Raw genomic sequence first — 72,089 nt, 5'->3', positions numbered from 1 at the left:
AAAATTAATAGATGAATAAATAAATAGTTGATTATATTAAGAATTTTCTCTCTGTTGTGTACATTTTTGTGTACATTTAGAATATTTCTGTGATGGGTGCAAGAGATTATTTGCAAGATTAAGAGATATTAATAGGCACAGGTGTGATAGTGTGAGATCAGAGAAAATAAAGGCAGGAATAAGTATGTGCTTACATTATGTGCAAACTGTGTACATTTCAATTGTTTTATTCCGTCAAGGCCATCATCAATGCACCAAGTGTAAAAGAATATTTAGTAGAAGAAGTGATGAAAGTAGACACAAGTGCAATAGTGTTAGATCACTAATAAGTTTACAGAGGAATGGTAATAATTTATAGTAACATTACTGTAGGCCTGAGCCTATTGTGCTTTTGAGCAATGCTCAAAAATTTCCCTTATTATGCTCCAATTATGCTCAGTTGTGCTCCAAATAGTTATACTACTAGAAAATATTTTAACTATTATATTAGGACATCTGTGAATATTCAACATGCAGTGACTGTTCTATAAGAGTATATCAATCTTTAGCCACTCTATTTTTTACCGTTTTATTATATTACTATACTTATTCAAATTACACACCATGCAAAATATGTGGAGTTATACCTGCTATGGCAATGCACAAAAATTGTGCTTGGAACTATGCTCAGTGGTTTTATGCTTTTAGCTAACTGTTATGCCAATGCTGGCCTAAACATTAATATAAATTATTCTGACAATTCCTACACACATTCATAACAATCATGATTAATACTATAACGTAGCTACCAAGGCAATAGTTAGACAGGGCTAATGCTTCAGAAATTGAATAAGGGTTTGAGTAAAGCCTCGTTTTGCTCAGGTGTGTTTTATTGACATACTCAACTGTGTTTTTGTAAAATGTTCTAACGGAGTGATTGTTCTTTAAATCATTTCAAAATGTACAACTATAATCACACAGTACAATATAACTGTATAGTAGGGACCACAGAGGTGTAGCATGTCCCATTAAAATACATCACCTAAAATCCAGCCTAACTTTTCTGTGATGACGATGAAACAGTATTGGTTACATAGGTAAATCTAAGCACAAATAAGAATACCCAAATGCTTTCAACGAATTTTTGTGAAAAGAATATTAAATGGAATTTTATGCTGAATGACTGAGTAACTGACTGATGCCTTCAGACAAGCATAACTCAATAACAGCTAAGGCTACGGGCTTGATTTTATCGCTGTTCAACATCAATTCAGCAGGACATGTGCCTTTTGGCATACTGCAGTATGTACAATGCATTCTTCATGGATGTCCTCCTTTATGTCCCATTCATCTTCACTGACAGCGGAATGTGTCAATTTGGTGGAAGTGACTGATGGCTTCCCTTTGTAATGGAAACCGTTCGTATTATTCATAGTGGCTAATTTGATTGTAGAGGTGCTTTTCAAACAATTCTTGATTTGTAATGCTGTGTAACGGGTTGAACATAGCTGACAATGAAGCGCAATGGGTACTTCACTTTTCAGATGATAATTGGTAGCTTGACTAAATGGCACCATTTTAAAATTTTTTTGATGTGATATGTGTGGGTTCATTAATCATAATAATTAAGTTTATTTTGCAAAATGTTAACAACAAGTATGCAAAAAGTTTGGAATTTCAATGGGACTATGGCATATCAATAAAAGGTATTGAAGCAAGCTGGAATAGTGCACAATATTACATCATTGTAAAACAATAAGAAGTGTTATATCCCTACTGTGCCCTTCCTTATGGTATCTTCAGCACAGTAGGGATATATAACACTTCTTATTGTTTTACTGTGATTTAATATTGTGCAATACTGCAGCTTGTTTCAGTACTTTTTTTCAGTGTGCTATGGTCCCTACTGTAGTTGAAAATTCCAAATCTTTTTGTATGAATACACTAGACATTGTTAGTGTATTTCTTATCAGGAAAATGTGTAATGTTGGTATTTTTATTGTTTCTTGGCTAATTATTCATACTTTGTGGCTATAAGATCAAATAAAGCAGTTACTAACTGCAGTTACTAACTCTAATACAGCAGTTACTAACTCTAATATAGCAGTTACTAACTCTAATATAGCAGTTACTAACTCTAATACAGCAGTTACTAACTCTAATACAGCAGTTACTAACTCTAATATAGCAGTTACTAACTCTAATATAGCAGTTACTAACTCTAATACAGCAGTTACTAACTCTAATACAACAGTTACTAACTCTAATACAACAGTTACTAACTCTAATATAGCAGTTACTAACTCTAATACATCAGTCACTAACTCTAATACAACAGTTACTAACTCTAATACAACAGTTACTAACTCTAATACATCAGTTACTAACTCTAATACATCAGTTACTAACTCTAATACATCAGTTACTAACTCTAATACAACAGTTACTAACTCTAATACAGCAGTTACTAACTCTAATACATCAGTTACTAACTCTAATACAGCAGTTACTAACTCTAATACAGCAGTTACTAACTCTAATATAGCAGTTACTAACTCTAATATAGCAGTTACTAACTCTAATACATCAGTTACTAACTCTAATACATCAGTTACTAACTCTAATACATCAGTTACTAACTCTAATACAACAGTTACTAACTCTAATACAGCAGTTACTAACTCTAATACATCAGTTACTAACTCTAATACAGCAGTTACTAACTCTAATACAGCAGTTACTAACTCTAATACAACAGTTACTAACTCTAATACATCAGTTACTAACTCTAATACAACAGTTACTAACTCTAATACAGCAGTTACTAACTCTAATACATCAGTTACTAACTCTAATACAGCAGTTACTAACTCTAATACAGCAGTTACTAACTCTAATATAGCAGTTACTAACTCTAATATAGCAGTTACTAACTCTAATACAGCAGTTACTAACTCTAATACAACAGTTACTAACTCTAATACAACAGTTACTAACTCTAATATAGCAGTTACTAACTCTAATACATCAGTCACTAACTCTAATACAACAGTTACTAACTCTAATACATCAGTTACTAACTCTAATACATCAGTTACTAACTCTAATACATCAGTTACTAACTCTAATACAACAGTTACTAACTCTAATACAGCAGTTACTAACTCTAATACAGCAGTTACTAACTCTAATACAGCAGTTACTAACTCTAATACATCAGTCACTAACTCTAATACAACAGTTACTAACTCTAATACAACAGTTACTAACTCTAATATAGCAGTTACTAACTCTAATACATCAGTCACTAACTCTAATACAACAGTTACTAACTCTAATACAACAGTTACTAACTCTAATACATCAGTTACTAACTCTAATACATCAGTTACTAACTCTAATACATCAGTTACTAACTCTAATACAACAGTTACTAACTCTAATACAGCAGTTACTAACTCTAATACATCAGTTACTAACTCTAATACAGCAGTTACTAACTCTAATACAGCAGTTACTAACTCTAATATAGCAGTTACTAACTCTAATATAGCAGTTACTAACTCTAATACAGCAGTTACTAACTCTAATACAACAGTTACTAACTCTAATACAACAGTTACTAACTCTAATATAGCAGTTACTAACTCTAATACATCAGTCACTAACTCTAATACAACAGTTACTAACTCTAATACAACAGTTACTAACTCTAATACATCAGTTACTAACTCTAATACATCAGTTACTAACTCTAATACATCAGTTACTAACTCTAATACAACAGTTACTAACTCTAATACAGCAGTTACTAACTCTAATACATCAGTTACTAACTCTAATACAGCAGTTACTAACTCTAATACAGCAGTTACTAACTCTAATACATCAGTCACTAACTCTAATACAACAGTTACTAACTCTAATACAACAGTTACTAACTCTAATATAGCAGTTACTAACTCTAATACATCAGTCACTAACTCTAATACAACAGTTACTAACTCTAATACAACAGTTACTAACTCTAATACATCAGTTACTAACTCTAATACATCAGTTACTAACTCTAATACATCAGTTACTAACTCTAATACAACAGTTACTAACTCTAATACAGCAGTTACTAACTCTAATACATCAGTTACTAACTCTAATACAGCAGTTACTAACTCTAATACAGCAGTTACTAACTCTAATACATCAGTCACTAACTCTAATACAACAGTTACTAACTCTAATACAACAGTTACTAACTCTAATATAGCAGTTACTAACTCTAATACATCAGTCACTAACTCTAATACAACAGTTACTAACTCTAATACAACAGTTACTAACTCTAATACATCAGTTACTAACTCTAATACATCAGTTACTAACTCTAATACATCAGTTACTAACTCTAATACAACAGTTACTAACTCTAATACAGCAGTTACTAACTCTAATACATCAGTTACTAACTCTAATACAGCAGTTACTAACTCTAATACAGCAGTTACTAACTCTAATACATCAGTTACTAACTCTAATACATCAGTTACTAACTCTAATACATCAGTTACTAACTCTAATACAACAGTTACTAACTCTAATACAGCAGTTACTAACTCTAATACATCAGTTACTAACTCTAATACAGCAGTTACTAACTCTAATACAGCAGTTACTAACTCTAATACAACAGTTACTAACTCTAATACAACAGTTACTAACTCTAATACAACAGTTACTAACTCTAATACAACAGTTACTAACTCTAATATAGCAGTTACTAACTCTAATACATCAGTCACTAACTCTAATACAACAGTTACTAACTCTAATACAACAGTTACTAACTCTAATACATCAGTTACTAACTCTAATACATCAGTTACTAACTCTAATACAACAGTTACTAACTCTAATACAGCAGTTACTAACTCTAATACATCAGTTACTAACTCTAATACAGCAGTTACTAACTCTAATACAGCAGTCACTAACTCTAATACAGCAGTTACTAACTCTAATACATCAGTCACTAACTCTAATACAGCAGTTACTAACTCTAATACATCAGTCACTAACTCTAATACAGCAGTCACTAACTCTAATACAGCAGTTACTAACTCTAATACATCAGTCACTAACTCTAATACAACAGTTACTAACTCTAATACAACAGTTACTAACTCTAATACAGCAGTTACTAACTCTAATACAGCAGTTACTAACTCTAATACAACAGTTACTAACTCTAATACAACAGTTACTAACTCTAATACAACAGTTACTAACTCTAATACATCAGTTACTAACTCTAATACAACAGTTACTAACTCTAATACAGCAGTTACTAACTCTAATACAACAGTTACTAACTCTAATACAACAGTTATTAACTCTAATACAACAGTTACTAACTCTAATACAACAGTTACTAACTCTAATACATCAGTTACTAACTCTAATACATCAGTTACTAACTCTAATACAGCAGTTACTAACTCTAATACAGCAGTTACTAACTCTAATACAACAGTTACTAACTCTAATACATCAGTTACTAACTCTAATACAACAGTTACTAACTCTAATACAACAGTTACTAACTCTAATACAACAGTTACTAACTCTAATACAACAGTTACTAACTCTAATACAGCAGTTACTAACTCTAATACAGCAGTTACTAACTCTAATACAACAGTTACTAACTCTAATACAACAGTTACTAACTCTAATACAACAGTTACTAACTCTAATACAACAGTTACTAACTCTAATACAACAGTTACTAACTCTAATACAACAGTTACTAACTCTAATACAACAGTTACTAACTCTAATACAACAGTTACTAACTCTAATACAGCAGTTACTAACTCTAATACAGCAGTTACTAACTCTAATACAACAGTCACTAACTCTAATACAGCAGTTACTAACTCTAATACAGCAGTTACTAACTCTAATACATCAGTTACTAACTCTAATACAACAGTCAGTTACTAACTCTAATACAGCAGTTACTAACTCTAATAAAGCAGTTACTAACTCTAATACAGCAGTCAGGAAAAGTTGATGTTACTGCAATAAGCAACCAATTATGGAGCATAATCATGATTTTAAGAGCATAATTATGAGCATAATAGGCTGGATTTTTCAGCACTGCTCAAAAGCATATTAGGATGTTTTCAACGCATATTTCCTATAATCAGCACAGGCCTAGCATGGCTAGTAAAGTAGTTAGTACCTTATTAATGCACATAATATGTGACTGGATCTGCAAAAAGGAGCCTTATAGCCTTTACAAATTTCCAAATTTGATGAGTCATAACTCATTAATTTTGTTTCTTAAAATTACATCCAGTCATAGTGCTATGTTAAGAGTGTAAAGTGACCAAATTTCAGGCTGACAATGCAAGTCAAATTATGAATTGCCAAGTACATGCAATTGGAAAGGCTATGAGACCCCTTTTTGCAGGTCCAGTCACATGTGCTCTCCTTGGTCAATTTTTTTGAGTCTTATTGAATGTAAAATTTTTGCTTCCATCAGTTTCCTACCATGTTTTGAAGGAACTGTTTTGAGCTAGCTATTTCACATGTATCATTATCTCAATAAATGTATATACGTAGGAAGTGATATGGAGGGGATTTACACTATTGAAAATGTTAAACAGTTAACTGTGAGTATAATACACAGCTGTGGTACACACATTGAATTTATAATAGTTATAGCACTGCCTTCAGCAATTAAGATAACTACTTGACACTATATAATACATATAAATGTATCCGGATCTGCAAAAATCCCATATGTTAGTGCATTTTTCGAATTCTAATTTATATTCATTTCTTTATCTAGATAGCCAAAGGAATGGCCACAGTTCTAGAAACCAAGAACTTTTGAAGTTACAGTACTACAAAATGACAACAGCAGAATAATCAATTTGTACAGTGACTATATGGAAAATAAACTATAGGCACTTAAACAAATGGTCAGAACTTTTGACTGCAGTTTTCTACCAAGATGTAACTTTCACCATCAGATTCTCCATTAACAGGTGAATCCATTGCTGGGTGCGTTTTGTCTTCCTGGCCTTTCCTACAAGCTGGGCGAAGGTGAAAATGTGAGAAAAAAATGATGACGACCTGCTTTTCCAACTATAACACTCATATCTTCTCTCTCCGTAGGAATACTTTTTGAACTCCTCTTAATTTGGGCATCACAATGCTACCATAGATTTTTACTCACTCAAAAAATTTATGGAATTTTTTTCCATTTTGTAATATTTCACCCATTGCGTTTATTGCATTCTACCATAAAATTAACATATGGGGTTCTTGCGGATCCGGTCACAAATGACTTAATCCAATTTGTAATGTGGTGATTCCCATACTCTGTCATATATTCAGACAGTAACTCACAACTTGAGGTTTGTATATACATGACTCTCAATACAATGCTCAAGGAATGTAAGCTTAAGGGTTGTATATTTAAAAGTCATATATGTATAAAAATGGGTGTGTTATGAACTGTTATGGTGCATTTGTGGAACAGAGGCACTCATATGTAACAAGAGGAGCAATAAAGAGTGCCATTGTTACTGAGTACTGTGCAAAAGGAAAAATTTTGCTGTTTGGGTTATTGTATAATATACTGGTAGCTAACTTTATATAAATGGCATGTGATGTGTATACATGCTGATATTAGTGATGCCACAATAATACAGTACTGTCCAAGCGCAACGTCGCACCATAGATAATATACCCCCCTGGATTGGAAACTAGTAAGCACCACTGGTTACAGGTTGGCTTTGCACCCCCTTCAATAACAAAACAAATTTCTCTGGGTGAAGCAAGACTCACCACTAGTAAAGAGTCGTTTCTCAAGGTGTTTTGGAAGCCAACAGCACATTTCGAGGCAAATTGGCTCTTTATTGTGTGAACAGTAGAAGCTAAACTGAATGCGAGATGTGATGGTAATAAAATAGTAATAAATAGTTGGTTAATTCTAGCTAGCTGCACAGCACCTGATTTTTACAAGTAGCACTTGTTACATTAGTTATTATTTTTTCCACAAGCCTGCAGCCAACTCTGAGTACTTTTGGGTAGACAAAACTACATAGTCTTTCATTCTTAATGTCCATGACCTATTATTAAATCCATATAATCCATTCTCAAGCAAGTAGACCTCTTGTAGGTCTACTTTACCATTGTCTCTGCAAAAGGAACCAAGGTGTAATATGTATAATTATGTTAATGATACGAATCCAATCTATTCAGTTAATATACTCATTTAGAAACCCATTATTTACAAGTATATGTGTGACCTGCTGAGCAAAAACCAGTTTTATTGCACATACATTGAAATCAATTTTATTGTTCCTCTGTTATCTATACTAACAAAGCAGTGGACAGCCAAAGTTTCAACCTTTAATGATGTATAGTCTTTGAGCTGAAGTGATACACAGTTGGAAAAGAATAAATTGTGACCAGATTTCATATAACCCCCCGGCTTCCACACACACACAAAGCCAAACTTACATTTTTACAAGAAATGGATTGCTGGTCTAATACACTATCATATTCCACTGTGTATTTCCTTCAGGACTAGCAAGTCTGATCTGGTTTCTGCAGTAGCTTTCTTCTGACCTTATCAAAGCCACGAATTGAATATTGGTGCCATTAAATGGCCATGGCTTTGTTGTTATGGTGTGTAGTGAGCTGGGACTTCACAGAGAGCTCGCCAATAGTGTTCTTAATCAAAATTTGGAGTAATTTGACAGTCATGGAGGGTTATGGAGAGCCCAAACTTGGCCACTGAATTCCATTTGTCTTCTTGCTCCATTTTATACTCCTATATTAAGCCCACCCACCATCCCATTCCTATAATAAGCCCACCCATCTCCCCTATTACTACGCAACTGTGATATTATTACCTGCACGAAAATGGCTGCCCAAAACAGGGAATATTTTTGGTATCAGAAACTTATACACCCACACAGTGATAGCTAGTAAATAGATGAATAATCGATGCAATTTTTGTTTGCACAGCTGTGGCACTGGGAAGTTACTACACAATGATTACTTAAAATCGCCATATCTCCTAATGAAACTTTGTGCATCGAAGCTGGGTTTTGTGAAATCCAGTCACAATTTGATTTGTACAGCAACAATCCCAAGTGCAACGTTGCACTCGCTTGCACACACAACTTAGCTCAAGATTTTAAAAATTGCCAATTAAGGGACATGGCAACTGTTTTTCTTGAGAATCTCGTGAAAGAAACAGCTGCCACGCTGTCTCGCATGAAACAGTTGCCACACCCCTTAATTAGCAATTGTTAAAATTACGAGCAAGGTTGTGCATGTGAGCGAGCAAGTGTGACGTTGCAGGGCAGTACCGTATCTATGGCAAATAAATTATAGGCATTTATTTAATGGATTTATAACTCATGACTGAAGCAAACTATGAAGACAAGGTTTGGGTATAATATTTGTCCTGTACATCTTGGTGTGGGCAACAAAAAGGCCTTTTCAACAATGAAATGACAATGGTAAACTTTGTTTTTACCACATTATAAATTAGTACCCATAACGTACATACCTTACACTGTGCAAACACAAAACAAAGGGTTTCTTACTCCCAAATCAGGTAATGTATATGAGTTTTCTTGACTTGAACTTTGTTTCAATGCATACCAAAGCAGTTACAGCCAGCCTGCACCAAATTTTATGTAGCACTTGTATTTTTTACCCATTAGGTTGTTTATTGTGAAAACAGCTGGTTTTTGCTCCACGGATCACATATACCACAGTATAATAATTATTACATTCATATCAGAGCACCAATAACCACTGTGAATGCACAAGTGTATTTGTACCAGAAGCCATACCCAAATGCACATTGCTGACAACAGCACGCTATGCAATATACCTAATGCTGGATATATCAAATAAGGTATAGATACAAAGTACACTCAGGAAGCAATACACTGGTGATTTTTATCTCTGATAATATTAGCTGAATACTTAACAGCTGCTGTACATATTGACCGACTTGATATACATGTTTTCTACTATGTAGTAATATCAAGCACCGTTAGCATTTCTTAATCTGTCCATAAACTTACAAAAAGTTGTGTGCATACATATCTACCTAAGTATGTTTATCCGTACATACCCACATGAGCAAAATTATTAAATGGTAAAGGTAACTTGCACGAAAGAAGTGAAAGTGAAGTGAAGTCTGTGTTAAACTTCCACACTAGTAAATTTTGTTCTGAGGTGGTTTCTTTTCAGTGGTTTGAAATACAGGTGTGGCAGCTCTCCTCAGACTTTGTGAATTACCTTCCCTTTGGTTTTTACAGGAATTTAACAACTGAAAAAACAACAGTGCAGGCCTTGCATATATACTACTAGGAATAGCCTATCCCTTCAAGTTGAAAGGGACATGTCCCTTATGTATAAGGATGCAAAATCGAAAAGCAGCTTTGAGGCATTGTCAAGAAAATTTATGCCAAAAACACAATAGTCAAACTGTAACACAGTATAGAAGACTCTTCTGTGTGTAATATATTGTTAAAAACAGTTTGTGTTAACAAGTGCTTCCTTTGCTGTGCATTGTAATGTACATTAAAGAATCATAAAAATGCATAAATTACAATATCAAAAATTGCAAAAAATTATTATGCCGGTATTATTACAAAATTTAAAACTTATTAGACTACAACAAGTTTGAATGGATGAAAATGTGATCTCTAAACTTCGTAGAGCCACGCTCATGTCCAATAGAGACCACACTCAGAGGCGATAAGAAACACGATAACTACATGTCTGTGATATTGGCAACACAAGGACATTTAAATGGCTAGTAACAGCTGTACTGAATTAGAGGGAGGTGTAATGGGCTTGTTTGTGCTAATCAACACTACATTACTTGTTTACAAGCAGTTGTCAAGGAACAACAACAGCAACAATGAGTTGTAGTCCAGTCACTTGAGTCCAGTACTTTGAAACATAGAATGTGCATGTAACATTGGCAATGCATGGGCATTTAAATGGGTAGCAACAGTCACGCTGAGGTCCCACTGTGTAGAAGATTTGTTTCCAGTAATTAGCCATACACTTCTCGTTTACAAGCAGCTGTCAACTCAAGGTACAATAACGAGTTGTAGTCTGACTATTATATAGTAAATATGTAGTTGATTAATTTTAGATGAGGTGCTTAGCTGCATATGTGCCTGGTATTTAGAATTACACTGTAGCATAACATCAACTTTTTTTACACTAGTACAAGTGTTGCTTACTCTGTTTTCTCCCCTATAGCAAAAGAAACATCACTTGGACCTAAGATTAAGGAGTATAAAGGAAGAGCTTAGACAGTTGAAAATTAAATGCCTTAAAGCTAACAGAGACTATACTAAGCTGGTATGTACATATGTACAATGTATAAATTTGTATTATACACATTGAAATGCACAGTAAATTAAGTGATGCTATGTCCAATGAAAGTTTATTGCTGTGATGGAAAGTGTAGTACAATGAGAGCTACAGTATACATACCATAAACAGGGCCGCCCATGGGGGGCGGGGAAACTGGCCATTTTGCCCCGGGCCCCAGGGAGACCCATCAAGGGCCCCTTCAATACATGCTAAAAAGATCAATATACTTTAATAGAGCAGTCAAGATCTAATTACTCTAATAGAGCAGTCACAGTATTCTTCAGAGGAGCAGTGTAGCAAGCTATGTATGTAGTTATAAATAAGGAGATGTAGTTTGTGAGGGGCAGCAATTGTGATTGTCAGCATGTAATGACCTTCTTTTGATCTTCGACTTACAGCTAGGCTGAAGTTTTAATTCAGAGTGGAACCCTCCTTGCCCCTGGGGCCTCACTTTAACTCTTTTGCCCTGGGCCCCTTAATTTCTCTGGGCAGCCCTGACCATAAGGCAAAGCCAAGTGATATTATGACACATGGTAGTGAGTTGTGAGGCCAAGGAAACCGACGTGCCACACCATGGGTGTATTTACTGTAAGAAACAACATGCAACTTTCACACATACGTAGCTCCGTAATCCCTGCTTGAATTTGAATAATTTTTATACTGCAAATTCCCTCCACATTTAGCACTCCACATACTAACTTTGCTCATGTTTGCTGTGATATATGAGGCTTTGAAATTTGGCTTAATTTTTCAATTTTTTCCCCGGACTTGCTGAGTTATTATTGTTCTTTTCACACACTTTAATAATTATGTGACCAAATTTTGGAAAATCATTCATATGGGCACATTTGAAACCTAAAATATATAATAATGATCAAATCACAAACTTTGTAGTGCAAATCTACTTGTTGATGGTTTCAAGCCATTCTCAATATCTTAAATTACAAGAAAATTCTTGAAATATTTTCAAAACTGTGTCCTACTCTTATTAGCAACCCACTAAACATGAAAATTTTAATTATTTCATGTACACCCATATGGGTGATTTTCCAAAATTCAGTCACATATGTATCTTGATTTTCTTGAGCTATGGTACACTATAAGAATGTATTGCAGCACAATTACATACCAAGTTTGGTGCAAATCTGATACACATTCACTATAGCTATGCATGACTATTTACATTACAAAAGACTGACTTGTTGTCACGTGTACAGGTTAAACCACTTTTGGAAAGAGCTTATAAATTGGTATGCATATATGTTAACCATCATATATATGTAGCTCAATCCTTTTGTGGTTTGAAAGAAATCATATTGTCAGCTATATGGTGCCTGCATCCATAAATGTCCAAATTTTAAAACACCCATAACTTTCTTCTAGATAAACACTAGTGGACACCAAGTAGAAACTAACTTGATTTATAACATACTTGAAGGGTGAGGTCATGACACACACCCTGGAGACGTGGTTGATTAAACCTCAAATATACATTTTGAGAAATTTCTGTGCCAGCATGAATCTCAAGGTGCTATCCTTTCTTGCACAGATTCCCCTTCATATCACACAACTTTTCAAAGAAGATATTTTATATACAGAACAGTAGCCTTGGTTTATAACAGTTTCAGTCACATTCACATCATTTTTATAAAAAGAAATTTCAAGCAGCATAAGAAAGCTATTGACTTACAATAAAGATCACAAGAATTTCAGTAAAATGTTCTTGAATCTCACAAAAGATATTTGTCTAACACAAAACAGTTGTATAGAAGTAATTCCATAAAGTTTGAAAGGCCTTTTTTCTCTTCCATTACATGCGTAATTGACAAGATTCATTTTGCATCGATCACGTTTTTGTCTCGCTCTGCCATTTTATTAAGTTTCAACCACATGATAGTACATACTGCATGATGTGCCATGATGTGATGAGTCTTTTGATGTTTATCACAGCACTGTAGTGTAAAAGGGGACGAAGGTACAGCAGGTTTTCTAAGTATAGACGAAAAATTTAGTTTTAAAACCATGTTTTAACACCTTACTATTGTTCAAGAAAGAAATCTTTGGTACCGTCGTGATTGCCAATGTATAAGGAATACAATGGCAGTTAATTCATGGAAATAGTTCAAGCGAGTATCAAGTTATAACAATTTGAATGGAATAGTGTAAAATCTAATGCGTATGTCTTGGTCATTTATGGATGCACGCACCTTAGAGTTATGAGGCAAAAACTAAACTAGTTGAAATACTTTAATAGAATAGTCATTGCAAAGTTACCAGCATTCAAACCAAGGACCTCCGTACTGAACACTCAAATTCTTAACCACTGAGCCACTGTTATTATGGCTGTTTTTCTTTTGTTAAAATAGAGAACTGCTACTTATCACATTTTGCATGAAAAATTGAGATACTCTAATAGAACAGTCACTACAAAATAAAATCCTAATAATATTATACAGATAGTGCTTGCATACCTAACTTGTTTACATTATTATAAAACACTATTGCAAAGAAACACAGGCACTATAACACAACTTTACAAAGCCATAGCCATAAATAAGTAAGCACAGAATTATAGAACAACAATCGGTATTAACATACATAGATACTTTAGCTTTAGTATCAGATTGGTAGTTTGTTTTTGCACAAATCATTGTTCCCCTTATTTACAGATACAGTGACAATGATATAAAACAAACTAGTGCTCTATCGATACAGAAAAATATCCAGTTTTATGGTTGGCTTTGGAGTATTTAAAATACAAAAAGAGCTGGAATCCCAGAAATATGGATGTGTATCCCAGGTATGAAAACATGCAACATTCAACTTTTAAAATAATCATTTACATGATTGCAGCCATTTCATGACCACCACCTTTGATTTCACAGCTTTTTTTCTCCCAGGCTTTTGAAAGCCGCACCCTTTGTATACAGCTTTGCTGTTTGTTTTTTTAGCATGGATAATGTTATGCAATAAATTTTAAATAATGCAACGATTCGTTCTTTACCAATCAGTTTATTATGCCTGTAGAAGGGAAAATAAGATGCAGGTAAAAGCAATATGCCCAAAAGTTGGTCTATAGTGTGATATCTACATCAAAACAGTTATATAAGCTAAAAAGAATAATATTATGACCTTCAATAATCCAAGATAAACAAGTTGGAAAATCTATTGGGTTGTGACCAAACAAATGACTACAATGAATTGGAAGATGAATTGGAAGATAATAACATAAGTATTGATAATCATTATGGTGCTGCCAGTTTTACTATAATTGGTGGCATGAATTGTATTTATACTAAATTACAGCTACCATATTTAATCGATTTGTGCAGTACCCTCAAATAGTACTGCAGTGAGGTACTATTCTACAGTGTGGTAGTATTCGAAGGTCTTTATCCTTGTTTCTGAAAACAATTTTAATTGTACCACACCCTCGAATAGTACCGCACTATACTTCTGTAATTACTCCTTGATAGTGCTCTCATACCTTTAGTATTAATCTCCATCTAGAAGGCATTGTCCTGGTAAAACTAAAACGGCTGTCACATAATCGAAATTCGAGATATTAGTTTGTAAATTGACCAAGTAGCACAAGGCATGACATGGTTGTGCTATAAGGACTTGAGTGAAAGAAAGGTCTTGCATAGAAGAAGTATATAAGTAACAATGTGTTGTGATGGTTTTATAAAACTATAATGTAGGATATAGCTATAGTAGTGGCAGGGTTAAGATATTAGTAGCACACCCTCGAGTAATACCGCAGTGTGGCACTATTTGAAGGATTCAGTTTATCCTTATTATTGGCCAAAATATTAGTAGTACCCCTAGGACACAAATTGAATGAATACAGTAATTGCTATTGATGAAGTAAAGACAGGGAAATCGTGTCCAGACTAGGCCTCAGGGTATTATGCTCCAAATTTTCATCATTATTCTATTCCAAATTTCTCCAAAAAGTTATCATTATGCTTTTATTATTCCCAAAATGAACTCATTATTCTCAAATCATTCCCATCTTTTACAAAAAGATAATCAACTTTTGCAATTTATAGCATTTAGAAGGATGTTCACAGAAAAACTATCTTTCAGCTGGCAAGATGCTTAGTTACTGTTACAACAGACTAAAGAATATTCCGCTGACTGTTCTGTTAGAGTAGGTGACTGTAAAAAATTAATTGTAGGATTTAATCAAGTAATCAGGCTGCAAAGGGTGGATTCAGCTCTAAATTATGAAGAGCTATAGTGTTTATCTACTATTCATTGTGTACACCAAGGAAAAATGTGATTGGGCTTGCGAAAACAGGGCATGTGGGCACAAACTACACCATGTCACACTACAGGTCATATCTTAGTACTGAAACAGAATATTTGCATTTTTTAACTTGAATCATAATGTCAATTGAATGCCTACTAACAGCTGAAAATGCCATTGCCATAACATTATAGTTTAAAAAGTTACGAGTGATGGAAGTTTGAAAAAGTAGGAAAAAATCATGTGCCCACATGCTCTATTTTCACAGGCCCAGTCACAAATTAGGAATTCATTAGGGATCATTGTTAATAAATGTAGCAAAGTTGTATTTGTAGACAGCATACCTCAGTGCTGGAAGGGTGGACCACCACCTTATACAAATCTGCTAAACAGATGCTCTTTCTATGACTTGTCTAATAGAATATGTTTGCTAGGGTATCATTACTATACAACGAGATGAGTATTATGTCTTACTATAATACTCTAAGCTACCTCATACAAGTTAATAAAAGTATAATAATGTACAGTTTTTGCGCCATATTTGTACTTGATTTTATTCCTTGCATCCTCCTCTATCACAGTGCCTGTAGATCCTGGAGGAAGCAAGCACTCATCTTTCTCTTTCAATTTTTTTGTCCAATTTGGACACATAAATGAGCATGCACATCGGTTATAGATTACAGCTCTATCCAGTGCATGTCATATTGTTAACTATGTTTAACATGGGTTAAACTACTAGTGCTACGTATATAAAACAAATCCGTATAGCTATTCCAACAATTGTGAACAATCAAATAAGTACTGAACCTTTGTTACTAATAAAGCCTGAGAGGTACTTTTGTATAGTGGAACCTCTTGTATCCTAGCCTCTATTATCTGAACACTGCCATTGTCTGGATAGGCCAAAGTAGTCATGTGGCTTGTAGTCTATTGACCATAATGAAGTTAGGGTTAGATGAAAGCACATGGAAGGAGCCTATAGGTTGCTGTTTACCTGTTATAAGCCCAGAGAAGTGATTATGACTGCTCTGTAACTTCCTCCTCTGCCCAGCACTAACAGATAGCAATAACAAAATTACTTTTATTAAAGTCAGTTACTTTAGCATAGTAGCGTGCATTTCTTAGTTCCGGACATTTCTGAGAGACAGACTGTACCAGACTTTCCATATCTGAACATTTGCTTCAGGATTACTTATTGCTACTGTATCTTTTGCAATTCAGAATTTAATGTTCAGTGTTTTTGCTAATATCTTGATGCAGCCTCCAGTAACCCAAAGTTGCACCTTATATCTATTGTACACACATAATAGAAAATTGGAATGGGTAGATAGACAATAAAGCTCAGTCAATTGATAGTGTAACTATAACTATATTTGTCTATTGCAAATAATATTGCTAAAATCATGGTGAGTTTTATATTAATAGTGTGTTGCTGACAAGAAAGCAGCTATCATTGCTCATTCCTTCCTCCAGAATAGAAGTGATCCAATACAGGTGAGGCAATGTGCCAGTGCTTAAAATTGTTGGCCTAACATTGAGTGATATGTACGCAAACACACACTATACACATGTACACATACTCACTCTACGCACACCGTCACACACATGCTAACATGCACATGCACAACCACACACACACACACACACACACACACACACACACACACACACACACACACACACACACACGTACACACACGTACACACACACACACACACACACACACACACACACACACACACACACACACACACACACACACACACACACACACACACACACACACACACACACCTACATATGTACGTGCATGCAAACACACACACAAATTACACACAGTAATGTAAACCTGTTTAGTTCAAGGTTTCCTTGGGTTTCAAGCATAATGAATAATATGTGACTGTCTCAGCAAAATCCAGACTTGTTCGCACAACTTTTGAATTTGTTTGTTTCTTCAGCATTATCTGCAGTATCCAAGGAATAGATCACCAAAATTTCAGCCTTCCATAGTGAGTAGTTTTGGAATTATAGCTCTAGACAGTAGGAAGAGCAAGATAATCAATTTGTACAGCAACTATACTGAATATAAATATACGTACTTACATTCACAGCCATAACTTCTGTTTGCATTAGTCTACAGCATTGCTGGCAATTTGGCTTGAAATTTGTACTGCAAATCAACCAAGGTAGAGTGTTAGCCCTGATCAAAACTGATTGACATTAACATCATTGCAGCCATTTTTGACCACCACTTTTCATTTAACAATTATTTTCACCCTTGGTTTTGGAACATTTGTAAATAATAGCTACAGTAAAATTGGTGATTACTATGCATTACTATCAAGAGTTCATAACAAAGTAGATTTCCAGTAATTAATATTAACTTACAAAGAAAAATTTGAAATTTTAAGCTCGATTAGAGATCACAGAAGAAGTAGGAATCATTTACACCTGCAGATATACCAGTGAACCTTTAATCCCTAATAATTATTCAGTCTATACCCATGACTGAATTATGGATTAAACGTTCTTGCACTAGTATATTTGTAGGTGTATGTGACCTCTTTTGTTTCCCTACTTTTTTATAATCCATAATCGAACTTCAAATTTCTAATTTTTCCTTGTAACTGTTTGTGTACTTTTAAAACATTATTATGACTGACTAGTGAGCCCACAAAAGGATGGTACTTCAGTAAATATTTTCATCTGAACTCATACCCCAGCTATCCATTACTGACTCAAAAGTGGAATTGCCATTACACTTCGTTTTCAGCTATGTTCAGCCTGCTACACAGTGCTACAAATGAAGACCAGACCTCTGCAATCATTCCAGTCACCACAAATAGTGCAGACGATTTATATGCCCCAACTATCTATTGCTCACTCAAAAGTGAGGTGGCCATTACGCTATGCTTTCACCACCATTTCACAGCATTACAAACGAAGAACAGTATTAGAAGCATCTCTGCAATCAATCCAGTATCTATGGAAAATACATATAATTCCCACTTACAAGTGTAGGGAAGCCATGCATTGCGCTACTGCAAATTGACACCTTGGGCAGTCAGCAAAAAGAAATGGGACACAAAGGAGAACAAAGGCAAGTCCATGATGCGTGCATTTTACTCACTGTGGTATGTCAAAAGGCATGTCTTGGAATGAAGCAATGTCAAACAGTGAAAAAAATCAAGCCCGTAGCCTTAGCTGTTATTGAGTTATGCTTGCCCAAAGGCATCAGATAGGCATGTAGGCAGTTAGTCGGTAGAAAATCCCATTGAATAATTTTTAAAATTTCTATTGGAAGAATTAAGGGTCATGTTGAAGGCACTTTTTGGCTTGGTTATACGAACCAATACTGCCAAGGCGCCAGGATAGTGTTGTGAGGTTGGTTTTGGGTGATTTTTTGCCCAGAAAGATTCAAACTTCTGTGATCCCTATACAACACTGCCATACTGTATAAAACACATTTGTAACTTTTTTTTTTTCTGTCTTCCATATAATCATCATAGCTGTGTATAAGTTTCTCCTGCCACATCAATTCCATGTAGCTATGATATGCAGTGTTACAGTTACTTAAAGTTACACTATAGTAGTGATGTGCAATATATTGATTATATTGATTATCATGATAATTATATTAATTTTTATATCGTAATCGTGATTAAAAAAATAATATCGTTATATTGCGAAATATGATGGTGTAGCAACAGGGCCATAGCCAGGCCTTTATCTGGGTAGGTTCTTGTAGGAAAAAAAGTGGACCTTTTTATATGGCATGATGCAGATTATATTATGGTATGCAAGGCACACCCATTTCGTATGCTGAAACTAGGGGGTCTGGGGGAATCCAATCCCCCCCCCCCCCCCAAGGGAAATTGTTTGAAAATAGGTTGAATTAGTAGCATTTCAGTCAATAAAATAACATTTTTTAGGTAAGCTCAAGACTAACTATACGGATGACATCTGGGAAAATATCTCTACATGCTACTCTATACTGTCTGTATATGCATAGATACTACACAGGGTGTAGTATCTATGGTATATGCATGTGTCTATATACATTATATTGGAATGTCACAGTGAATAAGAATGGGAAAGATTGACTGCTCTGTCATGATCAATAGGGGTAGTGGAGCAGAACAAATAGTTTTTAAACAATGAAATTTACACATTGGATGAAGTTGAAACATGGATGCTATTCATGGACTCTGCATGGGGAGTAGGGCTTGCCTACCAAAATTTTAATGAAAGCTCTAATTTACACAATCTCAATATATGCATGTTGTGTAAATAAATTAAGCAGTTACATACAACTTTTAAAGGAAAATGTAATTGTGACTGTTGTATTAGAGTGATTGACTGCTCTAATAGAGTATCTCGATCTTGCATTACATTACAAGCAGGAGTTAGCTACTCAGAGCACTTAGTTTATAGCTTCATATTAGTGGTATTTAGTAAATTGTAGTTAATGGAGTTTTGCTACTGAAAATTTGGACTTGTATACTGAAATCATGGACCTTTTTACTGAAATTGTGGAGCTTTTTTACAAGAGAGCAGTTCTTCAGAATCCCCCAACTCCCCCTCCCCCAGCTACGAGCCTGAGCAATTTCATTAGAAAATGATGTTCAAGACAGTATTAATTTCTTTATATATGTAATATTATTGTAACAGACTTACTTGCAGAGGAAAGTGCAAGTTCGGGACTATTTTACATGGTTTATACTCAAATATTAGCAATTTATTACATGCAATTTGTATATTGTGATAATCATTATAAAAAGAAGAGAGCAGTAATTGTGATAGACAATATACATAATTTGCCATTTCGCTCAACACTACACTATACCATGGGTAATCATTCAAAAAAAATTAATGGTGATTAATGTTTTTAAGGAGGTCATAAAATCAGTCCTAGCAGCATTAAGAGTTCAAGTCAATATAAAGCACTTCTTGCTACAGTGTAGTTTTAGGCAGTGCATAAGTGATAGGTGCAACATGGGCACAGATGCTAAAGCATGAGGGCCACAAGCATAGTGCACTTGCATATCAGGCTAATCACTAGTGCCCATTATAACTGACAGAAAACTGCAACAGGCATGCTTTGCGGGGTGTATTTTAAGGGGCCATGTGAAATTCGATTGTGGGTATAACGTGTGTAATAACAATGACAAGACATTGCTGAAGATTATGCTGGCATAATTTTCCGAATAATAGGTCACCAATTTCGTTAGAATAATTCTGGAACAATAGGATGGTACCAGGAATAATTTTAGAATTATCAGATGTTCACAGGAATAATCGGTTTAAGTAAGGGATGTGTCTATTCTTGATTAACTAAAAGAAATAGTTAAGTTGCTAAGAATGGTATATATCTGGCATTATTATACGAGTGCTGGCTGAAAAGCCTTTAAAAGATCGGTATACTCTAATAGAGCAGTCAGATCGTTTCATGTTAACAATCTGCAGCCAGAATCAGGGATGTAACTGCACTATTCTGAAACTTGTGCATTTTATACCAGTGTATCTTCTTGAAGTCTTTGAGCATATTGATATCATTATTGTATACCTAATTTAGTATGTAGCTATATAGCTACCGCTTTAATACTAATAATATTATTGAAAACACTTGAATTAATACTGGAGATATTCTATGTCTGTTGTAGCTACATGGCTAGGAAAATGCTTCATTTTTGGCTATTAAATTCTGCTTATAGCAGCATCTTGAAAACTAAGCAAATAGCCACAGAAAATAAATGAGCTTTATTATGGATTAGCTAATAGGCTAGATACAAGAATAATAAAAAAGAATAATAGAAGAAATTTTGGGAAATTCTGGAAAGAATAATAGGTAAAAATTTTGAGCATAACAGGCATGAGTGTTATGCAAACTGATATGTACTTTATTAGCTATGTATAAACTAATGTAGTGAACAGAATGCTAATGGCTAAATCGTTTAAGTATCATGTCCAGTGCAATACTTCTCACCTTGTCAAGTGTCTATTATCAATCAAATGGGATTACAAAGTGGAAACTTGTGCTCATAATGATATTTTAATTGTACTAGATTACTTGCTTTACTAGCCATGAATATAATGATGGTAATAGCCAAAGTGCCATGCCCAGTGCTATAAGTGACATTGCATCAAGTGCAATATAAACTAACCTGTGGCCGTCTTCGTACTTCTCACCTTTATATACATGCATAGATCTGGCTATATAGATTCCATAGATCCGATAAACCTCACAATCAATCCTGTGAAGTATATATCACTGTATTAAAGCAGAGGTAATAGCACAGTTTTGTCAAAGAAATCAAGTGATTTCTGAGAATTACTAAAGAAAATGGAGGTTTGTAAATCAAAAGCATACTCCCTCCTACGAGTGACTCAGTTATGAGCCTGTTGCCATGGTTATGAACCAATTGGCATACAAAATCACCTAGCAGGCTATATATAGCTAAGTGTGCCCATGGGATGGTGCTGGAGGTAAAAAAGTTTTCAAACTCAGCAATGAGTGTGGAGGATTCTGTGTTATACGTATGTTGTTCTATTAAAATATTTAACTAACTGCTGTTTTAGGGTTTCTCAATCTTGTATGGAAATTTTGGTGCATGTGCACCCCATCCCCTCCCACCCAAATCCACCACCACCAGAAGGGCTATATTTACTCATTAATGCATTTCTGAATACTCCTCTTCTCTTTGAAGAGAGGTGTGAAAGTGGTATATACACAGGAAGCATAATCCATGTCACTACCATGTTTTTCTACACCAAGCAGCTACAGCTGTAGTAGATATCACCTATTCTGGGCCACAACATTGCAGCAATACTGTATACCAAGTCTGTTTGGATGTGCATACTATAGACCTTATGCAGTGGGGCATGTGAAAATTAGTTTTCCGTATACGCTCAGGATCTATCCGCAATATTAAATGTTAGAAAATGGTGATGGAGTGGCATGGATGTTTCCGTAGAGGTGTATTTTGGCATGTTTCTAGTGACAGAGATATTGGTTTTGACAATGCTTCACTTTTTCACTCTAAGAAAGTGCTAAAAGTTCAATAAAACATTTCACAACGTGTAAGTTAAGTTTCCCTGTGATTTATATTCTTGTGTTGAAAATTAATGGTTCAATCATTTGTCAGTCTATGTATTGGAGGCTATATTTGTAAAAAGTCACCGTATTGTGGAGCAAATTCCAAACAATATTATTGTTGTTCTATAAACAAGCACAGTTTAATAGTTCTTTTACTACTACAACACAGTTGTTGAAATTATCCATCGCTGCTTGTTCAAAATCAAATTTTGTAATTTGTCATCTTTTACCATCCCAAAAACTAGCTTCACAATACCATCCTGGCACTTTGGCAGTAGTGGTTAAGCATAACCAGGTCCATAAGTGCCTTCAGTACAACCCTAAATACTTCTAATAAATAAGTAGCTATAAAACTTTATAAAAGTATTATTCAATGGAATTTTCTACTGACTGACTAACTGCTTACCTGCCTGATGCCTTTAGACAAGTAACTCCAAGGCTACGGGCTTGATTTTTTCACTAGATGTGCCTTTTGGCATACTGCAGTACATAAAATGCACATATCATGCGATTTATCTTTGTCCTCCATCGTCTCCCATTTCATTTTGCTGACAGTCCAGGGTGTTAATTCGCTGTAGCGCGATCCATGGCTTCCCATTTGTAAATGGAAATCGTTCAATGTCACTCATATTGATTTTTCCATGATGACTGGATTGATTGCAAAGGCATCTTCATTTTGTGTAACATGCTGAAAATAGGTGAAAGTAAAGCATAATGGCCACCTCACTTTTGAGTCAGTAATTGATAATTGGGCCGGAGTACACAAATCATCCGTGTTTTTCATAGTGATTTGATTGATTGCAGAGGCACTTCTTCTACTGTTTCTCTTTTGTAGCACTGTGTAATGGGCTGAACATAGCTGAAAGAGAAGCATAATGGCCACTCTACTTTTGAGTCAAAAATGGATAACTGGGGCACGCGCTCAGACAATTACATTAACTCTGGCACCATGATTTCTTTTGATATGGTATATGTGGGTTAACCACCCATAATGTTATTAAATAATAAAACAAACATGTATAAGGAAAATCAGGAATTTTAAGTTCGATTAGGGATTGTTAGGGAAACAAGGTAGGTCACCTACATGTGCAGATATACTAGCGGACATTTAATCCCTACTTCGATAATTTAGTCTATACCCAAGACTGAAGTAGGGATTAAATGTTTACTAGTATATATACATGTGTAGGCCACCTCCCTTGTTTACCTACTTTTTTTATGATCCCTAACCAAACTTAAAAATTTCCCCTAGGCTTTCCATATACTTGTAAAGTAATAACAAATTTAATTATCAGCGTTATTATTATTATGTAAGTAAAGGTAATGAGAGTCACCTAGCAACTGCTCCCAGTAAATCAACTAAACAATAGGGAAACTACATAATATAGATAAGTACAGCCATAGGCTCCCTGTGTAAAGGTGTCATTAGCTCTGTAACACAATGGCAGCAAAGGTAATGATGATAGAATTAATGTTAGTGCTGTCAAATGTAAGGATTAAATGTTTCATATTATAGTGTATGCTTGGGTTAGGGTTAGGGATATGTAGATCTGTTCATTTGCAGATAGGTTTGAGCAAAACAACATAAAATTTTTTTTTACAGGTGTGTTAAATTGCACACAGATTGAGACTAGAAAAGCTTGTTACACACAGATGTGCATGCATTCTCAGTCTAGACAGACCCAACAATTGTACACAACTGATCCATCGAGATGCTCTAATAGAAGAATCAGCATATTAATAGTAACCATTACAATCTGCTGAAATCAATGTCACAAAGGGTCTGTAATATTTTAAAATGTCCTAGCTAGTAGAAAACTTGAAAATAAACATTGATATCCAGATACCTATTAGAGCAGTCACTCTTATACAACACTTGAATAAATATTTGTGACAAACTGCTGAAATGTACTATCTGTCAAAGGATCTAAATTTTTTCTAGAATGCATGCCCCCAGACTCCACACTAAGGTATGCTTTCCCTATATTACCAATATATAGCCAGGTATTACCAAAAATCTGGCTATACCCCTGTCTCTATATCTCTGTGTGTTTTGATGTAATTATTCTGAAGCATCAGCTCAAGCACAAATGCTTAAAATGTAAAACCCTGAAAGCACTTCATAGAAAAGGATTTGAAATAATATAGCAAGCAAACAAATCAGAAAGCCTTATTATAGAAAGTACTTCAAAAATAAGTGCTTAAAAGTGCTTAGCACACATTTGCAAGCATTAAAACTAATTAGGTGTTATCTGTCAAACATGCATACAATGTTTAGCAGTCTATAATAACTTTTGGAACAGCGATCTTATGTTGTTGAATTTAAAGCTACATTACATTACATTGTGCATATTGTCTAGCCCTCTGCAGAACAATTGGTTACCAGTACACTTACACTAGACAAACAAACAGTAGAGAAACTACGACTTGTTCATGAGGAGTTAAAGACTGAACTACAGAAAATACAAAAGTTACTGGATGAGAAGAAGAAAGATGTAAAGAAGCTCAGAGATGATGTGGTTGATGATACTGAAGTAGGATATTACTATGCATGCACTATCTATAAGTATATGTACACATTTAGACTAGGCAGCATTAGGACTGAGCCTTACCACTATCACTTTTTACTCTAAACATTATGTGTGACCCAGTCTGGGAAAACCGGGCTTATCGCCTATTTAAAAGTATCGACAAATGCCGGTTTTAAGTATTTAATGTGTTGTAGCTCGCCAATGGTTGAAGCTATGTGTACCAAATTTTCACTCGTTTTACAACAATTCCTTACCTTCCACGGCATCCACTGTACAAGTAGCCAACAACTAATTTCCCACCATTTTAGATAGATTTTAAACCGAGGTTGACTGTATCAGGTGAGCTGCAAAATGGGTAGGAGGTGGGGGGCCTGGAAGGCGAGCAAGATGGTGTTCAAAAATTGAAAAGGGAGGAATAAGGATGAATTAGGCCAATTTGTGGGCCATTGAGGTCTCAACATTGGCTAAAATGAAAGGAAATTCACAGCAGAGGTACTTATTCAACACCACAGAGCTGTACAGCCACATACAGTCATCCCCAGGCTGACCAGAGCTCCATTAAGACCCCACACCGTACGTACGGATCGCCACAGGGCTTGAGCTAGCAAAACCAGACCACTCAAGTCTAGCTGATTTTGATTGTGGAATTAGATAGTTTATTCGTGCAGCTTTGTGTTCTAGGTGAAAAATTGAATCTGCTTATATGGACGATAAGATCGGTTTTCTCAGACTGGGTCACATATAACTTGAATATCTGTGTTCTTTCAATGGTACCATTCATTATTAAAGGTTATTGTCTTTGTTAGTGTTTATGTTGCTTTCCTGTAATGTTTACTATGAGTAATAGTTGGTTAGTCTTTTATTTAATGTTTGATATTTTTGCATGTACACCTGTTGTATATACTTACATAAAATTGTATTGGTATGATTTATGTAACTAAAAGTACTAAACACAATCTGTTTTTTCTGCATTGAGTTGTGTATTTGCAATGTACAGCTGTACGTACATACAGCTATTCATGCACATGTCATTTACATGTATTATTAAGGATGCGGCGATTATGCCGGCATAATTTCGAGCATAATAGGTATGTGTGGGCATCAGGAATTATGCTAGCATTTTGAGGTGTTTATAAAGATTTAACAGTAGGAAATTCTGCAGATTGCACAATCCATTAAAAAATTGAGACACTCTAATAGAGCAGTCAGAGTCTAATAGAACAGTCACGGAATATTATTTACTCTAATAAAGCAGTTGCATTGAAATGAAATACTCTAATACAACAACTAGCTAAAGAATTCAAGACTATTTGAAGCTTAAACATCAATGAAAATGGCCTGATACAGCAATACACTGGCATTATTAGCTAGGCATTATTAGTTAATTATGGTGGTATAATTTTGGAAATAATGAGCAATTCTCAAAAGCATAATACGTGATTTTTTGAGCACTGCTCAAAAGCATAATGCTCAATTTTTTTAGCATAATAACCTCATGCCTATGTATTATGTAGCTAAAAAACATGAATAATTCTCACATTGTACCTGCACCCATGTTAGATTGAGAAAGAGCAATTGAAGGCCAAATTGAAAGAAATGGATCAAAAAGAAGCTGAATTCAGAGTGAGTACTGTGATGTGAAACAATTACATGGTCATAATTATACATTGTGGTAGCACCGTATAGTAGGGATCATGGCTTTCCTGTCCACAAACACCTTCCAAAAACCAGCCCCATACCTTCACACCAGCTTGGCAAGGCATCAAGCCCAACAATGCAGTGGGAGTAATCCCAAACCCTTCCAACAATTCAATAAATTTTAATAAAAGTTATTTGTTTAGCTGAATTTTCTACTGCCTGGTTAACTGATGCCTCCAGCCAAACATAACTCGAACATGGGTAAGGCTGTGAGCTTGATTTCTTCAATACCCTCTGCCCAAAGCATGTACTTTTGCCAACCACAGCAGCTACAGTGCATGTATAATGGATTCACCTTTGTCCTCCTTTGTGTCACATATCTTTCTCCAGTACTTTGTAGGTGTTGGTTTACAGTAACTCATGATGGCTTCAGTGCAGCTGGCTATGGCAGGAATCATTTGTAATGTTCACATTGGCTGGATTGAGTACAAAGGCACTTCTCATACTGTTAACGTTGTATTATTGGCTGTCTGTGATAATGAAGTGTAATGGCCGCATCACTTCTTACTAATAATTATTGATAGTCAGGTGCACATTTAGTCTCAATTTCTGTAGTGAGTGGTTTGATCGCAGAGATATTTCTCACACTTTTCCTTTTTTGCATATAGTGCTGTGTAACAGGTGGAACAATACTAAAAATGAAGTGGAATAATTTTCAGTATATACATTATGTCACTCAATTTATTCTATAATTACCATGTCTTGCTGGAATTATTCTTTCCCTTGATGTGGTATACATTACATTTTAGTTCCCATAAATTATGTTATAAAAAGTAAGCAAACAAGTATAAGGAAAAATAGAAACATTTATAATTGATTAGGCATCATAGAAATAAAAAGTAATGCAATGAAATTAGGGAGGTCATCAACACCTGCAGCTTAGGAAATACGTAAATGTCCACTGATATAGCTGCACATTTAGATAGTTTTAGTGCTATTTTTACTATGGTCCCTGTGCCAACATATAATCTCCACTATTTAACACTCGATCACATGAACTTTGTTATTAAAATTTTACTATGTAATATGACAATCCACACACGAAATACTTCTTAATGTAAAGAATACTTCTTAATGAATACTTCTTAATGTAACGAAGTATTCTTTTGTGTGTACAGGAGCAACTCCAATTGATACAAATGCAACAACTATCCAATGTTGATGATCAGGAAAAATACTATTTCATTCAGCAAAAACGTATACTATCAGAACGCTGTAACCTTTTTATCCAGCGTGAGAACAATCTTGAACAAATTAGGGAATATATGAAGGAATTTATTGAAAGGAGCAAATGAACTACAATATTGTTGTACTAGTCACAACAACACCAGACAAGAGCTCTCTTCAAGAAACATTAGTGTCTTTTATATCATTGTACTCATGATGCTACATAATTATACACCTTTTATTCACAAATCATAATTTAAAATTTTTATGTTATAATATCGTATCTTCACACATCTGGTGACTGATACTGTATTATCAATGGTTATCTGGTATTCAACCATCACTGTACAACATAAGTTTTATGTGACTTATTCATTGTAGAACTAGACATGCAGACAACCAGGTAACTAACTATTCAGTGATAGCCGATTTAATTAGAGCACTAGTTAGTGTAGTGTCAACATTCTGAGGTAGGTACATAGCATAGTTTGATGTACCGCAGTGATGACAGCATGGAGGTTACAGGTGATGAAAAGCCACACAATTTTGTGTATAGACTTAATTGTGTCACAAGCACATAATAGGTCAACAGTAGGCTTGCACCAATTATGCCGGCATAATTTTGAGCATAACAGGCTAGCAAAAGCATCAAGCATCATGCCAGCATAATAAGATGATTTTCAAGAATTTTAATTAAATGCACAATGCGTGCACCAAAAATACAGCAAACCATAAACACATTATGCCTTAATACTGTATTTTATATCAAGAAAATGTAAAATGTTATTATTTTTATTGTTTCTTGGCTAATTATTTACGCTTCACGGAAAAAAAGTTAGAGAAACTCTAATAGAGTAGTCACTTACTCTAATACAACAGTCAGGAAAGACTGATATACTCTAATAAAACAGCTAACTCCAGAGCATAATCTTGATTTTGAAAGTATAATTTTGAGCATAATAGCTAGGTTGAATTTTTGAGCACTGCTCAAAAGCACAATAGGCTATTTTCAAAGCATAATTGGCTCAAGCCTAGTCAACAGGCAGGCTTTTGTATACATTGGGATGTGGAACATGGCACACTTAACTTGAATGCTATGATGAGCTCAAGGATGGAGTGAGATTCTATAATTCAAAACATTATATTATAGTGTGGGGACAGCTATAGATCTAGCTATTGACCATGGAATAGGTATTGCCATGTTGTAAAAGGTATAGTCCATTCTAGAGGAATATGAGGACGTGACTTCAAGTTAGTTCTATAAGAAAGAAAATATTATTATGTTGCATTGAAATATTGCATGTACACATAACAACTATTATTCATAAATTGCTGCACTGCTTCACCATGGGATGCCATCTGTACCAAAATTGTATAAAAAATGCCTTATTTATAAACTATAACCATACTTTATAAATCAATGCACTACTTTATAAATCATGCATACGAACATTTACTTAATAATTCTATGCATGATTTATAAACCATATACCTGATTTATAAATCATTGACATATTGACACCTTTGGTACAATTTATTTTTATTAAATGCTATCTGACTATAATAGGGACCTGTGAGAAGGCTAAAACCCGTGAATATAGGGAGACAAAAACGTTTAACTGATGAAGCATTGAAGGTTGTAGAGAAAAATCCCAGACCTAGTGGTGGCTTGATCCTCCGCAACGTGCAGGCATATTTATGAGGTATTTGATTTTTAGTTTTGTGGAACTACTTTTATAAGTTTTGTGGACACAATCTTTTTTGTACGTGCTTGCATGTAGGGACCCTCCAATTATGCTGGCATAATTATGAGCATAATAGGTGCCTGAAAACATTAGCATGATGCCAGCATAATAGGAAGAATATTTGAGCCATACTACAAATCCTTGATGATTAAGATACATATCACAGAAAAAATTGATGCACTCTGATAGAACAGTCAAAAACTCTAATAGAACAATCAGGCGACTGACTGTACTATTAGAGTATATGATCTTTTCTGTCACATGCAGTTGTGAAGAGCAAAGATGTACTTCAGCCACTTATTATGTGCCCATAACTTCAAATTAGCAAAACATGGGAAATGAGGCATAAAGCTTGAGCATAATAGGTAGGGCTGGGCGGTTTCTCGGTATTATAGTAATACCGCGGTATTGCAATGAAACGATATCTGTATCGCGTAGATTTCGGTGAAACGATAATATCACGATATCGATATTATTACGATTTTTAGTGTTTGTGACAGCTTATTAAGCCCTTAAGGTTGTTATAATGCACCTCAAATAATCACGTGATACTATTGCAAACAAGGACCTAGTACTAGCTAGTCAATTTTTTTTACAAAGATCGAGATACTTTAATAGAACAGTCAGCTAGGATCGAGATACCCTAATAAAGCAGTCAGCTACTCTAATATAGCAGTCATCTTTAATAACCGCGATAAATAGTAATATCGTGATATATTTCTGCACGATATATCGTGAAGCGAAACTCCAATACCGCCCAGCCCTAATAATAGGTAAAATTTTGAGCATAATAGGCGGGTCCCTATTTGCATATATGGGGGTACTGTTGTATCGCAAATTAGATATCACTCATGACTTTTCTAGGCGTGTGGCATACAACTCCATGGACAATTTAGACATTAAGTAAAACAGTCTTTATAAAGAGGTGACCACTGCGCATGATATTCTCTATCATCATTTCATTCCAAATACTGTAGGTTTAAGCATGAAACACTGCTTGAAGTTTCTTAGGTTACTAGAGTGGTATATCCCCAGTATATGGAACAGTTAATTGTTTGTTATTTTAGTAGTTTTTCAGTAAACCTGCATTCACTGATGTTATACTGAGAGTTTAAAACTTAGTAAAATAATTATGTTCCATATACTTAAAGTTACTGACATTTTACTATCAGTGTAACTACAGTAAAGCAGCTTAGCAAATTAGTAAACTAAGAACCTTCAAGCAGTGAAATCCATCCCGAAGACTGAGTGTGGCCCCAACTAGACATTGGGTGACCTGCAGTTCAAATCCTGGAGCTAGAGGGATTTTTTTTCCTTACTTTAATTGGCCCCTTTTCTGTTACAACTTATCAGTCAATAGGCCAAGTCATTAAGTCTAAGTCCTGAATTAGGTTAGGTAATCCTAAGGCTGCAGTACATGTTGCTGTCAGACCTTCAGTGCTGGTCACTGTAAAGTGCTAATAATAATAAATGCCTACTTCAGAGAATCTTTATAATGCTATAAACCAAGGATGTATGTCACTTCAGATCTTTCACCACAAGAATTACAAATACAACGAATCAGAGATCATCATCTGTAAAGATCAGAGTTAATTTCACAGATAAGGAACTGCATGTTGGAGGTAACTATTGACCATTATGCCTGTACCAATGTAATGCATGACTGTTTTACTTTGAAACTACTGTATTGTTAATAAGTTAATAGTATCCAATCCACTGTCTACATGCAACCATACATTATTGCCCTAGCTCCACCATCATACTAGAGGTGTGCGATGACTAATTTAGACATATCTTGATACTTCCTTTGAATCGAATTTGTCCCGATTATCTAACACATCTTGATAACTGAAACAATTATTAATTTTAGTAAACTGCCAATATTGTAACCAAATAAGTGAGCAAATTGCAATGTGAAGACTTAAAAGTGAAAAATGCTAGTCCCAAGTGGTAGGAGAGTTGGAGCCCTCAGGAGACGTCTATACCATCAGGTATACAAATAATTTACAGAAGTTTACTATTATCAAGATTAATAAATCTATCATCGATCATTATCTTGATGAGTCTTATGATATCTCGATAATCGAATATATCGCACACCTCTACATCATACATGAACATAATGACAACATAATACAATCTACTGAGTACACCATATTCAGAAAACACTGCACCTCTAGACTGAGATGGAGGTGTTGTATTAGCTCTTCACTCTCTTCCACACAATTGGAATCTTCTGACAATCTAGTACTAGTGGTTATTTCAGTTAGAACAAGCAAAAGATACTGGCAAAACTACCGTATACATTCCACCTGGCACTCCAATTAATTACCACCAGAAGTTGTATACTTATCGTGAGAGCCTTGTTGTATTATATTGTAATTACCTGCATAACAACGGAGGACTTCAATGCACCTAGTCTACAATAGTTCAGATTGTCTCATCCTCTTTTCAGTATCAGTGAAAATTAAAACTAAGATGTTCCTTTGAGAATGTGTAGATTCCCTTGAGAATTTGTTGATTCCCTTGAGAATGTGTTGATCCATGTACAAGCTGGGATAGGCCATTATCTACAGCATAACAGCTTTACATTCTGTCTGCCCCCAAGTACTTTCATATTGAACATAATGTGTTACATGTAAGTCATATGTACTACAGTATTATGAATTAGTATACAGAGTCATAAGTGTTTCCTGCTCCTTATCTTCCTATTGACTCATGCTACTGTGTAGAGTACACAGCCTCAGCATCTTGTGATATCAACACTTCAGTAGTGCCTACAGGAAGTGTACAGAGTTTCATAACAGTAACACTGTGTTGTACAGGTTAAACACATTTAGAACAACAATTTGACACTTTATAAACACAATAAAATACCCACTATTAGACAGATGGATATGTACACATAACATGTACTATACACCAAGTTAGTGTATGTACTGGACCACACACTACACACTTTACACACAGTGTAGTACAGGGTTGAAACTGGGTCACTACTACTGACCAGGACAATGCACTGACCTGGTTAGCAAGCCGGGTCAGAGCCAGATTGATTAAAATTGAAGCGTAAGCTGAGACCTATTCATTGGGCAGTCAAATAACTCAAAAGTATGTTAGGCTGCAGTAGGACTAGACTAGGTATGGCTCTACATAAGCCCAGAGGAAAAACAGACATGAGCTCATGCATACATACACACTGTAACATGCCTACTGATACAAGGGTGTGGCTCACTACAAGCCTGCAGGCAGTATTATTATTAGTCATTATCCCACTAGGGACCCACAAAGAAGGATTATAAGGTAAAGAATGGTAATGAAAGCCTGTGTAGCAGGAAGTCAGAAACATGTTACTAAAACTAAAAATACCAGACCAGGTTGTGACTTAATCCACTGACACTTGCAGTCTAAGCAAGTGCCTGAAGAGCCACACAGCCTGGAGGATTTCCTCTGCATTCAATCAGTATACTTAAAACATCATGATGTCTTGTTTATTAGTCACAAACCCACTGGGGATCCATGACTGTAGAACACAATCTTCATGACTCACAAAAGAAGCTCAGCTGCTGAAGGACTATAGACTATAATCTTCCACATCAATGAACTAAATAATTCATATCATACGTGATATAATCCTGGTCAGATCTTGATATTCTATAAGGTGGGTCAGACCCAGATGAGCCAGACAAAACATGACCTGACCTGGTTTCAACCCTGGTGTAGGATAGAAATATGGAAGTGAAGTTGTGCCTCTTATAATGATAACAGCATTCTTAGGATATAACCCTATCCTGTACATATGCACACGTGCACGCACACACACAGATGTTTGTGTACAAATTATACATACATAAATGGACCACACAATCATTGACACACAGACATTCAGTACTATGTGTAGAAATAGCCCAACCAATCATTCAACACATTGCCGATCAATAACTTACTATATACCACTTTAGCGTGGGAGTTCAAAGGCCCCGCTTGGTGTTTAACTCGCATATTGCCTGGGCAATATTATGGGAAAGCGGTTAGCCAATGACTTTGATACCCAGCCAGTTCAAAGAATCGATGCGCTTTGACTCATTATATTGAGCGACATAGAGCTTTGTATTGTGGGACTCGTTTTTGTAGTAGTTGCTAAGCTTAGTACATTTGTTAAGATAGGGATGTTGGTTGTTACTAAAAGTTAATGAAGGCATAAAATATTCGTTTGGGCGATTATAGATGCGTATTTCTACCCACTGCGTATCAGCCTTTGAACAGACCACGGAACAGCAAAGCTACTACTGCTACGTTGAAATAGGTTAGTCACTTACAGTCCTAAGTACTTAACTTAATATAATAACTTACTTACTGTCCCAATAGCGAAGTTAGTTGGCTTAACTTAGTACAAAAATGATAACAATATAAACTCCATCCCACAATCGCAAGTTTTCTAACATTGTGTGTTGAAGCATAGTAACGTATTAATGACGTTTTAACGTATGGAGAACGTTTTGATGGCTATTAGCCCACATTATTAAAACCACGATCGATCTTCAGATGCTACTGTATAAAACAAACGGGATGAGTTCTCGTTAGTTCTTTCACCTATTAGGTGAGTGTACCCCAAGTGATATATATCACTTGTACCACGGCTGCTTGGGATTTTGCTGACATATACACCCGCAGTCCTCGGGCCTGCGGCTCTCAGGCTTTGGGTGTATATATCAGCAAAATCCCTCTCAGCTATGGTATAACTATTACTTACATACAAATTATAGCACCTGAGCATTACAATTGGGTAGAGTGAAACCTGGACAAATGGCTATTGGGTATTAGCAAGTGGTTCAGGTATATATTATATTTTTATCTTGTTGACATAACTCATAATGGTGTTTACATTCTAGGATATTATAGTGGTTACTGAAACATTAACAAATATGGTCATGACAAAATGATCAACCAAGCTAATATCATTTATGCTGTCAATACTCCCCCCTGTGTTACTACTAAGAATCCAGCATATATAAATTCAGTAAGTAAATATGTAGTCCTTAACTTAAACCTGATGAACCTACTGGCCGGGTTACAAGTTAAAATCACTTTCCAGCTATGTAAATCCATTTGTCCCCTTTTCTATAACTCTTAAACCTGGAAAACTGGATTTGATAAATAATTAAAAACACAACTTGGAAATGCACAAAATTTACATACGTGGCATGTCTTATGAAGCGTTCCGTCTGATATCATAGAAAATCATTTCTTTAATTGGGAAAGAGTAAGCTACCTAACTGTATATTAACATTCAACATTCAACATACAACATTTAACATTCAACCTGCCTGACCTCAGTCGCATGGCTAGAGGTCAAACAATGTCATGTACAGCCACTATTTCACACAACAACAAACTTACTGGTGGTGTGTGACCATGTGTGTCTGCCATGTCTTTTCTTTTATCTTCAATCACATTGTTGCCTTGATGCAATGAAACCATACAAAGGCATTAATTTTCTGCATCAGTACTTATTTTATTTTAGATGAATGTATTTAGACACCACAGAGCTGATCGAAGCTACCTATGTGTAGCTGCACTTAACCAGTTGTTGTATTATACAAAACAGCTTTTGAAGCAGTACTTTTGTTAAAGCACTGCTGTGTATGCACAGAAAATATAGCAGGAGAGGGTATGTTGAGACACTATAGCATGAGGCAAGCTTAGTGCTATATGAGTCCTGACACACCTCATAAATGCTGTAAATGTAATTTTTGTACACACAAGCTTTAGGTATCATATCATCTTGTTCAGAGTGTTATCTCAAACTGTTGTAATTATTGTGTGTGAGACTTTAATAAGAATAGAGTTATCACGTGCACGCAATCATGGTAGCTTCGTATTCGATGCTGAATCTGTATCCTTGTGTTTGATGATCGCTCGCGAAACGATCGATTCGTACCTACCCTGAGGTTGGACATAAGCTACCTTTGACGATAGTTCTGATATCTGGCGCCCAACGTGGGGCCCGACTGATTGGATCTCGACGCACGTGTCACCTTCATCCTTGTAACCCAAAGCGAGTCGCCTGGTACCGTGGCGCGATAATACTCTACTTCTCTATCACAAACGGTACCAGAGAAGGTGACGTTCTTTACCGTGTTACTTTTATTTTGTAACGATTTCTTGTGTAGGTATACACGCTCGCAATGAGCGAAGACGAAGATAGAAGGAAATTAGAGAGGCTGAGAGCCGTAAGAGGAGGACATCGAGGTGTTGTCACTAAACTCTGTTGAGAAGTGGAGGTTATACTAGCTGAAGAATCATTCGCTACTGATCCAGTAAAGGTATCACGCTTAACCGTAATCAATGAGCAGCTTGACACGAAGCAGAAGGCCCTTGGCAATTTGGATGGAGAAATTGTATCTGTATGCCCACTTACAGAGATTGAAACTGAGTTAACGGAGTCAGAACCACTAGAAGCTAAATTGTTAGAGACGAGACGCAAGATAAGTGCTGCTATTAGCAAGAGTACAAGTGCTGTAAGGGAGGCGACAGCATTAACTAGCCATGTTTCCCCTGAAGGTCCTGTTAACAAGCCACATTTGCCAAAGCTCACTCTACCCAGATTTAGGGGTGATATTACTCAATGGAGCACATTCTGGGACTCTTATAAGTGAGCAGTTCATGATAGCACGGATCTTCCCACAATCGACAAATTTAATTATTTGAATTCATTACTTGAGGGAGCAGCAGCCAGGACTATTCAGGGTCTTACCCTCAATGAAGCAAATTATACCGCTGCTGTACAATTGTTGGAGGAGCGATATGGGAAACCTCAGCACATTATTAGTGCACATATGGAGGAATTGGTGCAGCTGCAAGTATGTACTGGAGACAAAGCTTCTGCTTTGAGGTATGTGTATGATAAGATTAATGTGAATCTTAGGGGCTTGTCGTCCTTGGGTATTGAGTCAAATCAGTATGGGAGCCTATTGATCCCAATCATAATGACAAAATTGCCCCCTGAATTGTGTTTACATATTGCCAGAGAGATGGATAAGGAAGTATGGGAAATTGATGAATTATTGGCTGTAATTAAGAAAGAGTTGGAGGCCAGAGAGGCTACTGAGCTTATCAAGCTTCACACACCAGTGATAGAGAACCCCAATACTCATCGAAATGCACACACAGCCCATACTGCAGCTACTCTAGTCTCAAGTGGGTTTTCTATTAGATGTGCATATTGTAATGATCCTCATTATTCGGCTTCATGTGTGAAGTTTCGTACTCCACAAGAACGCAAGACCATTCTCCTCAAAACAGGCAAATGTTTTAATTGCCTTAGAGCCAATCACAAGTCCCATGAATGCGATTCTACAAAAACTTGCAGGTACTGTAATCGTAAACATCATCAATCCATTTGTGAGAAGGGTACTACTACCCTTGGGCCTCGCACAGTTGATCGTACCTCTAACAATTCACAATCGGGTAGACAAGTAGAGCAGTCACACACTAGGGATGGTCCTAATAGTAATCCAAGCAATTCTACCGTTCAAGCCACAACTAGTGCAAGGAACCATAAAACAGTATTGCTCCAGACTGCACATGCAATTGCCTTGGCTGACCCTAGTGGCCCACCTGTGCCTGTACGTATTTTGTTCGATAGTGGGAGCCAGCTATCTTATGTCACTGAAAGGCTTCAGCAGCAACTACACCTCAAACCCATGAAATTTGAAAGGCTTCACCTGAATACCTTTGGTCATGTTGGTTATAAGACACAAGAGTGTGCTGTTGTCTCTTTGTACTTACAAGGGCGTCAATGTACAGAGGCAACAAAGATCTCAGCTTTGACTTCTCCTTCAATTTGTTCCTCACTCCCTTCTACTGTTAGAATAAGTAGCTATCCACACCTGCAAGATTTGCTATTGGCTGATGTGTGTGACAAGCCTAAGGGGGAGGTAGATGTGTTGATTGGCTCCAACTATTATTGGAATTTTGTAACAGGTGATATAGTGAAATCAAGTGAGGGACCAGTAGCTGTAGATAGCAAACTTGGATGGCTTCTGTCTGGACCAATCGATTCTCGTGAAACGAATCTCAGTTCCACCTGCCTGGCGATCAATGGAGTACCAAATAATCCAAGGTATGATGAACACGATGATGTTTTAGTTGGTATACTTAAAGAATTTTGGGAGGTCGAATCCCTTGGAATTGCTCCATTAGATGAAGGCTCAACCTCCAATCAATTTCCTTCAAGAATTTCATTCGAGGACAATCAATATTCAGTTAGTCTGCCATGGAGGTTAGATCATTCAGTAGTTCCTAGTCATTTATCTCTATGTGAAGGTCGATTGAAGAGTTTGTTATGTAGACTTCAGTGGAATCCGGAAGTTTTGTTGGAATATGATAAAATTTTGAAAGATCAATTGAAGGCCGGTATTATCGAGACTGTAGACCTGGAATCAGTGCAGGGAGCTGCTAGAGCCAGTGATAATCTTCCAGTTCATTATCTGCCGCATCATGGTGTAGTGCGTCAGAGTAGTCAGACCACAAAACTAAGAATTGTATACGATGGATCTGCTTCTGGCTTGGGAGATCAATACTCCCTTAATGATTGTTTAGAAACTGGTCCTAACAGTATTCCAAAGTTGTTCAGCATTTTGATACAGTTTAGATGGCACAGAGTAGCAAACACTGCCGATATAGAAAAGGCGTTCCTGATGGTAGGTGTTGATCCTCCTGATCGAGAATGCCTTCGTTTTTTATGGGCCAAGGATCCATTTAAGCAGCCATATGAGTTAGTTCATTTTCGATTTACCCGGTTGGTCTTTGGCTTGCGCCCCTCACCTGCCATTTTAGGCTCAGTATTGGCTCATCATATAAATAGATATTGTTCTCAGTACCCTGAAGCTGTGAAGAAGTTGAGAGACTGCTTCTATGTTGATGATTTAATTACTGGAGCGCCTGACGTTAACACGGCATTGGAATTTTGTGTACAATCGAAGCTGATCCTCAAGGAAGCAGGAATGAACCTGCGCAAATGGAATTCCAATTCACCCGACTTGCTGGTGAAGCTCCAGTTGGCAATGGAATCTGAACAGAGTGCTAGTGGTTCTTGTAAGACTCTAGTTGAAGAAGATGAGACTTATGCCAAGTTTATGACTGGCCATAATGTTTCACAACCATCGGGAGACCCTGCCAAAATTCTTGGAGTAGCTTGGGACTCAAGGAATGATGTCTTTACCTTTGATTTTACTGAGATAGCGGAACTTGCTGACTCCACTGAAATAACAAAGAGATCCATTTTAAGGCTTACTGCCAAACTCTTTGATCCTCTTGGATTTGTTAGCCCACTTGTGATTCAGTTGAAGATCCTCTTTCAAGACCTGTGCATTGGTGAAGCAGACTGGGATGCCCCGTTGTCTGGCGAAATGTCGCTGAAATGGAAGAAGCTTACTGGCAGTGTTGGTCTTCTGAATAGAGTAGCTGTTCCGAGGTGTTATTTTGAATTTAAGTCAAATAGACAAACTGCCCAACTGCATGGTTTTTGTGATGCATCTGAGAGAGCCTTTGCGGCAGTGGTGTATTTAAGATCTGTATGTGAGGATGGAAGCGTTGAAGTCAGCTTGGTGGCATCCAAAACTCGTGTCTCTCCTAAGAAACGACAGAGTATCCCACGATTGGAGTTGCTTGGAGCTCTTGTATTAAGTCGCCTTGCAAACAGTATAATTGATTCATTGCCAATGGCTATGCCTGTTTTTTATTGGACTGATTCAATGGCTGCTCTTCACTGGATGAGAGTGGTTAAGCCTTGGAAGCAGTACATCAGCCACCGAGTAGCTGAAATATGTCGTCTTACTGCACGTGATCAGTGGCAGCATTGTCCAGGAGACATTAACCCAGCTGATATTCCATCAAGAGGGCTGAGTAGTGAGAAATTAGCAGACAACAAGATGTGGTGGAAGGGTCCTGAATTTTTACAATTGTCAGATGAACAATGGCCAAGAAGTGAAGCTTTCCCCTCAAGTGAGATTACTGAAGTAGAAGTGATCAAGAATCCAAAGGGCCTTACACATGTTCTTTTAAGTGCAAGTGAATTCAAGTGTAGCAGTGTGGATGAGGTAATTGATTGCACAAGGTATAGTCGTCTCAATGTATTACTTAGGGTGACAGGCTTTGTACTTAAGTTCATTAATTTGTTGTCCAGGAACCGTCATACAGAAACCTCACTTCTTCGCTCTTGTGGTAACTGTTTGAATGCGGAGGATTTAAATGCTGCAGAGGCACATTGGGTACGGTCTATTCAAGCCAAATCATTCACAGATGAATTGTGCTACCTCAACTCAAGTTGCAAGGTGACTCGTACACCCCCTGTTAGAGTATCTCAATTTGGTTTGTTTCTCGATGAGTTGGGACAGATCCGATGTCAAGGAAGAATAAGTAATTCCTCGGTTAGCTTAGGCAGTAAGAATCCTATTTTGTTGCTGTCATCTCATCCCTGGGTAACGCTGTTGATTCGGCATGTACATCAACTCATCAAGCATAGCGGAACTGCTGATACCTTATCAACAATTCGAGAATGGTACTGGATTCTTAAGGGTAGGCAGGTTGTGAAGAAGATTTTAAGAGGCTGTGTGGTCTGTAACAAGCTGGAGGGTGTTCCTTATTCTTCAGTTCCTCCTCCTGATCTCCCCAGTGAACGAACATCAGAGGATCCTCCCTTTAGCCATACAGGCATAGATTTTGCAGGACCACTTTATGTGAAGGGTGATGATGAATCAGACAAGGCTTATGTCTGCCTGTTTACTTGTACATCCACCAGGGCTGTTCACCTTGAACTAACACCAGATCTGTCAGTTAGTTAATTTTTGTTACTATTTCATCGATTTGTTGGTCGAAGAGGCCTACCTGTAACTCTCATCTCTGATAATGCTAAGACCTTTAAAACATCATCTAAACACATTTTGAAGATAGCTAGATCCAATGAAGTGATCCGTTTTTTGGGTGAGAAAAGAGTAACATGGAAATTTATTGTGGAAAGAGCCCCTTGGTGGGGGGGCTTTTGGGAACGCCTCATACAGACTGTTAAGAGAAGTCTTAGGAAGAGCATTGGACGAAGTAATTTAACCTATCAACAGCTCTCCACTTTGATTGTGGAAGTGGAATGTGTCATTAACTCTCGTCCCCTGACCTACATTTCAGATGATACAGATGGAATTGCTGGCTGTTTGACACCTTCCCACTTACTTAATGGTAGAAGAATTGCTGCTATGTCTAACAGTGCTCATTTTGAAGTAGTCAGCACTTACCAATCTTTAACCTTTAAACTTAAACATCACAGACACTTGCTCGACCAATTTGTGAAGCAGTGGAGGCGTGACTATTTACTGAATCTTCATGAAAGTCATTCTCTTAAGGCCAAGAGTGGTGGACGTGAGTTAATTCAGGTGGGTGATGTTGTTGTGTTGAAGAATGATACAAGTAAACGCATCTTTTGGAGGCTGGCAGTTGTTAATGAACTATTGAAAGGTAGTGACGGCAAGGTTAGGGCTGCAGTGGTGAAATTGGGGAACCCCCGTGGAGGTCACAAGCTGCTTAGAAGAAGTGTCAAGCATCTTTTTCCAATTGAAGTTCACCACAGTGAAGTTACACAACAGCAGCAGCTAAATCAAGATAGCGATTCAAGTGACACTTCATCGAATTCTCGACCTGATGTTTCCAGTATTTCTCAACCTGATGCTTCAAATGTCACTCAACCCGATGTTTCCAGTGTTTCTCAATCTGACGAATTAGATACAACAAATGATGTAACAGGAAGACCACGTCATCGTGCTGCAATAATTGGAGAACAGATCCGTAGAAACTTTTATTACAAATAGGACTATTTGATTTTTCTTGTAGCGAAGGTTAGGCCATTTTTTTCTGTTAGCCATGTAATTTTAGTTGGTCTCCCCAAGGTCGCCAACCACAGAGAGTGTTGTAATTATTGTGTGTGAGACTTTAATAAGAATAGAGTTATCACGTGCACGCAATCATGGTAGCTTCGTATTCGATGCTGAATCTGTATCCTTGTGTTTGATGATGATCGCTCGCGAAACGATCGATTCATACCTACCCTGAGGTTGGACATAAGCTACCTTTGACGATAGTTCTGATACAAACACCCAAACATACATGTAGCCGCATTTGCTTAATTTTCAGTGATCAGACTATCAGTAAATGTTCACATAATCTATTTTTAGCAGTAGAACAAACTGGTAAGACTATAGCAATTTATAATGTTACATAGTGATCAATGAGTGTTATCCAAGTGAAGGTTGATTTACTGTATCTTCTACATGACTGTAGTGTATTTGACCAATTATCTGCATACCGTAAAATTAGTCTATTCATCACCTCAGGGCCAACATTTCTGACCATATTAAGAAGGTAGCTCCATTAGTGAGGTCACTTTGTATAAAAATGACACATTTGAAGTATGGACAGGTGACCATACTGCATAGTGATCTGATTAGACAGGTTTTACTATACCGTATTTACATGTCACAAAAATTATCAAAAATTGATACGGCAACTACTCAAACTGGATCACCACTCAATACTTGATTACATCTAACCTGAGTATTTCTTGAACGGCTGGCCTCATCTTCATAAAACTTTTGAGAAATACAGTTACATAAGGACTGCACCTCCCACAAAAATTTCACAAAGAACTAACAAGCCATCATGGAGTTACACACAAAATTGCACATTGTGCCGACAATTGGTCAATCACGGAAGTACAGTTACCAACAATAGGTACCCCATGCTGATAATTGGCACATGATAGGCATTGCGATTTTCCTCATAACAAGATGATTAAAATTTGGATGAAATGGTGCCAACAATTGGTGACTTACACTAGACCTAATTGCTAGGAATACTTAATTCAGGCCTTAAATTAACGTGCGATCAATGGACAAAATCTGCACAACGGACAAAATCCGCACAAATAGCACAATGTCTGCACATAATTAGTTTTGGGCGGACACACATTTCCTTGCAAAACCAATAGTGGTACCATAAAAGCTGATGTGTACATGTTTGTTTGTAGTGCTAACAATAACTGTCACTTGGTTGCTAGGAGATCCTACATTTTCCCAACCCAATGCCACCTCCCCTTTGTGTACTGCTATCACCAGCAGCTGTTATGACCACAGTCTGGTGATATGTTGCAGCTATGTGGTTGTGTTTAACCTCAAAACTTTCAATGGAAACTCCCTATTCCAATTCCAGCAGTCTATACAAAGTGCTCCTCTAGCTCATGTCTGTACAATTTGATGCTATGTCTGTACATTTGTGAATATGTAAGGACATTTGTCCTTGGCACCTTAAAAATTACATTAAGGCCTGTAATTTTGGTTATAATATATTTCAGTTGTCAAATGTTACATTAAAACAGATTTTCTACCATCGGGTCACATATACTGTACAGAAAATACAGTACATTGATCCTCCAACTAAAGTACAACATTGTAGGTCACATTATTATAAGCAAGAGTTCATAATATATATACTAAGGAGAGTATCCTACTCTCATATACCCCTGTAGAAAGGCGTATCGTGAAGTTATGATGTAACACTTCTGAGTTCGCCCGTTTTTCTTTGTATAATTAATGATGTCATTAGTTGAACATGGTATCGATTGAACGCGTGCCTACCAACATCGCTAGCAACCAAATTAACTAAGCGTTTCTCACCCAACTACAATCGTTCCTTCATGGGTTAAGACCACTTCGTAGGCGTTTCTTACTAGGCCATTCGCGAATACGGCTATCCTGAGCTAGCGTCGCAAGTGTGAAACGGTGCTAACGGTTCTTGTACTTTTACGGCTTCCTGTACATCACAAACCACAACATCTTGTCGTTACGTCGTAACTTCACGATACGCCTTTCTACAGGGGTATATGAGAGTAGGATACTCTCCTTAGTATATATATTATGAACTCTTGTTATAAGTTATGTCAAGAACGTAATAATGTTATAAAGACTTAAATACTGTAAATGATACTACATATTCAAGTATAAACTATGATTGCAATTCTATCAAGTATCATGTACAGTAGACCCTCAGTTATCCCCAATGTGTCTCCAGTAATTGTAAAAGTGTTAAGGTAAGTGAATTGTCCTGAAGCACATACATTTAATTATATACAGAGCGGTATTGAAATACTGTAATAGAACATACACCTGTACTAAAATACTCTAATAGAACAATCATTTCTGATGTTATAGGGTATGGATAACTGAGGGTCTACTGTATTTATTATTTTAACCACACACATATAACATACCAACTTGTATTTGGACCTTGCTGCTGGCGGTGATGTTAGATATAGTCCAACAAAGTATTCCACCGATGCCAACACTACAATTTAATGAGGGAGAACATGTGGAATAGTGAACCAAAATGAAATATGCAATAGAATGGAAAGCTGATTACATTCAGGACAACAAAATTTCTTGAGATTACATAACATGCATATGACTGATCAAATACTCCATCTTCCACTACTAGTAGTGGACATGTCGTGATCCTCACCTGTGCCCATACATGGTCTCCAGTTACTACAGGGTAGGTTGCCAACATATCATAATACTGGACTGACCACACACAATGAACAAGTGATACGATGTCACTATGTGATATTATGAGCTAGCTAGCTATTTTTTTCCCCATGATTAGCTTTGTCTTGTGTCAAGTCTCACATTGGGCCATGTATGCACTGTACCAAATCTGCTTAATAACCAAACTCTACGATATGTACAGCTAGCACATAATCATACACACGAACACAAAATACATTTTCTTATCATTCATTTCCTCCACTTCGACAGCAAAAGGGTTCACACCATGATATCAATCTTGTTCTAGTTTACCAACTTTAAGGATGACACCAAGACACTCCAGCACCACTGTGACCAGCTGGGGGGACTGGGCTAACAACATGTCACACAGTGGACCAATCACTCCCAATCTGACCAGGTACCTACAACACCAGTACATGAAAGATGGGATGTCACATACATTATCAAATAGTACAGTCATACTGTTTTTACCCCTACTAAAGTGATGAGTGCAATTAAAAAAGTCATGTCTAAAATCCATCATGGAAATGTTATACGCAGCAAAAATCACCTTTACGTAATAGTCTTAGGGGTGGTCCACAATTTTCTGCTTTTGTGCGAGCGTACAAAGAGTACTCTTTTTTCTAACCCCTCCCCACAGCCCAAAGCGTACTGTATAAATGTTGACACATGGATGTATTGTATAGCAGAACAAACACATGGATACTTTTTTAATATTACAAATTTCATGTTTGGTATTTGTTTTGTCCTTTAGGCAACTTATCATTTTGATGCTTTTGTAGCTGATACCCTGAAGGAAACATTCCTACACACAGCAGGCAATAGTATTAACATGATGCACATTTGCAGATGTGTGCATACACATCATAGAAACAGTTCTTGGCTATTTTCAACGTGTTCATACAAAACCATCCCAACACTGGCAGTAGCAACAGTAGTACTAGTTTGTTGGGTATTCACCATAGTCTGAGGTGGACTGGAGTCAGGAGATGTGGGTACACTCTGCAGAGACAGGTTTTCTCTATAGGCAACCCACAACTACCACAACTACATAGTGTAAACAAATTAGTACCCACATAATCCAGCCTCCCATACCCAACAGTATTCCACAACAACACCTTCTGCAGGTAGAAAACAAATTAACAGCATCAGCTCGTTTTAGTTCACTGTTTATAATTGGACACTGAATAAGTAGCAGTAGAGGTTTACTACTAGAGCCTTATCCAACTTGGCCTTATCACTACATTCGGATTTCTCGCCACCTAACGTGATCGACATTAAAATATTTTTAAAATCGTACATGCAATTTTTACCCCCTCCCCCACTAGCGTACGGTTTGTACGCTCGCGAAAAAACAGAAAATTGTGGACCACCTCTTATTCCATTCAGCATCAAATACAGCATTAAAAACAATAAAACACTTACAAAGCACTTGGATATTGAATTTAAAAAAACAATAAAATGCGATAACTCAAAATTTTGTTTGCCAGCCTGCTTGCTTGACCACAGTTGCAAGGCTGGACACAATGCACAGCAACCATTTTATGCCTTAGCAACAAACTTACTGGTGGAATGTGCCTTGTGTAGTTCTGATGAATCCCTACCTTCTGTGTTTTGCCATTCCTTTTGTCTTTATATAAATGGCCAGCTTCTTCTTCATGGAAACCATACCAAGCCATTAATTTCTGTATTGACACTTTCTTTTAAGAGCATATTGTACATATTTACAGTAGATGCTACAAAACTATTTGAAGCAATTAATGGACCATACGATGGGGTAGCAACTAAGTTGCATTTTAAAACAATTACCACGCCTCCTTAAACGATCAGAATATGCAACAACAATCTATATAGCTCTGTAGAAAAATACAGCATTCTGCCATACTAACTAGCTTGATCTGCATAGCTGAGTGGTGAGATTGAGATACTCTAATACAGCAGGCACAGCTAAACGTGTATGTATTCCATAACTAAATAAGTAAACTGGTGCAAAAGTGATAAAAGTAGTGAAGTGAAACAAGAGATGATGGTAGCTACCAGGGAAAATCCCTAGCTACTTGGTATAGCAATGTGGCTACCAGGGAAAATCCCTAGCTACTTCGTATAGCAATGTGGGAAAATCCCTACTTTGGCATTACCCTTACAATGCTGAGTAGGGGTTTTCCCACACTGCTACAATGCCAAGTAGCTACGGGTTTTCCCTAATAGCTACCATCGTCTCTTGCTTTACTACTGTTTATCACTGGAACCCTTTAAATTAATAATTTCAGTTGTATAATATTACTACTTGTACACACACAGACTCACAGACATACCACATTGATACTACCAACAGCTAATAAATACCAACTTGTGGTGTTTACATTCTAGTGGTTATTTAAAGGCTCACAAATATGGTCATGACAAAACACATTGATTAACTAAATGTCATTTTAGCACACATACCTGTAAATGTATATCTATGGATTCAGTACATGGTTAAGGCTACTCAGCAAGTAAACAACATCACTGTCAAACGTACTATACAGAGGTGGTATACACGTACATCAAACACATTTGAGTTGATAGGTATAAAGCTACTTTACGGGAATATTGATAAAAGTAAGTGCTAACCGAACGCCTTTCTTAAGGGTAATTTAATAGTGCAGTGAACCCTACTAACTACTATACAACCAGACTCACTTGACTTGTTCAGGTGATCCACCAGAGATGGCATTTTACATAGCTCAAACTGCTTCCTTCCTAGTCTTAAACTCAGCAGTACTCATAATATCCAGTACCACTGGGATTCCTTCACTGTCTATCAATGTCTGTGTGGGGAGGATAAGATATCATAGCATAAGAAATGTAGCAGGAAGCCTCAAAGGCAATTTCAGGGTACACATTTTACAGGTGCAAAAAAGTTTGATTAGTGATCAAACAAACAAAAAATAGTGAAACAAGGGAGATAGCATGTATCACTAGCAGAAATATGCTATGTGGATCACTCTTCCTCCACACAGAGTGGCCATCAAAATTTCTTTACATTAGCAAGTGAACTACATGTATGTACATGGTATCTTTTTATGTGGTTGTGTCTATTACAAGTTATAACATGTTACGAATACTTGTACACATTGAACTATATTTTCGTGACCTAATTTTATAAAACCGTCAATATCTACACAATTTTAGAAATTCGTTTTATTGGTTCTTTGTTGTCTATATATGTATAGGAACAGACTGGATAATCTAAGCTAATTAAGCAGTGTGGGAAATACAGCACTAAACAGCTGGACGAGAAAATAAAAAATTGATATGTGCAAAAGTCAATGAGAACACAATCTACAGGAGCTTACATAAACAACCATAACTTTCTGATAATGTCAAAGAAAAAACTACTAGGACTACATGCACCCCCCCCCCCCTCCACCCTTCCACTACACCTCACCAAACTAAATGTGAACACTAAAGAGTACAACAGTGTATGGAGTTGAATATTGTCTCATTGTGTTTCCCTTGGATTTGTGCATCCACAAAGGTATTTTTTTTTGCCCAGGGTATGCTTCTATGTTTGAGAAGGAAGGCAAATTCACTGAAGAGAGATTGTCGATAAATTGACTAAATTATTTTTTGTCACCACAATTAATACAAATGTCTATAAGTATGTCCACATGATGAAACTAATAATGTAACTTGTCCATACAAGAATAAATGCTATTAGTAAGAACCACTCCATCATCAAGTCGCTATCACTAATGTTATCACCCACGGTTTATTGGTGCAAATGACTACTAATAGCCCTTTAATTATCTGTACACTATGCCCGTAAATTCTTTTGGTCTGATATAAAGCACATTACGTGTTGATGCATTTAATTTGAATGGAATGCGAATCTCCTCAATGCACTTTGAATGAGGTTTTTAATTCGAATTCGTGTGGACATGCCTTATAACTTAGAAACCATCCCATGTATGGAAAGTGATATTCCTGTGAACAGGTGAACACGATGATGCCCAGGATTTATCCATTGGAGTGTTAACTCAACAACCAGTAAGCTTTGTATAATTTTTTTCTGGAGCTTACCCATTGTATTTAAATGTGTTTTATTACAAAAGTACTATTGTGCGTAGATCGACGGTTTTCACATATGTAAACTACATTTGCAGATTTATGAATACATTGAGTATCATTGCATGTATATTAAACTGTAACATTATTGTAAGCACACACATACAACACAACCACCTGTATTTTGACCTTGTTGCTGGTGGCAATGTTAGATATAGTCCAACAAGTTTCTTTCCTCACTCCTTCATGATTACTCTTACACAAGTACTCCAACAATGCCAACACTGAACAATTTAACACTACCTAACAACGAAGGAGAACATGTGGAGTAGTGAACCAAAAACCCAGTGGCGGATCCAGGATGGGGCATTTGGGGCAAATTCCCCCCCACCTTGTGGAGGAGCCAGTCATACTTCTGATTAAAATACTAAACTTTATCAAGCCAAGATCAGTTTATAAAACTCACCAATATGCACATTTTACTAGTATTTATTCACCTGAAAGTAAAGCAAACAACTAACTGTGAAATTGTCACTCAGCACTTTCGTGCATACTAAGTGCCTCTAAAAATAATTAGAGGGATGCTGTTGTTTAAGACATTCAGGGCCTTTTAAACAGCTTTTAAGGCTTTGCAACCATCTGCAAAGGCCAAATTGGCAAAATTCAACAGTGAGACAATACTAAGAGGTGATTATTTGTTGCTTCAAAAATGCAGCAACAAGATAATCTGGCTCTCCCCAACCACCTACAACTTGGCCTGTTTGTTCCCCTCCCCTTGCCAGCTCCTGGATCCACCCCTGAAACCATAATATGAAATAGTACAATACGATAGTACTGTATGCTAAGAGATCTTGGAGTTTTCCAGTCAAAAATATCACCCTAAAACCAGCCTCAATTTCCCTTCATGACAGCTTGGCAGCAGAGACATTTAAAATCCATTTCGGCCATGTTTATTTTCCTGGTGAATGTCTGTCGTCAATTTTGTATGACGAGTTCCCAATCACGTGAGTAAGTCTCCAATGGATCATTTATCATGTATATTGATATCAAACTATCGGGGTTGGGTGGGGTTGAGTGTGGTTGAGTGAGGTTAACTACACCATTGGATATAGTGTAAGGAATGCTTTCAATTAACACATACATTTTAGCAATACCTTCCCAAAATAGGTTCTCTGTACAAACCCCATGGCTCATGTGAATGTGTCGGACCTCCTCTGGCTTGGCAGTATTGGTTATTCACAGCCAAGCCCAAAATGTCATCAGATCAACCCCAAAATGTCATCAGATCAACTCCAAACCCTTCCAAAAAGTTTTTATGGAATTTATATTTAACAGAATTTATACTGACTGACTGACTAACTAGCATAACTCGACAATGGATAAGGCTACAGGCTTGATTTCTTCACTGTTCGATGTCACTTCATCCCGAGATGTGCCTTTTTGCCATACAACAAACACATCATGGACTTGCCTTTGTCCTTCTTTGTGTTCCAGTTCAATGCAAGGTGTAGATTCATGATAGTGCAATGCGGCTTCACTGCGGCTGTGTCAGCTATTGTGCTTATCACCTGTATTTTCTGTAGCAAGTGGATTGATTGCAGAGATGCTTCTTATACTGTTCTTTTGTGTAATGGGCAAAGCATAGAGCCGAAAACAAAATATAATGGCCACTTTCCTTTCCGTTGCATAATTGATTGTTGGGGCTTGTGTTCTGACACAAATTACTTTTATGACATGCCTGCCGCCATTCTTTCTTTTATGTATTGTATGTGTGTTCATTTTCATTTGTCATAATTGTTAATAAAGTTAACAAACAAGTAGAGGGAAAAATTAGAATTTCAAGTTGGATTAGGGATCAAAGAAAGAAGAAGGGAATAGCTAAAAAGTAGTGAAATACCTGAGTGCACATTAAATCCTTAAACCTCAGTCTATAACCATGACTGAATTAGTGATTAAACGAATCAACAAGCTTGAAGACATAGTCCAGTACAGAATCACATTGGTGGGAAGAACAAGTACATACAAGTATCCACTAGTCACTCACATTAACAGTTCTACTAGTCTCATTACTACTCCAGCATCGATGACTTGTTGAATACGTTTATTAGACCCATCAGCAAGGAATGACAATGACCAGCAGGTGTCTGATATAACATTGAGGTTGTCATGGTATAATAATTGTGACAGGATTGGTAAACATCTTGCTGCCTAAAGTAGAGTAACAAACCACAAAACTACTGACTGAGTATCTTAAACAAAATGTGTGTTTTGTAAAACATGAACACATGTAGAAATGAATTAAGGCACACAGGCTAATCTTCCTGGGGAAGGACCACACTACCTTGTAGGAGGCTGTACCATGTCTCACAGGAATGTTATGTGAGGGATGGATAGCACCCCATTAATACAGTATGTACACACACATGCACATAAACACACACACTCTTACATATTCAGATTTCAGAGGAGGGTTCTTTCCTCTACACAGATTGGACAAGGTCCATGTGGCATGTTTCATTAATACTCCACTAGCACTGGAGCTCTTGAATATCCTACAATAACATGTACAGCTAACACATTGTATTCTTATTAATGATCACTCACAATAACAGAGGATCTAGTATTCCATTTTCCAGTACAAATTCTCTGAACTGAACATTGTCACCAGCAATGTTACCTAGTGCCCACACTGCCTGTACACAATAAGATACAACATGTAGGTACTATAAGGATAACAACTAAAGACTTTTTGCAAGCTACAAATGTGGTTAATTCACTTATCAAGCTTTACTGGTTAGTTATCTACAGTGTATGTATGTTGTAACTATGAGGATCAATATATTGGTGCAAATTCAAAAAAAAGTAGACAGGCATATTTCAGATTATGGACAAGTGTCCTGATTTCAGAAGTTGACATTTCAAAATGTGTGCGCAGTCAAAGGTATCCTTTTAAGAGATTCTACATTATTGTACGCAGGTGTATAGATCATATGTAAGCAAGCAAGCAATTCACTAACCTGTTCTTGCACATTTACAAACGGAGAATGGAGAAGTCTTATGAGTGATGGTACTGCTCCTGCATCAACTACCACTTTAGTATGTAATGAGGAGCCTGAGGCAACATTGGTGAGTACCCAACAAGACTCAAACTAGACCACACCATAGTATAACAATGTTATCCTGGATTAGTATACTAGTTACCTGTAGAGTACACTGGTGATCCCTTCCCAGGAATTGTACAAATAATGGGATGACTCCTGACTCTACTACTTCTGCTATTGGAGGGTTCTCTGTGGAGGAAACAGGAAACAATTAATAGATGTATACAATAGACTAAATACAGCAAATATAATGTGTACATATAAGTGCATTTTGATGTATGTGTCTACTGTTTATAAGTGTGTATGCGTGCGTGCGTGTGTGTGTGTGGGAGATCGGGTTGGTATTTTATAACACCATATTGGTCAGCACCTCCATGAGGTGACCCACGGGCCATGGCTTTTAGCTGACTAAGCTGTTAACGATCACGAGATTGGGTTACTGTTTGCCAACCCCAGGATGCCGTCTGATGGTATCACTTGGTATATACCAACCTGGTGCTCCTGTGGAGGTTTTGCAAGCCTCCCAGGGGATACCAAAGTCTGTACTTAGGACAGGCACAGCTTGGTGGACATTGTCATAATGCCAGGGCGCTTGCTGCTGCTGGAGTTCAATGAGTCCTCTGGTTTCCATGCAGCTGTGCCATGACTACTGCCAGTAAACTAGGTGTGCATTGGTGGCACGACTCTCCACTTTTGTTGCTGTTTGCCTAGGAATGCCGCATGACCCAGAGAAGGAAGGTGTGCAGCATAACCAAGTGGCTAGAGCATTGGCCTGGTAATTGAAAGGTCCTGCTCAATTGGTGTTAATGTTGTTGTGCAAGAAACTTTACTCACATTGCTCCAGTCTACCCAGCTGTTTAAATAGGGACTTGGTGTCAATTATGGAAGCATCCCACCCAGCTGTAACATCAATGGGTGCCTGGTATTAACTGGGAAAACAAATTCCAACTATCCATGTCTCACACAGCGGGTGAAGGTCCAGGTGGGACTTCGGGTGCCTACACTTCCACCTGTGGGACATGGTACAGCCTCCTGTGGGTTACTAGTCCTGTCCGCAGGAGGATTTGCCTGTACTGATTCCTAGCACCTGAATAGCACACAGGTGTCCCAGTGCTGGTTCACTGGGTAGGAGCGACCGTCCTATCATGACAGCTGAAGGCTTCGCTTGTGTGTGTGTGTGTGTGTGTGTGTGTGTGTGTGTGTGTGTGTATGTGCGTCCCCAACATACTGTAAGCCACAATACATTTCATCACCGTTGTAACATAACAAAGAATCACGTGTTTGCTAGAATACGTTTCGGTATGCATATCATATGTATCTTAAGTGCGCAATGTGTGTAGAGAATCAGTGCCTGCCACACATGTTCAATATACAGTAGCAATGTATAGTGTATTACGATCAGTCACACTCACCCTTAGCTAACAACTTCCTGATGAAAGTGGCAGAGGTTAACGCAGTAGATGGTTGCGGTGATAGTAAGTCATTGATAAACTCTTGTATGGTGGGCACCTATTGGAGGTGATCATGTGAAGCAATAAAACAAATAGTACACAATATGCAACAGGATCACAAGAACCCCATAAATTTTTAAATGTATAGTTCTTTAGATTGGTTTGGCAAAAACCTGTGTGTCTATGTGTCAGTATGTCTGTCCCACACCCACATGAACAAACAAGCTTTAATAAATAAACTTCATTCAATGAATAAAGTCTGTTTACGTACTGTATTAAAGCTAAACTAACTTTCCGTTTCCGTCATGTTTACTTGAGGCTGGTAACTGAAATCAGGTGAAACAGTTCAGTAGGAGCTAGCCTGAAACTATAGTCAGACATCTGCCATTTTCCGACCATTTCTGGCTAATGTCTGAACACCTTTTGTAGAGTACTACTGACTCGAGTGAGTATGTCAAAACACATAATAGGATTTGTCAGACCATTTCCAAAAACATAATTTCAGGCCCTGGTCTACATTTGTAACAGGAGTATAACAATGAAAAACAATGTAACAGGCTGCCAGGAATGGCGTGTTGAAAGAGGGTGTGCCAACTTTGTATGTGATTGGAAAATAAGAGCTGCTTTGTGTAGAGAATTTGTTTGTGTATGAAAATGACAAACTATGCTGTGTGTAAGTTGTGGTTTAAAGTGGTTTGCTAAAGTTAGGCTTCCTTAGTGATGTAGCACATAATTGATGAATTACAACAATTAATGTACTGCACGTAACGATAAAAAAATAAAGCAAGTAACAAAGTTACAATAAGTAATAACATGATGTGTGGGATAGTAATTACATGTACTGGGTGTCTGGTTTTTAGAAGTAGCACAACATCAATTTGTTTGGATTACATTCATCCAAAGGAATGGCCAACCCAAAACTTCAGCTCTAGACCATACGCACCGTCATAAATATTCAACATGTGATTTTTTAACACGTCATGACGATGAACAAATGTGATGTGGTATACATAAATTATAGCAACTCTCAGGAAATAGAACAGTTACAAGTGGTTCATCCAGAGTGACAATCTACCTGTACAGCAAAGTAACTAGAAAGACTGTAGTGCTTGTGGTGAGAGCCACCTTCGTGATGGTCGTTCTTCGTAAAGCATGTCACTAATTGATAATTTTTTTGAAACAGAGCATGCAAATGGTCTACTGTATTGTGTATTATATTATATTTATTACTGTGCAGCAATCAAAAGATTATAACCCACAGGTGTGATCATAAAAGTTACTTAAGTTATTACAAAACTCATTAGGGGTAGAGGAATTAATTACATCAGCAGGGAGTTGGTTCCATAATTTGATGGTTGATGGGAAAAAGGAAAATTTGTATGCATCAATTAGAGTCATTGGTTGGTGATAGTAGCCACTCCTTAAATTTGAAAGTTTAGGGGTAAGATCATCTGTAGGCACATTAATCAAATATCCGTTATGTAGAACAGCTGACCTTTGATCCCTCCTGGCCAGCCTTGTCATGAAGTGAGACAGTAGCATCTTCAACATCAACATTTATGTTCCTTCTCTTCGAAATCTAACATGACAACACGAGACATGTAGTTTTACATGCACTCAACATAACGTGTGCCTAAAATCACCACAACTACTAAACTAACTTCTTCACGTTTCGCCTTCCTCAGTTGTAATCCCTCCTCTTCACGTCTTCTCCATCCCTCCTCAACGTTGCGTTTTGTTTTGTAGCTCTTCCACCTGTCACCGCTAGCCATTTTCTATTTGACGTGCACTTCGAATTCGCTCTCCGCGTGGTTTAAAGCTTACTAAATCACAGCAAGTTATACGTGCGATTGAAACGAGTATTTCGCCTTCTTGGAGTGCGACCACAAGTAGCGTGGCACAGAACTTAAATTTTCTACAGGTACAAGGGCTTGTTGCCTCAATGTAAGCGCCCGCGCCTAAACAATTAGACCACATGGTTCATGGAAGCATAGATCATTATTATCTATGATGGAAGCATATCTATGATGGAAGTGTTACTATGTTTATAGCTAAATACTTGTACAAGTGCACAGTTACTTGAGCAACTAACAGTACAAATACATGAAATGCTACAAATACTTGTAAGAGTGTCAAAACGTAGATATATATTTATTTGTACAAATTACATCAGGTACACTTTACATGTCCTCCACACTCCATTTGTATGCAACTTCTGCCATAGCAACTTTGTTGGCTTCTCTGGCAAATCTGCTCTGTTCAAACCCATTTGATCGGTCAATACCATCCCATCTGTAACCAGGCTTGATACCAAACTTGTTTGGCGGGTATGACCCCTTGTAAGTTGGCCTCTCTAAAGAGACATTATTACAGGCAAGACAATAGATGGTATCGTGATAATAACCTTTCTTTGGCTTCCTTGTGCCATGACTGTCAATCACAACATTTTTCTTAGCTTTCTTCTTCATATACTCCAACATGGGGTCATCTTCTCTGTCTCTTGCTTTCAACATGTTCTCAAGGTCCTCATCATCTTTATAACGTGCTAAAGGTTTAGACATCTCATGGAGATCATCAGTAACTTTGTCATGAGCCATACGAGTTTGTGCCACCCTATAAGATAAAGTGTAATGATAGTATAGGCCTACATCTGTGCTTTGATACATTCCATGTGTGTACACCAAGAGTTCAGAAACCTGTTTTATGAAATGCAAGCCTTTAGAACTTGACACTTTAGATTTCTCAATTCAAGAATCCACCATGAAATGGGACACATCATGTTTAACTGTGTCAGAGATTGCTTAAGCAATGGTGTCATTCTGTGATAGCTACACCAAACTATGTTGGGGAAGTGTACAAAATACTCTAACAAAGCAATCAGCCAATATTTGACTAGTACTGTTCAAGTAGGGATTGCTCCAAAATTGACGTGCACCGCCTAAATTTATTTCAGAGTTGGATTTTAGAATTGCTTGGCTGACTCGAGATCTCTAGTACAACAGTCGCTCTAATACAATTATATTCTAACACAGTAGTCACAAGTTATACTGTGCTACAAATAAAAGCTACACAAACTAGTATTTTTAAAATTTGTCAGTTTAAAAATAAAGTAGGGATCTATGCAAAAAAAAGTAGTGAAACAAGAGATGAATGATGGTATTACTGCATAGTTCAGTGGGAAAGTCACTACTTTAGCACATTATCTATAATTGTGCAATGCCAAAGTAGGTGAGCTGTAATACCATCATTTATAATTGCCATCCCTACCAGACTATGAATGAATTACTTACCCTCTTCCCCACTCATAAAACTGTTCATCTTGTTCAGCTTTTTTCTTCTCTTCTTCTTTCTTCTTTAACTTCTCCAACTTGGGGTCAATTCTTCTACCATGTTTATCACGATACACAGTGTCAGCTTCCTTGCCCAACATGGAAGGGTCCATATCCTTCAGCTCCCGCTCTCTCCTCTGTCTCATCTCATCATTCTCTGCCCTCAATACTTTACTGGTCTGTAGTCCAGCCCTACCACCTGGAGAAAGTGTAGTGTAACATGTACACAATGTTAGTACATGAAGTAGTATTGTTAGGGACATGGTAACTGTTCTAATAGACTACCCAAGTATCAGTGAATGTTTTACTAGAATTTTAACATGTAATGGCTGTTCTATTAGAGCATCTCCATATCAAAGATTCAGTTCCTGTACAAACACATACTGCAACTATTATGCTGAATAATCAACATAGGCCACAACACACACACACACACACACACACACACACACACACACACACACACACACACACACACACACACACGCAGAGTCACACATGCACACAGAGAGTCATACATGCATGCACATGCGGCACACGCAAAGCCTACAGCAGCCCTGCAAAATAGAGCAATTGCTGCCCAGCAAAGCAAGCTGTACATGTGCAAAACACAGCTATTGCCGCCAAGCGAACCAGTATTGGGATGCCTGTACACCACTCAGGTACCTAAATCTTGTGCAGACAAATCCTACTGGGGAGCTAGGGATAGTAACCTGTCCAGGTCTCAGAGAGGTTGTGGAGCTCGAAGTTCCCAACATGACAAGGACAGTTGAGAATTTGCTTCACCAGTAAACACCAGGTATACCCATTGAAGCTACAGCTGGGTGGGCTGCTTCCCCATTTGACACTAGGCCACCTAGTCCACAACGTACAGCTGGGTAGACTGAGTAAAGTTTCTTGCTTGAGGAAACACTAACACAGTACACACAATACACAGACACACACTACACAGACACACAAACACACACACTATACCAGTAGACATTGTTGATCTCTTGTGATGGTTACTAGTGATCACTTCAGTTGGTCTACTAACTCTATCCTGATCATGTCTCCTCCTAACTGGACTGGACCTCCTCCTACCACCTGATGAAGGATAAGGGAATGCGTCTTTACTACAAATTATTGTCAAAAATATAAATCACCAAACATGCTACAAGTTCAGTTTTTCAAGGACTGTAATACACAGTACACACATACCACAAAATCTTGTTCATCAAAAGTTCCGCCTTTCTAAAAGACCACCTCCCTATACTGACCACCTCTAGTAGGTTTCAAATACAGCTTTGGAAGATCTTATTTCATTGGTCAAATACGTACGTAAGTGGCCCTTCTATTGAAACTTCAAGTTCTCAAACATAGCCAATACAAGGTGTATGTTTTGCACTACTAATCTACAGTAACAATTTCCATACCATCAGTTGGATGTCTCCTGGGAAGACTGGGGTCAGAGTCACTTCTCCTAGTACAGATCAGTACATTATTTATCAGTAATATAATATACTAACTGGTGAACTGGTCTCTCTGGACTAAGATCAGAATCTGAATTGTGTTCCTCTTGTCTTCTACCATCCTCTGTCTTCACTCTGATAACAACAGATGAAATAGATGTAGGTTGTTAAAGAGCTTGTCTATGGCTCTACCTAGGGACCTTCCCTGAGCAAGTACAAAACAAAGTGAATGATTGGGATCCTCTATAGTATGCTCACGTTGAGCTGAATCCTGAAAAACAGCTAAAAATTAAATGTGGGTTTTTTCTCAACAGAGTAAACATTTCAGCCAACCAGATGATTATTGGTAACAGCAAAGGTGTCAACAACAGACATGTATGGTTTGGCTCCATTACAAGTTCAGGAAGGAGCTGTAATGAACACAGTATTTGTATGGCTTCCCCATACGAAATGTATTGTGAAAATTTTGATTGGCTGTAAATATTATGTCAAATATTTGAACAAAAACATTTTGAAATATTTTTAGCGGGTCAAGCAGAACTACAAATGAGCCAAATTTCAAGATCGTGAGTAATTGCATCCATGAGTTATTAAATGTTTTTGAGGATTCAGCTCAACGTGAACATACTATAGTAGCGCAAGTATATGCATTGGGTGACTGTTATATTAGGGTAAGTAAGAGAAGTAATTGTATACATACACCCCATGTAGTAGGAGTCATCATGTTTTTTCATGGAAAAAAATTAGCCTGCCTCACAATATCTTCTATTGACTGTCTGCCCAAAGGTGTGACAGCATATACAGTACAAGGTCTGTTAATACAGGGATGGTAGACCTGTTAATACAGGGATGGTGGACCTGCTAATACAGGGATGGTGGACCTGCTAATACAGGGATGGTGGACCTGCTAATACAGGGATGGTGGACCTGTTAATACAGGGATGGTGGACCTGCTAATACAGGGATGGTGGACCTGTTAATACAGGGATGGTGGGCCTGTTAATACAGGGATGGTAGACCTGTTAATACAGGGATGGTAGGCCTGTTAATACAGGGATGGTAGACCTGTTAATACAGGGATGGTGGACCTGTTAATACAGGGATGGTGGACCTGTTAATACAGGGATGGTGGACCTGTTAATACAGGGATGGTGGACCTGTTAATACAGGGATGGTGGGCCTGTTAATACAGGGATGGTGGGCCTGTTAATACAGGGATGGTGGGCCTGTTAATACAGGGATGGTGGGCCTGTTAATACAGGGATGGTAGGCCTGTTAATACAGGGATGGTAGACCTGCTAATACAGGGATGGTGGGCCTACAGGGATGGTAGACCTGTTAATACAGGGATGGTCAACCTGTTAATACAGGGATGGTAGGCCTGTTAATACAGGGATGGTAGACCTGTTAATACAGGGATGGTAGACCTGTCATTAACTACTAACCTGTGGCCACCTCTTTCTGGACTAAGATCAGAATCTGAATCATGTCGATGTCCTCTGTCTTGCTGTCTATCCTTTGTGTCTTCTCTACTTCTAAACACATGGACAGTACAAAAGAGATTATACACACTTTGTATTAGTCAGACTTCACTTCATACCTGTGTGACTTGTGTCCAGTTCTCTCAGGACTAAGATCAGAATCTGAATCATGTCGATGTCCTCTTCCTTGTGGTCTAGTTTGGTGATCTATACTACAAACACAAAACATGAAACATTCTAACAATATGTGCGTATACATACAATACCAATGGATGGTCTGAACATATTTAATTTATATACAGTGTATACAGCAATATGATCACTCTAATAGGACATACAGCTGAAAATTACCATGAATTTAGCTATACAGTGCACCACACACACACACACGTATCCCCCCCCCCCCACCCCCACACACACACACACACATTCATGCACTCTTCTTCTTTGCTGCCTGGTTATTGGGTTACGTGGTGCTGGTGCACACCTGGTTTACTGGCAATGGTCATGACACAGCCACATAGACAATCCAGAGGACCCATTGGAGGTTGTATGTGACCCTGACATTGTAACAAGCCCACCAAACCTAAGTGCAGATTTAAGTCCTGGAGGCTTGCAAAAACCTCTGCAAACAGCGCAAAGGTACAAGGTTGCTGTGTCCCAAGTGACACCATCAGGCATCCTGGGCTTAGCACACAGTAATCCAACAAGGAGGTGCTGACTGACATGGTGTTAAAAACACTGACTCGTAGTCAAACACACACACCTACACCACACACACGTACAGACACACAGACACAGACACACACCCACACCGACACACAGAAAGACACATGTACACAGACACTCACACACAAACACACGTACAGACGAACAAATACACACAGACACAAAAACATACTCATGTGATTTGTGTTGGTTTCTGTCTGGACTGAGATCAGAGTCAGAATCATGTCGGTGACTCTTCTTGTTACCATGGTGACTATCTATATCAGGCTTGTAATCCTGAGGGGAGGATGGTGGGGGTTCTTCTTTGACTTCTTGTTTGACAAGTGGCCGCCATTTTGCCTTCATTTCCATCTCCTTCTGTTCATCACGATACTCTACAGTCACACAATACAACATCAAAATATCATATCAAGTACAGTATACAGAGTGGAGTCTGATAATAGTAGACTAGCTCATTGGAAAAAGAGTTTGTTTGGTGTATGTATTTACATCCTTGTTGGTCCCAGTAATTAAATTAATAAATTTACTGTACCTGAGATACGTAACATTACAGAGCACACGTTGTAAACGTTGTGTCCTCACCAACAATGATGGGTGTGTCTGATTCACTGTCGTCACTTGATTGGACAGATTTCTTCCAATTAGCATCATCATCTAAGACAACAACAGTCTTTTTCTTCTCCACCTTCCTCCTTTTCTTTTTATCCTTCCCTCCTCCTCCTCCTCCTGAGAGGTACTTCTTGAGGCAGTCTTGTTTGGACGTCATCTCAACATGTTTTAATGGTACCTGTTAATAGTCACATTTCTCACAACATGGGAATATTGTATACTACATGTACAACTTTTAAAGGAATGTATTGTCACACAAATTCCAACATGTACTATACAGTATTCATGTCACTTCATATCATAGGACACAGTTCTGGTAGGTAGCACACACTAAATGCTGTAAAGTCTTAATAAATAAAACAGTGTCCACTTGGTTTCACTTAGGGTACTTTGAGATAATAAAGTCACTCTCTAAGGTTCCTATGGATACATATACTTGAAAATAACAAGGAAAACACATCCTGACTGCCTGGTACACTCCTGTAAGCATTTGAGCGTTAATCGGATGGCTGCAGGTTCGAGGCTGCTCAGGTCCAGTCATGGATTTTTTCTCCTTACTCCACCTTTTCAAACAAACTTTCTGTAACAACTATAGACAGGCTGGACCTTCCACACTTCTGCTGTAAAGTCTTAAGTAAATAAATAAATAAATATTGAGTAGTAAACAGTGTAAGCAGGTATTGTAGTGATTTCACTACTTGCCAGATTTCATCATGTGATTTTATTTTAATAACACAACTCCAAAAGTTCACCAGACACAACACTTCCTTATAAAGCACTGCTTACACTAGTAATATCTGGCTGTTGAGTTTCCTATCATTTTAGATAAACTTGAGGATGGTAGCAGTATCAATAGTGACATAGGCGGATCTGAGGGGGGGCCAAGGGGTGCTGTGCCCCCCCTGGCCCTTCTCTTGCCCCCCTTGGACTTACAGTACTATATTGATACCAGAAACTGGAATGATTCATGCATTCACACTGTATTCAGAAGTATAGAAAACCAATAGGCAAATAGAAGACAATAGTTATAAATGTACTTTACAGTTATACTATACATTGTAAAGAAAGTGAGGCAAATAAGTTTAAATTGTTGTGCCAAGACCGAGATACTCTAATAGAGCAGTCACTACTCTAATAGAACAGTCACAATTCTAATGTCATTATAACAATGCTATACACCTGTATATTTTGATTTAGTACACTTTACAGGTTTTATCTCTGATAGGCTTAATCTTTATATGCATTGCAAGCATACACTTTTTAAGCTAAATTCTATCAAAAATGCTCCCAAATTTAAACCTAGGAGATCTAATTTTCAAAAATTTTCTCTAACTACAGTTGTAAAACTGTAGGTCTATCATTCATCCAGCTATACTCAATAAAGTTATGCAACTGAATATAACTTGTATACTACAGTGGAGGATCCAGATGGGTTTCTACCCCCTTTTAAATTTAGCTTAGTGGCATTCTCATTACATAAACATTGTTGTATTGACAATTTGTCATAGCAAACAACTATATACCAGTAGCATGCATGCAGTTGCACTTAACTAACACCATTTATAGCTATTAAACTATCAGCAACACTTCATTTTTCATCTCCCAATGCATTAAAAACGATCGAGATACTCTAATAGAGCAGTCAAGTAACTACTCTAATAGAGCAATCAAAGCCACAGCTTGTAGTCACCATATTTGCCCTATAGTTAGCTATAGTATTTAGTAATTATTTACAGTTTACAGTATTGAATTTATTGTAATTGCTAACCTAAAATCCAATCTCAGAGCTTCTAAAATCTCAAAATTTTCCAGACAATTGTTATCAGATGCCTTATTTAGCTATACCAATTTTCAGAAACCCCTTTTTAAAAATCCTAGATCTGCCACGGTACTAGAATTCCTCTTAGTGGAACAAACACTGTTGGGAACTAAAACTTTTTGCCCCCCCTTGGCCCCCCCTGACAGTGCCTCCTAGATCCGCCTATGAATAGTGATCACATTGTTGGAGGATGGGGTGGTATGGTGACCACCAGCTAGATCTCAAAACGGAGGAGGACAATGATTGAAGATATTAGAATATATTTTGGCCTGTGCTGACTAGGGATTCTCCCCATGTGTGCCTTGGAATTGTCATGATAATCAAGCTGTGTGCAACCATCAATGTGAAATGCATGGGAGTTATTTCCAATAAACAGACTTTGGTGCAGGTACTTGTATATATTTCTGGATTGAATTGTGATAAGGGTGCACTGGACAAAAGAAGCAGAAGGTTAGGTGATGAAAATTCATGTTATTGAAATTCAAATGCGTAAGGTATTATGAGATGTTGTATTCACAAAACACAATTCATTTCAACTAAGTCTAATAACCACAATTTTAATTTTTGTGATGAAATTGACAGAAGTTTTGGGGAGTGTATATACAGTGGAATGGACTACTGGAATGATGGAATACTGGAATGGAATTTTAAAAGTTCAATATCAGTTTTTACATCCAAATAAGTGCAACTCCTCTCCTTAAGTAAGCAAATAAATAGGATTCCCCTTGAAGTCAGCTCTTTTAGCATACTTCACCTCATCATAGAAAAAGTTTACTAATGTAATGTACTGTAAAGTCAGTTATGAACATGCACAATAGCAGCTTATTGAGAGTACCAAAAAGACTCCTGACTTAACCCTTGTTCCCAAATTATAAAAAAGTTAGCTAGCTAGCTGATTACATGTATGCATTCTAAAGTACACTCAATGTGTAATGAACTATTCATATATTTATTTCAACTTTACCAGTCAGGCACTGGAGGGTGAACACAGAAGGCAGAGCCTGTACGAGGTGTTTACCACTAATTTAGAGCCTAAGCAAAATTTTTGGGTAAAGTGAACGGGACTATCTTGTTAAAGCGTTTACAATGAGCCTTTTCCACAATTGTGTCATAAAACAAAATTTAAGCTGAAGTTCATTGTGGCAGTGCCACATTGCACACTGAACTGAACCTTCATTAAGACAGTTAGTTTCAGACAAGTAACAAAGTATTGAATTATAAGTCATACAAGTGTTGTGGTTAGGAAAAGTATGCTAAATGAGCTATTTATTTGCTTACTTAATGGGAGGAGTTGTACTTATTTGGATGTAAAAAATGATATCGAACTTTAAAAAAATCCACTCCACCATTCCAGTAGTCCATTCCACTGTTTATGCACTTCCAAAGTTGGGATATGCACTTCCTAGTCCTGACCTCCCTCCTGGCACTGATAAGTGGTGTCACTCCGATAGCCACTGTACTACAATCTGTGACCACGGTCAAAGTGACAGGTCAAAGAGATACAGCTGTAGGTCAAAGGAACAAGACCAATTTTACACAAAGGACAATGGTCAAGCTGTTTTCTCAGCACTGTCAAAGCTTCCCAAGTAGTAGTGTACGAAACTATAGCGAAAATAAATGGAATGAGGTCAGTGGTCAAGACAATCTTTCAACAAGTCAACGGTCAAAGGTGAAAATCAGCTTTGACTGCAGTTGTAGATTGTAGTACAGCAGCTATTGGAGCAACGGGGTGACACACAGGCATACAATGTACAGTAGGTAGATCTGTGACCATGGTCAAAGTCTAAGTCACAGGCCACCAAATTTGTGACAAGTCAATGGTCAAGGGTAAAAATTTCCAACCCGCAATTGAAAAGTACTGAAATATCGTCACTAAGTCACCTATCAAGGATTGAAAAATGCTCTCTTAGTCAAAGGTCAAAGCCAAATTTCAACGGGTCAAGAGTGACTGCAATTAACCAGACTCCTGTGCTAAGTCGTCCCTGCAAGTGTGCTAATGATATACAGCCACTGCAGCCCCAAGGGGTTGTAAACACTATACTGTGATGGGTTGGATCTATGGTAGTTGTATGGTCAGTTTAGCGGGCTTAAACAGGACGTCATTCGCAAGGCTGTACATCCTACTTCAAGACATAAGGTAAGTAAGGGGGTTTCCGGACAGCTGCGTATTCCGGACACTTTGTTTATAATCCGCTATTGAAGGATGGAATAGAAATAATCAGGCTATGAGTACCTAAGTATCCCACATGTGTGCTACTGTATAAAATACCAAAGTTTTATCTCGATAGATTCATGAGATTCATCAAGATTAGCTTGTGCAAGTAGAATAATTTTGTGTAAAAAACATATGCACCACAAATTGTCAATCACACTATACAGTGAACAGATATACAGCTGTATGGTTTATAGATAGTACAACTGCATTCCAAGCCCATTTTACCCAACTTGAATGTGCAATCAACACAACCAGCAGTCTGGAGAAGCCTTCAGCAAGGATCCGCTGGGCCACATTGTTAAAATATGCTGTTCCTGTGTTCAGGTAAGGGCTGGTACAGATTTCCAGGCAGTAGATGAAACATAAAAGCGTTGCAAGACAACTGTAAGGTCCGGAGCAGCATAACGCAATTCTGATACTAAAAAAATCACTACCATAAACAAACTAACCAGCCAAACAGAACGCTATCAGTCTCTGCTGGGCCACAGCACTCAGTGGAGTGCAGCGATTCTCACAGCAATGCCAGGTACGCCTACTTTACTGGTGTCCGGAAACCCCAGCCAAATATTTTCTCAAATTGCGAGTTTAGACCATTCTTTCTCCTAGTACCCTATACTTCACCGCTCACAATTTATACCACTGATAGCCTATTTTATTGGCTACAATTCGGCGCCAGAATCTGTTTTTCTCTTGAGGACAAATGAACAATTTTCTAATACATGTACAAGATATGTCCGGTATCAATAAAGTACTTACAACGTAACATTGATATACATGTACACAACACTCACCTGATTAATCGTATGTTTCGCACTCCCCAAGTTGTGTTCTAAATAATGCTCTACTTTAGTCACCTTAATAATGCGCAGCACAATTGAATGGTTATCACGTGATACATACACAGCTGTTTTCGGAGCCTCGTCCAGAACAGAACGTCTGTTATCTATGTTCCAGCTATGGGATTAATAGGGCGTGCCACTGCCCGATAAACTGAGACAAGAACTGCCAGACCAACCGACTAGTGACTGTGGACACTGAGCAGGTAGCTAGTACATAAAATATCTTATTTTTGTTGTTAAAACTTTGAGTTGTGGAAAATAGAGACAGATCCAGGAGTTAAAGGGGGTGGGAGCTTAAGTCACAACCAACATTTATTAATTCCTTATTTCCTGTTCCCAAAAGAACATCTAACTAGTGCAGGCAGGCGGTTATAAAATTTTAATCATTGAAACACTGCAAAAACAAACATCAGATAGCCAGCTGGCTGCCTCAGTGAAGAGAAATCAACCATCTGTAGGGTCAAACAACCTGCAAAATGATTGGCTTTACTTGTGAAACTCCAATAAATAATCATATTTGTGTGCTGAGATATGCTAACTTCATAAACAAATGCTGGAGGCACACAAGTTACAAATAATTTCCATATTTACTAATTATTTATAAATGCCAATTACAATAATAATTACCAATGAGGGTGACAGGAAACAAGGTATTGACAAGTATTGGCCTTATTGGGGAGAGGGGCCTACTCTTATAGCTACACCCTTGTATAGTGAGTTAACTTTTTTGTGTTCACTTGATTTACTATTGATTATTATTATAGAAAATTACAAGACATGTTACTAGTGTATGTACATTGATAATTATATTGATAGTAGAACAGTCAGTAAATCTCTAATTGAACAGTACGTCATTTTTGCTTTGTTGTTGAATTCTTCCTGCCAGCCTCTAAAACAGACTTTTACAGGAACAGAAACATAACTACCAGTTGGAGTGGCCTAAGTTCTCTCTGAGTGGTCTTGTGGTATATTAGTTTCAGTTTGGCTGTGGTATATAAATTAGCTACAGTTGATGGTCAGAATAAAAACTAACATTTGTAGCACCATGTCATGGACTAGTGTAGCTATTCACTAAAACTTGTAGATAGAATGCACTTGATTACACAATCCTTATAGTGTTGTCTGTTCTATTAGAGTATCTTGACTTGACAAGAGAAGGTAATGGGAGGGACATGTACCTCTGGTGGATCTACTGTACCACTGGATAATTCATTCTCAGCTCTAAATCTTGGTGGTGTCTTGTTGAAGTGTCTGGTAGTATACCACAGCCACCAATCTAGAGCTACTCACCCTTGAGGTATATATGCGGTGCTTATAGTAAAGGGTCTGGTCACAATTGTGTACATACTAGGGGTGGGACGAAGCTTCGAATGTTTTGTGGGTTTGAAGGTCAAGTAAACTTCGAATTATAAAAATATCCTTTGAAGCTTCGTAATGCACTCATAGTTTACGAAAGAATTACAAATAAATGTCATTATCTTTATTGTAGCTGCTTATTCCTCTTGCAAAATCAAAGTTCGTCTATATTCATGTGCCATGCCCACTTTTAGACTATCGCAGTTCAACTTGCTACCATAGTTGCAGCCTTTAAACACCTTATAAAGTGATAGATAATGCATGGAAAATGTCCTTTTAGCCATTATTATTGTAGTGTTTACCTATGCATGATTGTAGTATAGCGGGGGGAGGGGCACAAACAGACTAAAGTGTTGGTGGTTGGGTGGAGCAGATTTGCTATATTTTTGAAGCAGCAATTATAGTTGTGTTTCACCGTTAATTTTTCATTACGGCCTTTGCAAATGGTTGTGAAGTCTTAAAAGCTGTTTTAAAAGCCATGAGTTTCTTTGACTGTTGATTTTTTTATTTCAATGTTTTATTTATTATGTAAAATATGGTTGTAAATGTCTACTTAAAAAAAGAAAACAGGCATTGCTTACTTTTTTTTAAAAAAGGTATCTTAGAAACCAATATCACAAAAGAATATATTTAGAGGTGCTTAGTATGCATGAAGTTGCTGGGTGATAGATAGTTTGACAGCTATTTTGACTTTGATTTCAGGTTAGTTTGCAAGAAATGGTAGTAGTAAGCACACCTTTAAATGAGGTGTGCACCCACAACCGGCCGAAAAAGGCCAGCTGTGGGCGTGCGCCTGGTTTAATGAAATTGTTTTCGTAAAAGTGTGTGTGTGTGTGTGTGTGTGTGTGTGTGTGTGTGTGTGTGTGTGTGTGTGTGTGTGTGTGTGTGTGTGTGTGTGTGTGTGTGTGTGTGTGTGTGTGTGTGTGTGTGTGTGTGTGTGTGTGTGTGTGTGTGTGTGTGTGTGTGTGTGTGTGTGTGTGTGTGTGTGTGTGTGTGTGTGTGTGTGTGTGTGTGTGTGTGTGTGTGTGTGTGTGTGTGTGTGTGTGTGTGTGTGTGTGTGTATCTACGTACCTATGTTTGTCTGTATGCACCCACGTATGTGAACAAAATCGTTAAATGGAAAAGCAGCTTTTACGTAGGAAGCAAAAGTTAAATGAAGTCTGTAGTAAACTTCCACACAGGTCAACTTTGCTCTGAGGTGCGGCGGTCTGAAATACGGGTGTGATGACTCTCCTCAGACTTCGTGAATTACGTACCTTCCCTTCGGGTTTTACAGGTGTTTGACAACTGAATAACAACTGTGCAGGCCTCGTAGACTACCAGGAATATACTATCCTTTCAAGTTGGAAAGGGGGCGTATCCCCTACGTATGTGAATGAAAATGAAGAGCAGCCTTGAGGCTTTGTCGAGAAACTTTGTGGAAAAAAAACACGATAGTCAAACTATGAAACAGTTTAGAAGATACTTCTGTGCGTAATGTGTTGATAAAAGCGGTTTGTTTAACAAGTGCTTCCTTAGCAGCGAATAGCAACGTAATCGAAGAATTATCAAATTACAAAATACGAGAATTACAATAAATTAATTATGTATTATTGCACAACCAGAAACCTATGTAATACATATAGTTGGTTAATAGCTTAATTTCAGATGAGCAGTGTTGGGCAAGTTACTTTGTAAAAGTAACTAGTTACATATTACATATTACTTGCAACTGAACTATTTAGTTACAGTTACATATTACCCATAAAATAAAGCAACTATAATAATATATTACTTTGTGTCCACAGCCTTAAGCTGTCACGTGTGAAACTACCACTTTATCTCGTGACATGATTGCGTTGTTGGACAATGTGCAAATCTTGGTTGTAAGTAAGAAGCTGGTGAATAAGCTTCATTCATTAGGCTTCGTTACTTCAGTGTGGCTAAGCGTTACTCAGAGGATAACTAACGAGATTAGTAACTTCGTTACTTGTAGTAATAATATTACGTAATATTAGACTCGTTACAGTAACCATATTACTTAGGTAACGTGTTACATTTGTAAGAAAGTAACTTGAGTTATATTACCCATTTTTATAGTGTATTTCGTTGTATTACTTAGGTACCACAAAAGTAATATTATTACGTAACGCGTTACTCCCAACACTGCAGATGAGTTGGCCAGCTGTATGGCACCTGGTTTTTAGAAGTAGCACAACATCAACTTGTTATGAGTGCTATTGATTTTGGCCTGACAAAGTTGGTATTTCAATCAAAAAAAGTATGGCTCCTTAGGGGATTGGAATGGGGAGCATTTGCTTCAAATGCCCCATCCTGGATCCGCCACTGCTATGCCCCACCCCCCTCCAAATGCTTATGAACATATTAAATTGGTTTAATAGAAAGATAAAATTTAAGAAGGATGTGCATTAATACAAGAAAACCTGTAACTTGAAAGCTAACACTGAAGCTTCGAATGTTTGAACATTTTATTAGCAAATGTTCAAAGGTAAATTTCAATATTCATCACAGTCCCAGGGGCGTAGGAAGCATTAGCCAAGCACCCATAAATATTTCCAGTTGCATAACTAATGGTGTGAGCATACTGCACTATGTGATAAAAGTACAAACAAGTACTGAAAAGATTGAGATACTCTAATAGAGCAGTCAATGACTCTAATAAAACAGTCACATATGCTGGCGATTTTTTTTTTTTTGGTCTTCAGCTTTAACACTGGGCACCCATAAGTTAAATATCTTCCTACACCCCTGAGTCCTAATACATACTGAGCTAGTATAGTCTCAATTATCAGATCACAACATTTGAAAGTTTGGCACATGACAAGCTGACATCCCTGATTGTTCTGAGAATCTTACTGATGTGCTGTATGAACTGAACTGGTTATGATTATTCCAGTTGATCTTCTGGTTTACTTGCACAGTTTGAATCCATAATTCCTATGACTTCACCATGATAAAAACCCAGTTCTTAATTTAATTCTTAAGGTGCCAAGGACATGCAAATGTCCTTAAGGATGTGGACTTTAATTGTACAGACATGCGTTGTAAGGAATACGTTACACTGCTGGAATTGGAATGGGGATTTTCCATTGTACTGCTATGATTGAAGGTTTTGAGGTTAACTACAACCACATAGCTGTAACATATCAACAGGCTGTGGTCATTACAACAGTACACTAAGGGGAGGTGGCATTGGTAAATCCTTTGGTTGGGAAAATGTAGTATCTCCTAGCAACCAAGTGAGTTAGCACTACAAACAAACATGTACACATCAGCCTTTATGGTACCACTATTGGTTTTGCAAGGACATTTGTGTCCTCCCAAAACATCATTATGAGCAAATATAAAATCTGGTGGCTTTCAGGCATTAAATTCATCGGTGCTTGACATTGTACTTGACATTGTACTTTTTGTGTGGATGTTAATTTAAGGCCTAAAGGTCACCAGATTCAAACATTAATTAGCACAGCAGGTGCTTTTACAGTGAGTGCTGCCACAAGGGTCAGACTAGTCTGATACCATTTACCTCTTTACATGAAAAGAAGTGTTTGGTGAAATTTGTTTGATATAAGTGTACAGTAGCTAGGGGAATGTTTGTGTATAAATAGTTTTGTAAGGCCACAAAGATACTTTGATGAAAATATTTATCACACAAATTTTGTTACTATGATAATGCACTATTCTTAGTCACTATAACTCCCAACTTTTGCTTCTCTCATCCAAGGTAAGTCTGTTGATTACATCATGCCCTGTTCTTCACAGCAGGTACTTTTACAGAGGGTGATGCCATAAGGGTCAGTATAGTATCAGACTAGCCTGCTTCCATGTACCTCTTTACATAAAGAAGTGTGTCGTGAAATTTTGTTTGATATAAGTGTACTGTTAGCTAGGTAAATGTTTAGTAAAATATTTTTGTAGTTGATCTAAGGCCACGAAGATACTTTTACAACAAGTGTAAGGAAAAATTGGGAATTTTAAGTTTGATTAGGGACCATAGAAAAAGTAGGGGAAAGGTAGATTGCCTACACCTTCAGATATACTAGTGAACATTTAATCCCTAATTCAGTCTTGGTCTTTGGTATAGACTGAATTAGGGATTAAATGTTCACTAGTATATCTGCAAATGTAGGTGACGTCCCTTGTTTCCCTACTTTTTTCTATGATCCCTAATTGAATTTCCTTACACTTGTTTGTTTACTTTTGTTGCAACATTATTATGACTGCTGGACCTGCATCAAAAGAAAGGATGGTGCGAGACTTAATATTTTTGTCTGAGCATGCACTCCAGCTATCAACAAGGGGATGTCACATTGGCACACGCTGCAGGTAGATTTGCGACCATAGTCAAAGTCTTGACCGGGGAAAATTTCACCATGACCCTTGACTTGCAGTATTTATCATCTATGACCTGTGACTTGAGCATTTTTGTTGAACTCTTGACCTCTGCTTATTTCTCAATTTCCAATATGTACCTGCACTTGTAACGTATGTAGTATAATATTCTTAGTGCGTGCTAACAACAGCTGGGAGAGAAAAATCATTACAATTATAGCGAAATGTCTGTTGGAGCTTTAAAACATCTTTTTGGAGATCCTTACTTCTTGTGAGTTACATATAATTCCATAAACTAGATAATAGCTATGTATAGTTTTCGATTGTGCGTTTTGAACTTTACATCTCTTGACCCATTCTAAGAGCTATTTTGTGGCCTAGACCATTGACTTAGAGTTTGACCACAGTCACAGATCAACCTACAGCAAAAGCCTGAGTGACACCCCTTGTATCAAATACTGCTTCAAGAGTGCAATGGCCATTACGCTTCGCTTTCAGTTATGTTCAGCCCATTACACAGAGCTTCAAATGAAAAAACAGTGGAAGAAGTGCTTCCGATCTGCAATCAATCTAGTCATAAAACATGACATTTTGCACGCCTGAACTATCAATTACTGTCTCGAAAGTGCAGCAGCCATTACACTTCGGTTTCAGCTATGTTCAGCCTATTACACTTCATTACAAAGGACAGTGTTAGAATTGTCTCTGCAATCAATCCAGTCACCACAGGAAATACGGACAATTCCCATTTACAAACGTATTATGGTTGTTTTTGTATTTTCCGTTATCCATAGATAGTCACACATCAAAGTG

At 37.3% G+C, this 72,089-nt stretch overlaps 3 protein-coding genes across 5 annotated transcripts; 1 reads left to right on the top strand and 2 right to left on the bottom strand.

The window, feature by feature from the left end:
* The first annotated feature begins 36,744 nt into the window (after positions 1 to 36,744).
* Positions 36,745 to 41,766, top strand: LOC136259427 (uncharacterized). The gene is made up of 2 exons (XM_066052915.1): positions 36,745 to 40,739; positions 40,788 to 41,766. Exons 1-2 carry the CDS (start codon positions 36,745 to 36,747, stop codon positions 41,764 to 41,766), a joined length of 4,974 nt encoding a protein of 1,657 aa, XP_065908987.1.
* A 5,421-nt stretch (positions 41,767 to 47,187) lies between these two features.
* On the bottom strand, positions 47,188 to 55,063 carry LOC136257838 (importin subunit alpha-5-like). Of its 2 annotated transcripts, none has more exons than XM_066051140.1 (10): positions 54,778 to 55,063; positions 54,612 to 54,695; positions 53,078 to 53,174; positions 51,766 to 51,854; positions 51,582 to 51,713; positions 51,169 to 51,257; positions 51,014 to 51,116; positions 50,609 to 50,772; positions 48,754 to 48,867; positions 47,188 to 47,324 (listed from the first exon to the last, which is right to left on the bottom strand). In XM_066051140.1, the coding sequence occupies exons 1-9, from the start codon at positions 54,886 to 54,888 to the stop codon at positions 48,864 to 48,866; spliced, it is 873 nt and encodes a 290-aa protein (XP_065907212.1). In that variant the 5' UTR covers positions 54,889 to 55,063; the 3' UTR covers positions 47,188 to 47,324; positions 48,754 to 48,863. The 2 variants fall into 2 exon arrangements, with proteins under 2 accessions (XP_065907212.1, XP_065907211.1); XM_066051139.1 differs by having other exon boundaries at positions 47,193 to 47,324; positions 48,742 to 48,867.
* A 76-nt stretch (positions 55,064 to 55,139) lies between these two features.
* On the bottom strand, positions 55,140 to 60,887 carry LOC136257835 (BUD13 homolog). Of its 2 annotated transcripts, XM_066051135.1 has the most exons (10): positions 60,689 to 60,887; positions 60,279 to 60,480; positions 59,497 to 59,589; positions 59,342 to 59,431; positions 57,954 to 58,031; positions 57,861 to 57,907; positions 57,421 to 57,531; positions 56,407 to 56,644; positions 55,521 to 55,729; positions 55,140 to 55,469 (listed from the first exon to the last, which is right to left on the bottom strand). In XM_066051135.1, exons 1-10 carry the CDS (start codon positions 60,870 to 60,872, stop codon positions 55,297 to 55,299), a joined length of 1,425 nt encoding a protein of 474 aa, XP_065907207.1. In that variant the 5' UTR covers positions 60,873 to 60,887; the 3' UTR covers positions 55,140 to 55,296. The 2 variants fall into 2 exon arrangements, with proteins under 2 accessions (XP_065907207.1, XP_065907206.1); XM_066051134.1 differs by having other exon boundaries at positions 55,140 to 55,729.
* Positions 60,888 to 72,089: the final 11,202 nt, after the last annotated feature.

This window comes from Dysidea avara, chromosome 6, assembly GCF_963678975.1.
Source record: "Dysidea avara chromosome 6, odDysAvar1.4, whole genome shotgun sequence".
In the NCBI taxonomy this organism is placed as follows: Eukaryota; Metazoa; Porifera; class Demospongiae; order Dictyoceratida; family Dysideidae; genus Dysidea; species Dysidea avara.
The sequence above is the reverse complement of the archived record's forward strand: the minus strand, read 5'-3'. Positions and strand labels throughout refer to the sequence as shown.

Excerpts from the sequence above, each read along its gene's own strand:
- LOC136259427 (XM_066052915.1), top strand. The coding sequence starts at position 36,745 with ATGGAGGAATTGGTGCAGCTGCAAGTATGTACTGGAGACAAAGCTTCT. Across the intron at positions 40,740-40,787 it reads CTTGAACTAACACCAGATCT|AGGCCTACCTGTAACTCTCA; the intron begins GTCAGTTAGTTA and ends TGTTGGTCGAAG.
- LOC136257838 (XM_066051140.1), bottom strand. The coding sequence starts at position 54,888 with ATGGCTAGCGGTGACAGGTGGAAGAGCTACAAAACAAAACGCAACGTT. Across the intron at positions 54,696-54,777 it reads GGAAGGCGAAACGTGAAGAA|ATTTCGAAGAGAAGGAACAT; the intron begins GTTAGTTTAGTA and ends TTGTCATGTTAG. Across the intron at positions 50,773-51,013 it reads CTCCTCTGAAATCTGAATAT|GCAGCAAGATGTTTACCAAT; the intron begins GTAAGAGTGTGT and ends ACTCTACTTTAG.
- LOC136257835 (XM_066051134.1), bottom strand. The coding sequence starts at position 60,872 with ATGACGTCCAAACAAGACTGCCTCAAGAAGTACCTCTCAGGAGGAGGA. Across the intron at positions 60,481-60,688 it reads AGACACACCCATCATTGTTG|AGTATCGTGATGAACAGAAG; the intron begins GTGAGGACACAA and ends GTGTGACTGTAG. Across the intron at positions 55,730-56,406 it reads TTTTATGAGTGGGGAAGAGG|GGTGGCACAAACTCGTATGG; the intron begins GTAAGTAATTCA and ends TTTATCTTATAG.